Consider the following 72089-nt stretch of genomic DNA (forward strand, 5'->3'; position numbering starts at 1 on the left):
TTCAGTCCATCACATTTGTCAATTAGGAAAAGTACTCTACCATCATTCTTTAAGAATTATGATTCTGTCCCTAGATTATGTTTAGATTTTAGCCTGTAACACCATCTGAAAACCATGTCCTCTGCTCAATAACCTCTCTCTCAATGTTAAAGAATGAATTTAGTGATTGTCTTAGTTAGGGTTAATTCTATGAACAGGCACTCTGATCAAGGCAAGTCTTATAAAAGACAACAATTATTTGAAGCTGGCTTACAGGTTCAGAAATTCAGTATAGTATAATCAAGTCAGGCAGCATCTGCGCAGGCATGGTGCAGGAGGAGCTGAGAGATCTACATCTTCTCTGTCTCTCTTACACACACACACACACACACACACACACAAGAAATTAAAAGAAATTTTTAAATTACAAAGTGAGAAACGTATGACTAAAAATCTAAAAGCCCAGGAGGGCAAAGATAAAAGTTTCTTAATGCAATAAATATATTTTTAAAATCTCTTTGCAAGACCTTTCTACACTATCAGATGATATAAATATTTAGATTGTAGTATGATGAAGAAAACACCACCTTAACACATGATCTTGGCACAGAAATAATGTAAAAGCAGCATCATAGAAAAGTAAGGAACTTTTCTAAGCATCTGAAGGCTGCTAGCAGAATACTGACTTCCAGACAACTAGCATGAGAGTCTTAAAGCCCACACTTACAGTGACACACCTACTCCAACAGGACCAAATCTTCTAATAATACTACTCCCTGAGCCAAACATATATGAACCATAACAATTAGGAACAAAAATTAATATTCAACCCTCTCAGAAATCTGAGAACAACTTAAACATTACTTAGGTATATAGGAAACAGAAAGCATAACTTATCAAACTTAAAACAATTTTAGAGACAGCTGATTACCTGAACAGCTCCCTATTTCCTCTTTAAAACATCAGTTTTCAGCCTTCTGGCCCAGGATCATATGATAGACCTTTGCAAAACAGAATTATTAAAGACTGCTTATCCTGTCTTGGCAGACCCAACAGTCAACTGTTCTATATGTGGTCATTTTCCTGGAAAGTATTTTGTCAGTAGATGAAATAGGCAATATCTGTCCAGTGGCTATCTGGTAAAAATATGCAAACTTGCCTGGAGGGGAAAATGCTCAATTTCTTCTTTGAAACAAGAATGGGATGGTGTCAGCAACAGACATATCTCATTGTCAAATGATTAAATAACATTAAATGTCATTTTTTTGCATTTTTGATATTTTTGAATATATATACATATATACACATATGTACATAATATTTTGATATTTTTGTATATATACATATACATGTATATATGTGATATTTTGATATTTTTGAATATATACACATATATGTATTTGAATATTTATACATATATATATATATATGAACTGTTACACCTTAACTATTTTTAGCTATTTCTAATTCAAACATATCTAAAACATTCTTTCATAATTAATCAAAATCTACCATAATCATGAGTTTGTTATTTGGCCCTTAACTCATTGTTTAATCATCTAAAAACAGTTTTGAACAGCAACCTTGTGGAACGAGAAAAATATTAATTAAAGTGACATGTGGTAAGGGACAATAATGGGGATTTTCATAGGGATACTGGCTAGTACAATATTTTCAACTTGAAGATGTTTTCATTAATCCTCCTATTAAATATTACCAATAAAGTAAGCAATATTATTACTCTCATGAAGTAAACAAAGTCCTTCCATGAGAAGCATAGTGCACATCCAAAAGATGTAACCATGGTAAACTTGTATTTGCAGCCTCTTTTTTCTATTATTGGATATTTTATTTATTTACATTTCAAATATCATCGCCTTTCCCGGTTTCCCCTCTGGGAATCCCCTATCCCATACCCATTCCCCCTGCTTCTATGAGGGTGCTCCTTTGCCCGGACCCACTCCTGCCTCCTGCCCTGGCATTCCCTATGCTGGGGCATCGAGCCTTCCCAGGGCCAAAGGTCTCTCCTTCCACTGATGCCTGACAAGGCCATTCTCTGCTACATATGCAGCTGGAGCCACGGATCCCTCCATGTGTACTCATTGTTTGGTGGTTTAGTACCTGGGAGCTCTGGAGGGTCTGGTTGGTTGATATATGTTGTTCTTTCTATGGAGTTACAAACCACTTCAGATCCTTCAGTCCTTTCTATAATTCCTCCATTGGGAACACTGTGCTCAGTCCAATGTTGGTTGTGAGCATCCCCCTCTATATTTGTCAGACTCTGACAGAGTGTCTCAAGAAGCAGCTATATCAGGCTTCTGTCAGCAAGCAGTTCTTGGCTTCTGCAATAGTTTCTGGGTTTGGTGACTGTATATGGGATGGGTCCTCAGGTGAAGCAGTCTCTGGATGACCTTTCCTTCAGTCTCTGCTCCACAATTTGTCTATGTATTTCCTCCTGTAATTTGTTCCCCCTTCTAAGAAGGACTGAAGTATCCATATGTTGGTCTTCCTTCTTATTGAGCTTCATGTAGTCTGTGCATTGTATTGTGGGTATTCCGAGCTTTTGGGCTAATATCCACTTGTCAGTGAGTGCATACCATGTGTGTTATTTTGTGATTAGGTTACCTCACTCAGGATGATATTCTCCAGTTCCATCCACTTGCCTAAGAATTTTATGAATTCGTTGTTTTCATCCTTATTTGAGGCTACAATATGTTGTTTGAAGTGAGAAACCTCTTGGAAATGTGTAGAAGCTAGAAAACCACCTAGAAAAAAATGATGATGCTTAAAATCCTCTGTTTCAAGTCCCCATATTTGTATTTTGTCATCCCAGTAAGAAAATATGAAATCTCCTTTGAGGAGATGATGTTTTCAGTCAAAACATTTCTGATTTGATCTCAGCTACACAAAAATTCCTAATAGTAGTAGCTGTTTGGGCTATTGAAATCTGGGCATGAGTAATGTATTCCTCCTATAGACCTGCAACTGAATCCTTCTGCTGAGTAACTTTTTCTTGCATAGTACACTGGCAGAGTTAGACTAGAGGGGTGAGCTAGAAAGTCTAGGGAAGTAGAGTGTATGCTGAACAGACCATTCAGATGGTGGTGTCATCATGAATACAAGTTCTGAGTTTAGTTCTAAGCAACTAAATTTTGCAGCCCTTTGTTGCATCAAGTTAAGCTATAATTATGTTGCCTTGCTTAGGACCATAAAGCAACATGAAAAGTTGATACATAACACTGGAACAATTTTTATGTGAGAAATATATATGATTTATTATTTTATTTGCATGCTAATACAGTTCCAGGAAACATCTGAAATACAAAACAAAGACAAAGACTATAAACCAAGATAAAACACATTTAAAATTCACAAGAAAAATAAAGCAAAGATAAATAAATTAAGAAAAAAGATAGAGCCAAGAGTAAAGTACACAAAATATATCCATCTCCCACTGGAGGTAGATCACATGCTTAGCTCTAAGCTTTCTAGGAAGCAGTATAAACAGGGATCCATGGTGAAGTTTGTTATTCACAGTGCCCATAAGGCAAAAGCAAGTCAGATACCCAGGAAGAGCCTGTTTGTCTTAGTATGGAGATCAGAGATATATTACTCCTGTGGGTCTTCATAAAAATGACACTGTGAAATATATTAAAGCACATCATCAGAAAGAAGAAAAAAAAAGTCTCAATAAACCCAGCAATGAGTTTTATAAGTCTGTCATTTATAAAATCCCTTAGTGCAAGGTGGCAGGAATATGGCTTAGTACAATTCACAGACAATGACACAGTTTAAAATGCTGTTCAGTAAAGAATGTGAAAAGAACTGGTAATTAAACCTAATCCGATTTGTGTAATAATTTTGTAATTAGTTGGCATGTTTAAAATATCTGTAGAGAATGTAGTAATAATTTACTCCAAGGGCATAAATGTTTCCCCCAAGCAAATCCTGTTTTCTTAATCTTTTAAGTACAAACTGAAAAAGCCATATACTAACAACATTTTTAATGGGTATATTTTAATATACTGTAGTTGTCATAGTTGCCAGGCTTTTATACCCTATAGCAGAGGGAATCCATCTGGGATTTGAACTCTCAATGACCCAGAACAAATATTATGTCAGTTTAATTAAGCTCAAAATTACAAATCAAAATTTCAGAAAGTTACTTGCAACAATGTTTATAGTCATGATTCCATAAAGAAAAACTTGGTTCATATCTTAAATTAGTCCCATTATCTAAAGATTTGCAATTAATCCAGCCCAATGGATTATTAAGATACAGGCATTATTAACCCCATAGATGCTACATTTCTTCTACATGTATGTGCCTGTGGAAATGTTTACTCTGTAAATTGGACATATATCTTAATTCTTTTCCTATCTTAAAGTACTTTGACATAAACAACTTTAGGAAATGTTGATAGACAAGAAACAGCTGCAAGACCTTGAAGCAGCTGGTCACATTACATCTTCTGTCACAACAGAGGAAATTTTACATGTTTACATGTTGACTTAATTCATTTACACAGTCTGAGAAAGGGATCACCTGTACTAGATGAGTCTTCCCACCTCAGTTAACACAGCACTCAAGAATTCATAGTTAGGCTCTACATGTGATATGGGGCTCATGGTGATTGCTATTCTTGGTGTAAGTTTAGCTTATTCAGTGTAATATTTTCAATTTAACAGATTTCATAATTTTATATTTCTTTATAACTAAATGAAAATCTCATTGTGAATATGAACCACATTTTCATTTCCTATCAATCAGTCAGTGAACATCTAGGCTGGTTCCATTTCCTGAATATTTTGAATAGCACATCTATGAAGAAAGATTTGCAAGAATTTCTGTAATAGGATATAAAGTCTTTAAGATACATGTAGAAGACTAGGATATTACCTTTATTTCTGTTCATTGTTTATTTTACTTCCTTGTATACTAAACGATTTTAGCTTCTTGTAAAATTACAAATATCTTAACCTATAAAATCTTCTTGAGGTGAAATTGGTATTCTAAAGCAACTAGAATCCATTTTACAAGCCCTCAACTTACCCTACAGCATAAACATTTTTGAGATTGTAATATAATCACATATTTCCCCCTTGCCTTTTCTTCATGCAGATCTTCCCATACACATTTCCTTGCGCTCTTTCAAATGCATGTTCTCTTTTACATTAATTTTTGTTACAATTAAATATATTAAAAATGGCTTCCAATGTGTGACATATTTAAATTTCATTTTTAATTAAATATTTTCATAATATGATAATTCCTATCCCCTTCAGTGTCAATTCATTCAAATATTCTGAGTAAAAAGATATAGATTAATGTTTTCATAAGGGACTCTTATGAAAAAACACAAGCTATTAAATAAAATATTACTTGCAAAATAATCTAAAATGAGAAATCTTAAAATTTACAAAGTAAAAAATATATATAACTGAATTATCACAGATACTAAGAAATAAAATAGTATGTTATTCATTAAGTTCCTGATACATTTCTACACTATAGTTTTCAGTGAATTTTTGGGTACATGGCTCTGTGATTACCCTTTCAAATGTCCACCATTTGAAAACAGACTTTCCTACAAAAAGAACAGAACAGTTACTTAGTATTTCCATGAGCAAGACAGATACATTTCATCTATGTTTAACAGATAAAATTGAAAACTAACTTTTATTATCTATCCTGAAAAATTATAGCCTCCTCATTCCTTGTTTCAGTATTATGCACATTTTGATTGTTTTATAATATGATGCCGAGCAATGGTGGCGCACACCTTTAATCCCAGCACTTGGGAAGTGGAGGCAGGCAGATTTCTGAGTTCGAGGCCATCCTGGTCTACAGAGTGAGGTCCAGAACAGCCAGGGATATACATAGAAACACTGTCTCGAAAAACCAAAACGAAAGAAAAAGAAAGAAAGAAAGAAAGAAAGAAAGAAAGAAAGAAAGAAAGAAAGAAAGAAAGAAAGAAAGAAAGGAAGGAAGGAAGGAAGGAAGGAAGGAAGGAAGGAAGGAAGGAAGGAAGGAAGGAAGAAAGGAAGAAAGAAATGATAAATAGTATATCAGGTTTTATTATATATGGATTATCAAATTTCAGAAACTTTGAGCTCTCTTGTTCAGTGACTAGTCCTAAATGCTCTCTGAAATGATAAAACCATTAACTTTTAATCAAAATGTTTTTTTGTAATATATTATATTCTTAATACCTTAATTGTTGCTAATATTTGTGTTAATTTTCTGTCAAGCCTGCTTAAGTAAACATGATCTCAGGTTTTCTAATACCACAAAGTCAAGGGAAACTGTCTATGGCAGAGAGAAAGCTCCCATAGAGAAAATGGCATGCATTCATCATAATTTTTTTTAAAAGCTTACTTTGAAATTTTTACATTAACATATCATTAACAGAACTCAGCTTCTTCCCTTGAATATTTTAAATACTCATGCATATGACTAACTCTGAAATTTAAGTACATTTAATTTCCTAGTTATTCTACTTCTTATATGAATAAAATGAATGAGAAAAGTATCATTTATATACTTACTGACAGACTAGTTGTTATACCAATTTGATATAGGCTAGGGCCATCTAAAAAGAGGAAATCTTCATTGAGAAAATGCTTTAATTGTATTGACTTTTGGTAAGTCTGTAGGACATTTTCTTGATTGCTGATTGATGAGGAAATGCCAAGTTCACTGTGGGCAGGTGGTTCTGGATTTTATGAGAAGGCAAGTTGAGAAAGCCATAGGTAGCAATTCAGTTATCAGTCCTCCTCCACTGCTCTCTTTCAGCTCCTTCCTGAGATTCTGCCATGACTTCCCTCAGTCATATACAATGATGTGGAACTGCAAACAAAAAAGAAAACAAAAACACAAAACAACAACAACAAAAAAAACCCTTTCCTCCAAAAGTTGCTTATGGTCATGGTGTTTTACTACAGCAATAGAAACTCTGCCTAACACATTTATCACGTTTTACACGTAAATAATGCAACCAGATAAATAATTAAGAAGTACTTCAACATCAGTTTCTTACTTTGGATAAATAATACATTTAGAGGACCCCGAACTTTACAGTGTTCTCCACCCTGGTTTGCCTTTGTAGTTTCAGTATTTCCTTCTTGAGAAAATTTCAGGAGCTGATTTTTTATTTATAGACTCTCTTATTTTAACAATTGGCTTTTTCTTCTCAGATACAATTTAGGCAGGAAAGAGGCATAAGGTAATCTAAGAACTTGAAACGCTTGGAGACCTCCAGGCAGTGTGAGGAGACATTAACTGAAATAATCATTCTGTTTCTCTGATTTAAGATTTAAGCAAGGGAGCCACTTTAATGAGTCTTAATGAGAGACTAGGAAATCTTTATACATTTAAAAGACACAAAGCACAAAGGAGGGGGGCGCAAAAATAGAATTTGGGGAAATTGTTGTCAGAGAGTAACTACAATAACCATTAATAAGTAGAGATTTTAAAATCATGGAAATAACAAAAAATAGACAGAAGAATGGACCAGAGACAGAGAGAAAGAGAGAGAGAGAGAGAGAGAGAGAGAGAGAGAGAGAGAGAGAGAGAGTAATTGGTAATTGCAATGGTTTGGGCCACCAAAATCACTGCATTTTGTTGATGAGTTGATAACCCCCATGGAAAACATGCAGCAAGGAAGGAAGCAAGGAAGAAAGGAAGGAAGAAAGGACAGCAAGTAAAAGAGTGGAGAGAAGAAAAGGACAGAAAAAGAAAGGGAAAAGGTAAGATGGAGTCAACAGTGATTGAATGGAAGAGAATATGGATTGTACTGTATGCATTGAGCTACGGAATGTATCAGGAATGAAGTCAAGCACACTCTGAAGTGAAATCATATACAAAAATCTGAAATCATGCTACATATAATACCAGAATGAACATACTTCAGATTCTGTGTACTCATTTTGAAAGAAGGAAAATAAAAGTTTACTACTTAAACAAAAAAGGAAATTGTATTATGGATTTAAAATGATGGTACTAGTAGAAAAAAAATTGAAATGTTTTCCAAACTGTAGATATCCATCTACATTTTCATGTTTATGTACACACATGTGTACATGTGTATCTACTACAAAGCTAATGTATCCTGCCAGCCGTAAACACACCTGATATACAGACCTTGGTTTATATTATATTATAGAGGTGTGCATCGATGAAATACTGCTTTGCTCCCAGGTTTGGAACAGTGTAGATTTGACAAGGTTAGGAACATTTCTTGTAAGTTAAGAAAACATTAAATAACACAAAGTAGTGAAGGCATATCACTGGGACACAAGTGGCAGCAAAGTGAGGTTGCCACTAATCAAACACAATACGATGAAACCAGTATAAAATGTCAGTGAAGTCATGAATTATAAACCATTAAAAATAAGTAGTCACTAGACTACATCAATAATAAATGGACAAATAAAAAGCAGTGGGAGAAGAAACTCACCTTTAGTTGGATGTTAAAGGGCAGCTAGTAGACAGGAGGAAGTGTTGGAGATGGAAACTCATTTCACACTGTTATAGCAACAGTTAATCAAGTATCATCAATGATGCTACACCTCGGGAAAATTTTCTATTAGGAACAGGATATTCTATGATATTAAAATGATTTCTCAGTACTATGTTGAAAACACAAGTTAAAGAAACTAAAATAAGAAGCCTTGAGGTTGGGTATGGGATAACAGATGCTTTGGTTAGAGGTAAGACAGAACTCTGGGATAATAAAATGAGAAAGCCAGTTTTGCCTGGTTTCAATGGGCACCTAGGTGGTCCCTTCTCCTCCGAAGAACACAAGAATAGAAGGCATTTTTGACCTCTCACACATTTTTATCTAATTGGAACAGACAATATTATGGGCAAAGATGACATCTCAAAAGCCTGCACTTATTCCAGAAAGTAGGTTGTCTGGGACTGCCCTACACAAGAGGTTAGATGTGAGGAAATCAAGATGAATTTCAGTTATACCTTCATAGTTAAGATAAATGTGACCTTTGCATAATTACTAATTCTTGGGACCCATGGCAACTCACCAGCTATTCACATAGGATGGGAACCAAGAAGAACACGGTTTAATGTGTGGCTAACTAATTCAACCAATGTCTATATCTAACAAACCAAGCCAATTCAAGGTCATGTTTCTAATTTCTCTCTCTCTCTCTCTCTCTCTCTCTCTCTCTCTCTCTCTCTCTCTCTCTGCCTCCCTTCCTCCCTCCCTCCATCTCCATCCCTTCTTCTCTCTCCTCTCTGAGCTAGATGCAAAATGGAGGATTCCCTTTCCCAGGGAGACATCATTTTCTCTGTCTAAACTTACTGGGAGAGTGTCTTGGAGCACAGACACTTGACATTATTTGAAGAATGACTCTGTGCAGAGCTCTCTTCAAGCAATGCATGAGTCAGTACATAAGCCCTGCTCTAGCATCACACCCATATGATAATTAGGTACTATGTAATGGCAAATAAACCCTTTCCACTCATACCCTGAAGAGCCCTATATATCCTGCCCCTGGAACAGTAAAGTAGAGCTGCTATACTGAAGCTGACTTGCAGAAGTTTTCCCATCACACTTATGGAAGTCCGAATCCTGCTCACCACTTCTACTCTTACCACCCCCATAGGCAACTGACCAACAACCATCAAAGAAGGGAGAGCTGCAAATAGTGTGATAAAAGACAAAGACTAAAAAGATTCAGTCGGGCAGTGGTGGCGCACGCCTTTAATCTCAGAACTTGGGAGGCAGAGGCAGGCAGATTTCTGGGTTTGAGACCAGCCTGGTCTACAGAGTGAGTTCCAAGACAGCGAGGGCTACACAGAGAAACTCTGTCTTGAAAAACCAAAACAACAACAACAACAACAACAACAACAAAAAAAAAACTCTTCTGGTTAAATGGAACTAAAGTAAAATTTACAATGACTAAGTATAATCTCTAACCATCGATTATATTATGATATACTAGAGAAGAAAAGCATTATAAAGCTTAAAGCTTAAGAGAATGTTAATAGACCCTCTGACAAAGTTGAAATAAGCTTGATAAATTTAAATGTATAGTATTGATCCGTGGGTAATATGCAAGAATATCATTCATCATCTAAGGGGATAAACATTAAACTATTTGGGGGGTTAGTATCATGGTGCAAATTATGTATTTAAAACTATCAAGAAAGAAACAAAGAAAGTAAAAATTAAAAGCCAAATGGAACCCAATATTTAAAATTGATCTAAATTCACTTAAAGAATACATGTGCATATTACTTTCTAATCTTACCTGTGCAAAATTTTGTTAGTTACATTTTACAGATATTTAATAAGCAAAAATAATAATCAAAAGTAAATTTACTTTATCATGGATGGAGGGGGGAGGCCATGGGCCCCATCTTGGTGATTTATGGCTGTTGGAAAAAAGTGTATTGTTCTAAACTGTTATAAACATTTATGAGTTGCCCTTTACTTCAGTAAATAATGTCCCTCCAACACTTAGGCTAGAAATGCAATGAATCTCAATGGGGTATACAAAACAATAGAAGACATGAAGGAAGGAGGAGAAGAAGTTGAGAAGGATACAAGAAGACAAAGGAGAAGAAAGAAGAGGTGATCTTAGCTAAAAGTAATTATATAAATGCATAAAATTGTGAAACAAAAATGAACAACATGGAATTCAAACATTTCTACCCCCTGATTTTGGAGAGACATTACAAATGTGTCAGCGTGTCTGTCAAAAAAATATCCAACTCCAAGTCATCTGAGAAGCTTAGAAAAGCAGTGGAGAAAGCATCTAGTGCTGAATTGAGTTCTGGCAGGCTTGAATTACCTGGAGGAAATGTTGCTTTCAAAGTTAGATGTATATATTGGCTTCAGGTCCAATCCTTTCTAGTCCATTAGAAGACAATGAATTTATGGTAAAAGTACAGTGTGAGTGTGTCACTGTAGTTGTCGATGATCACATGAATGTTGCCATCTGACCTTCTCCTTAACACTCAACTCTGTAGCAGACTCCTGAAACTGGAGAACTGACCATCATTTCCAACCAACTTTCTGTTTTGAAAGATCTACTCAACCAAACACAAACACACACACACACACACACACAGATTGCCCTGATGCTGTTTGTATTTTGATGTTAATTCTGATTCCTCAATAGAGTCTGTCTCAACAAGGCGTGAATCACATACTAAGGTGATTTCATGCGAACCTTCTCCCCATTTTAACTGGTCAAATAAAGGCTAGAGCCTGTTATTGATCCGTGTAAGGAACAGGTAGGGCTGGAGGTTTTAAAGAGGGAGAGAAGGGAAGGGGGAAAAAAGAAATGAGACAGAGGAGAGAGAGGAACACAGAGAAAGAGGAGGTAGAAGAAAAATGGAAATGAACCACATGGCCTAGAGAAACCTCAAGTAGCAAGGAATCTCATAGGTGGGGAATAGAGTAGTATAGTGGTATATCTGCCCAATCTAGACATGCAGCTTGTAAACATTAACCTAAGTTGTATGTTCTTTGCATGGGCTTATTGGAGTTGGAGCTTTACCTCACACACACACACACACACACACACACACAGAGAGAGAGAGAGAGAGAGAGAGAGAGAGAGAGAGAGAGAGAGAGAGAGAGGAGGGAGAAATGAGATATTATGACAGGACTGAGAGAGACAGATTCAGAGACAGAGAAAGACAGAGAGACAGAGATAGAGAGAATTCAATAATACACAGCAAATATGAATTAATTTCTACCCCTTTCCCTTAGGGTATGAGTACCTTTGAGTACCAGTGAGTTCCATATCACACATGTAACTCTTTTAGGCCACTGTGTGTAGTGACTAATAGCAGTAACTTTAAAATCAGACTTTTGATTTTAATCTCAGTTCTGCTGTATAGGATCTGATGAAAATTAAGGCAAGTTAGTTAATTAAATATCAATTGGTTGCCTCCTCTATTAAATAAAAGTGATTTTACTGATATCTCCTATGTAGAATTACTTTTGAGGCATATAATACCTTTACATGGAAACAAAATGGTAAAATTGGAATATTACACACACACACACAGAGAGAGAGAGACAGAGACAGAGACAGAGACAGAGAGACAGAGAGACAGAGAGACAGAGAGAGACAAAGAGAGTATCTGTGTGTGTAAATAAAAACCATCCTATAATAACTCTCTGAAACAATGTATTTAGTACTAAGGATTGCTTTGTCATAAAAAGCCAATGACACTTTCTGCCGTATGCCTCATTCCTTATCAATTTCCTTCTACGTTATAATGTTAAAGAACTACTTTGTAGAAGAATACAAAGATAGTTTAACAACTAGTCTTTATTCTAAACCTTCCCATGATGTAGTGATAAGACATAACTGACTATAATACATGGCATTACTTCCATGGAATATTATATACTTTTATCTAAGTGAGTGAGCAGCACGTGAAGCTGGTGATTTTGAAGGTGTTAATTTTTGTCTGGAGGAAATTTGTATGAGGTAAGAGTTTTGAAAAGAGGACACTAGAGGATAAGGAAAGGAAAGGAGGAAAATTCAAACAAAAGAAACACAATGAAGTCAAATTCGATCATCAGAAAATCATTTTTCTTTCTTCTCATACCCTTGTCTCCCAGTAGCATCACTCAACCATACAGAAACTTGGCAGCATAGGTGCAAATCTTAATTACCTCAGTCCTGCCATGTTTTCTCCTTTTTCTAATATTAGGATTTTTTCTTATAAATCTGAAATTACAAACACGTGTCACTCTGTCTAGAAGGTATATAAATTCAAGACCAAAATAAATTTGTTAATTTGGACTTTTCAGTTTACATTGTAAAGTTTCTTCATTATACCATTCATTTTTTAGTAAAGTTGAAGTTACATAACAAATATTTTATTTTAATTTTAGTTTCACTGTTCTATATAATGTATTTCAGTCTTCAAATACTCCTGTGGCTCTGAGGAATGCCTTACTCACTTTGTGATATACACCTTTCTCACTACTTAAAGTAACTGGATTTTATTTCTAAAATATGACTTTCAAGTAAATCTCCTGTGCCTAAGGAAAATTTTTATTTTATGTTAATCAATTCATGAAATGTTTCATTTCTCCTACAATGAACTTTATAGTACAAATATATCACATTTTCCCAAGGTTTTTCCATGGTAATTGGTATTTGTCTGGCCAGCAACTACAATAGGAATACAAATTGCTAAGTGTCCTCTAGAAGAAATAGAGCATCCTCCCTGCTGCAGATCTCTGCATTTGTCCCACCATTACCCCACAGCTTAAGGGCTAAGTGAGCAATATGCAAGATTCCCTATGGTTCTTGGAATGACAGGTTTATATGGAGAGTGCTTGTTTAACATGGTTTATAAATATGTGGGGAGAAAAATTGTGGGGTGAGTCACATATGTGCTCTATACATGTGCCTGCAGTCTATTATTTTATTTTAAATAAAAATGGGAAGATGGAAGTGTGAGTGGGAAGGGGAACCTCTGTGGAATGGCAGAAAGACCTATTTTTCTCCCTTATTTTTCCCATCTGCCTCCTTGCACTCTCCATTTCTCCTTCCAGACTTACTTTCTATCTCTTCCCATGATTGCTTCTTAAACTTCCTGTCTTTTCTCCATATCATTGGCCTAGATTTTCTCTCAGCTCTCAAAGGCTGAGGACTAGTTTCTAATAAGGTGATGGACTTCTGAGAGAAAATTTCTAAATGGAAGCTGCAAGCCTCCGAAACATTGGAGTATACGAGTCTATTGGATTCCTCTGGGCAAGCTCATAACAAAGGTCAAGAAAAGGCCCAGTGTGCTTCTCACTGCTCAGTGAGAAGTTTGGGAGAATCTGTGGTTAGCCATTCTTATTTTATTAACTTGTTGGTTAAACAATAGAATACCACCGGATTTTTTTGTGTGTTTTTTCACATTTCCTTTATAGTGAATCTAAAATATTCCTAGATAAGGACAAAATCTATTCTCAAAATATACTATTAGATATTTAACTAGTTGATAATTTTTAAAGAATAATAAAGAGAGCAATACATAATTAGTATAAAACACTTATGGTCATTTTTCTTTGTTTGTGTGGGCTGGTGGGTAGTGTGTGTGTGTGTGTGTGTGTGTGTGTGTGTGTGTGTGTGTGTGTAAGACTGTGTGTGTATAAGAGTAAAACATCACTTATGATTAGCTGTTTGCTTGGTTTTTTTTTTCTTTCTATCTTTGGGTGGTATGTTTGTGTGACTGTGTGTTTGTGTGTATGTGTGTGAGTTTGTGTGTCAGAGAGAGAGACTATGTATGTATAAGTGTGTGTTTTATGTTTTAAATAAAAATGGGAAGATGGTACAGTAATACTTGTGCAATCCTGAAGCCATAAGTTCAGATACTCAGAATCCAAGTAAAAGCTGGACACAGAAGCAATGTCAGTAATGCCAGTGTGCTGTGATGAAGACATAGAAAAAGGCAAGTCTGCAGGAGCTCAAAGGCCAATTAGCCTGGCTTACACAGGAGAGAAAAAATACTTTCTCAAAACAAGGTCTCAATGCAAGGACTGATCCAAAATGTTGTCCCCTGACATCCATGCATATGTGTCCTGGGTCACTAAAATGCCCACACACATACACACAAGCAATAACACATACAGACACACACACACACAGATAAACACACACAGACATGCACAGAAATATATACACATAAAAAGTAGAGAAAGAAAGAAAAAAGAAAAAATTAAAAATAGTATTTTAATCCAGTGTTTTGAAGTAATTGTCATGGACATACTCTAAAAGTGGCCATGAACATAGAGTGTCAGAAAGCATGAATGTGCATGTCTACTAGAAAGTATGTCTAGTATTGTCCAAATATATAAGACAGCAAAATAGCACTGCTTTATGCTCAGTTTTTAGCAAAGCTGGAAAATCATCACAGTAATCCCATGAAAAGAGACAGGCATTAAGTTGGGATAAACATTTTAAATGACAAAACAAAGCTGCCATTCAAATCTATGATGAGAAATGTTCTAGTGGAAGATTGGAAAAAGGTTAATTTCTATTTTACTTTATCTTATTTATTTTTCTCTCATATATTTCATCCTGACTACATTTTCCCATCCCTGTCTCTCGCCTCCTCTCAGCACCTCCTCCAACACCCAAAACTCACCCCAACTCTCTCCTCCCCTCAGAGTATGCCTTCCAAAGACAACAGCCAAATGCATTATAACAAGCTACAATAAGTCCTGGCATATACTATCACATCAACACTAGACAAGGCAACTCAGTAGGAGGAAAGGAACCCCACAAGTAGGCCAAAGAGTCAGGGACAGCCCTAGCTCCAATTGTTATGATTTACAAAAGAACACAAAGTGTTTTAGTTAGGGTTTTCATTGCTATAAAGAGACACCATGACCACGGCAACTCTTACAAAGGACATTTAATTGGAGCTTGTTTCCAGATGCAGAGGTTCAGTTTATTATCATTATGGCAGAAAGCATGGTAGCATCTAGTGAGGCATAGTGTTGGAGGAGCTGAGAGTTCTACCTCTGGTTCTTAAGGCAGTTAGGGGAAGACTGACTTCCAGGAAGGTTGCAAAGCCCACTTCCACAGTGACACACTTCCTCCAGCAAGGCTACACTTATCCCAACGAAGTGACATCTCCTAATAGTGTTATTCCCTGGGCCATGTGTATTCAAACCACTACTTCAAACTACTCAGATATAACATATATGCAGAGGACCTAGGTTTGACCTCTATCGGCTCCCTGATCTCATTCTTTGAGTTCCCATAAGTCCCTGTCTGTTGATTCTGAGGGCATGTTCTCTTGGTGTGTCCCTGACCCCTGTGGTTCCACCTATCCTTCCTTCTGTCCTCCATAGAACTCCTAAGTTCAGTCTGTTGTTTGACCTTGGTACTCTCCATCTGCTCCCATCAATTCCTTGATGAAGTCTCAAGAACCTGTTAGACCTAGGTAATAATTTATTTACTCTAACTATCTGCCATAATTGTTAATAGGTTATAAGAATAACCATATTATTATAGACCAAAAATGTATGCCTAAAAATTTTGGGAGAGGATTTTCTGGGCCAGGTAGTGCTGGTCAAGCTGGTGGTGGGAACAGGCTCGGGGACAACATGGTTTCAATCATTTGCTTATTCCATGAATGTTCTCCCCTTTTGTGGACTTTAAGGAACTTCCCGGGAGGTTTTTGAGAAGAGGAAGCTTCTTACCTTAAGAGCTTACAGTTTTAATAGGTAAGAAAGCCAGCTCTAGAGGCAGAGGCAGGCAGATTTCTGAGTTCGAGGCCAGCCTGGTCTACAGAGTAAGTTCCGGGCAGCCAGGGCTACAAAGAGAAACCCTGTCTCAAAAAAAAAAAAAAAAAAAAAAACAGAAAAAGAAAAGAAGGAAGAAAGAAAGAAAAGGAAAAGGAAAAGGAAAAGGAAAAAGAAAAGAAAACAAAAGAAAACAAAAGAAAAGAAAAGAAAAAAAGCCAGCTCTAGTTATGGTCACATCTGGGAATGTCACATTCCAATTTCTGCCATACTCTTCTAGTGACAGAGTTCCCAGGAAGGATACTCCCCAATTCTTATGAAAATAATTTGTGTAACTATGCTTAAACTCCTATAGTTCTAAAACTAATTCTAGTCATTGACCCGTGTGAATCACAGAGAAGACTCCTTGATGTAAATTATAATCAATGATAGATCAATCTACAGGTAGCATCATTTACAGTAGATTAAAAAGTAGAATTAAGAATAGAAAAATGCTCCTTGTTTATAGTCTGGAGATTATAGGCTCTAGCAATGGGGGGGGGAGGAGTTGTTACTTTTGCTAAATGGTGATGTTGTTAAAGTCCTTTCTGAATATTTGTTTTTATACCAATAGATCTGTGCTGCTGTCAGCCTTGGTGAAATAAGTCTTTCTGAAGTGAGCACTAGTCAGTACAGAATTATAACAATTCAAAGCACAGAGAACAAACATGAGAGTTCAGGCCTAAATGGAACCTCTATACCACCTTCTCCTCCAAGCCTCAGAGAACACCAAGGAAGACAGGGTAGAAAAAATATATAAGAACCAGAGGATGGGCAGGAGTACTTTGAAATGCTCTCTTTGGGCAAAACATTACCATTGCACTTATATATTCACAGCAGATAAGGTTATTTTCATATACCTGAGAAAAGATTAAAGTAGTCAAAACCTAGCATAGGGTGAAGATCTATTGCAAAACCTAGCCCTAACTGAGGAGGAGGAGCAATTAACAGTTGATGGTTCCTGGGGGGAAGAAAAGTCCATTTGTACTGAGCATGTCACCACTGGTGGGTTTTTATGCCAAATAGATGGCTAAAAACCCATTTAACATTTTCATGCGGGAAATATTAAATTTACTTGGTGGGCTAGCTTTAGAAAAGAAGACATAAAGTAGGAAGGCACATATGTTGAAGGATGTACAAAGAGATCTGGAGGGAGGAAATGCACATCAAAATAAATTATATATATATGTATAGAATTCTCATAGAATAAATATAAATATTCTACAAATCTTTTCATGGGAAAAAGGACAGAACAAAATTCTTCTAAAACTTGAAGAGGGGACTGAAGAGGTTTAATTGTTAAGAGTACTGGCTGCTCTTGCTGAAGAATCAAGTTTCAGAGGATCCAGTACCTTCTTCTGACTTCCTTGAGAACCAGAGTGCATATATGGTGCACATACATTCACAAAGGCAAACCAACAGAAAAATGGATAAAATAACATATCTCTCTCTCTCTCTCTCTCTCTCTCTCTCTCTCTCTCTCTCTCTCTCAATCTTTCTCTCTCTCTCTCTCTCCCTCACACACACACACACACACACACACACACAAACATACCCACACACTCCAAAAGGTAGGAGAGGAACTAATTTCCATCTGCACCTCCCTCCTCCATCTCTCTGTTATATATGGGCAAAGCAATGACACACTGATAACTTCTACCTTACTCTTTCAGTGACAAAACTCACAGAGAGTCTATCTAGATTAGGCAAGAATGGCCTACACTTTTGATAGAATTTACAACTATGTTTAACAGATAGATCCATGATGTGTGGATGACAGATAGATCACAGATAGATGGACAGACAGACAGATAGAAAGTAGAGAGACAGACAGATAGAAAGTAGATAGATAGATAGATAGATAGATAGATAGATAGATAGATAGATAGATAGATAGATAGATAGGCAGACCAACAGACTGACAGAGAGCTGTGATTTGCTTAACTCCTGTTACTTGCTAAGACTTATTAGCTTGAATTTTTTTACATTTCTCTTACGATATAGTTCACTATGTAAAGAGAGTACTTTCAGCCAAATTTTATCATCAAATATAGAACATATTTAGACTAATCTTAATTTAACAGTCTATGTGTGTCCTTTTAAAAATTATAATTTTTAATTATAATACAATTATACCATTTCTCCCTTTCTTTTTCTCCCTCCAACGTCTTTCATGTATCCTGCCTTGTTCTCTTTCATGTTCATGGCTTTTTCTCTTCATCTGGTGTTGCTACATACATAAGTAACATTATACAGACTGAAAAGGTTATATTTATATATTTAGAGATATATAGTGTGACCGCCTTTCAAAACAATACCCTCATAGAAGCAGAGGTGGGAGGATAGGATAGGGGGTTTCTGGGGGACGGGGGGAGGATGGGGAAAAGGGATTATATTTGAAATGCAAATAAAGAAAATATCCGATAAAAATAAACCAATAATCTATCAGTGTCTAGTAGCCTTGTCTAATTTTGATGCTCCATGAAACTGTTATGTTCAGTTGGAATAAACAAATTCCTAATCCACGGTAGCTCTAGATGTCAGAAGTTACTTATCTCTTCCCCAACTTGATCATGCTGCACATAGGAGTTTTTATATGTATGTATGTTCTTTTATATCCAATTTATATAACTTCAGAAAATCCAGCTCTTAGCACTTCAGTCCAGTTTTCAACATGACATCCATTGTGCTACATACTGTTGATCACTTGCTTGTGTTCCCTCAGACAGGACTACACTGCTCATCTTTCAACTTTGGCAAAGAATCATAATCAAAATGAGTGATATACTCACATGAAAATAATTTTATTTCTTGTTTCATTAACTTGAACACATATGTTTAAGCACCTTTAGTTACCTCAGTAAATTGTTTCTGGAAGCAAATCCCACGAATCCTAGATGTGAATTCATAAAATAGCTCAGGTCCTATTGAATCACTGATGGTAAGACAGCACTTGGTGCTGTTGCGCGCTCATTCTAGATTCAGACTACATTTCCCACAATCCATCGGAGCCGGAATGGCGCCTAATATTAGACAAACTACAACGCCCATAATCCTCAGAGACCGCCGGTTGAGTACGTTTCAGGAAGTCTCTACTGTAGTTCCCATCTTCCCTTTCGGTCTTCGCGCTGGTAGCAAGGTCGTGAAGAAGGAAGAGTCTGGTGGTACGGCCATTTCTCGCGCCTTCCGTGTCTGCGTCCCTCGCAGAACTAGCAGCGGCATGTTGGGCCAGAGTGTCCGGAGGTTCACCACCTCCGTGGTCCGTCGCAGCCACTATGAGGAGGGTCCGGGGAAGGTGAGTGAGGCCGTCGGTGGGCTTAGAGCGTGTGGGGAGGGAAGTGGCTAGCCAGGAGCTGGAGGGGACACGCGGGCCCCTCAGTCGCCATCCCGGGTGAGACTGGGTAGCTCCGCGCCTGACCGCTGCATCCACACCGCCTGTCCTGTCCGCCACCTCTTCACAGAGCGAGGCCGGGAAGGCCAGGTTGGAGCTGGGCGGCGGCGGAGATTGAAGGTCATTGGAAAGAAAAGGAGAAGAGGGCCTGTGGCTGCGGATCAGCGGCGTAAACCTGCAAACTGCGTTAGAGCGGCGATCCTCGGTTAGGCCAGGTTTAGCCCCAAGTGTAAGCAAACCGAGCAGTTAGTGATAACTGCCCTGACATTGTTAGGCGAGACCTGGTTAGGGAAGAGGAAGGATATGGAATAGCTACTTAGGAAAAAGAGAAACTGTACTGTGATTGATACTGCCGTGAACTGGGTGCAGAATTTCTAATAACAACGAACTAGAATGGTGTGTTCGTTTCTGAAGTTTCTACGTCGGAGAGTAAATTTTTCCAAATATTAAAAACACAAGACCTTAGACTTAATAGGACTTACTAACTGGTATTCAGAAAACCTGGGTGTTTATTTAAAATGCCCTATCGAATGCACCTGAATGGACCTGATTATAGAATATGCGATTGTCCCCGAGACCCTTTTATTAGAGTAAATAAAGATGCTTTGAACGAATGTTTCTTCTGCCTTTTCTCTTTCCCAACAGAATTTGCCATTTTCAGTGGAAAACAAGTGGCGGTTACTGGCTATGATGACCGTGTACTTTGGATCTGGATTTGCCGCTCCTTTCTTTATAGTAAGACACCAGCTACTTAAAAAATAAGGATATTTAATTCATCCCTTTAACAGGTAATTAGTAAGTTTCTAATTTTCCTAAAACAGTAATGTCTGTTCTGTACCCTATACAGTCTCCTACAACATACAAGTAAATAGTTGTCTGTTGATTCCTGAAGGTAAGTGTAAATGTGATATTGGTAGAGGCAGTTTGGGAAAACTATGAAAAAATAAGTTTTGATCAGTAAAGGTCAGTGTTCAACAAGTAGTACGTTACCCCAATAATCTGAGCATACTATGCAACACCTGTAAGATAAGTAATACTAAAACCCCATTGAAGACACAAAGATAAGTTGATTGAGTTCAATAGCTAGTAGCACTAGTGTAGGGTTCCTACATAGGGTAATATTGTTTTGTGTATCACACTTCATAAATCAGTGTTGTGTTCTTATCTTCTGAGATAAAAGTGCACTGGGGATATCCCACCTTTGATATTACCAAATGGCATTAACATCTACAAAGTTGAAATCTGAATTGTTCCAGTGTTCTTTTCATTTCTACTACTCTATTTTATGGTTTTAGTAAGTTAGTCTGCTTAGGTTGAGAAATTATAAGACCTATCGCATAGTGGTAGCCTAGCCTTCATAGACATGGGTTTATTTAGCATAATTCATGCAAAATTTGGTACAAGTGATGAAGCAAATCAGTATGAACAAAATGATACTGTAAACGCTTTCTGATGTATCAAATTGATAGATGATATGAAATTGTTTTAACTTGTAAAGTCAGGCTTCTAATGGCATTTTGTTTTTATTTTGCAGAATGAAGAAAGTTTAAGAGATATGACCTGAAATTTGGATTAAACTCTTGAACTCTTATACTAGAAAAAAATGTAAATAAACTAATGACATAAATATTTAATGCCTCGTCTCTGCAATAAGGAATGTGATAGTTATTACTTTTATTAACTATATTTGAGGGTTGGGGTGATGGGTCAGTGCACAACATGCCCACAGGACCTATTTATAAGGTCTGGTTTTATATCCTGAGTACCCTGATCAAAAGCTGGCAAGTAGAGTAGCCTCCTTTTGATCCCAGCACCCAAGAGGCATAAAACCTCTAGTAAAGCTGGTTAGTTAACTGGAATTAACACTGAACTCTGGGTTTAAAAAAAGACCTTGCTTTAGAGGGCAGTAGAGGAAGATACCTGAGGTAACTTTGGACTTATATGTGCATGGTCCAGCATGTGGTACCAAATAAGAATGCATATGCATAAAAGCACATTTGCATATGATTTAGACTTTATTATCTTAAATTACTGGATTTCATTTAACTTGTTTCTTAAATCAGGAACATGTAGATAACAATTTTGAATATACAAATTCACCCTAATTTAAAGTAATTTAAAAGTAGCCTTTGGAGATAGAAGTTGGTTTCTCAGTGATTAATCCTTTCAAGAACCAATAACAAGGTCTAGTGAATTGGGTACTTTGACTATTTCCCTTTCTAGATTTATAACCTAAAATAGAAGGTTTTGTATCTGATAGAACTGCTAACCATTAAGTTTTACTTAGAACAGAAGTAGAATTATTCCAAGGTAATTTAACAGCATGTAGGACAAATAATTTTTCAGGAGTATCCTAGATGGGGACTAAGAGTTGAGAAAATTCCTCAGTGAGATCCAGCTCTTAGGTATTTTTTCAATTAGTGTTCAAGTGGGGAGGGCCCCTTGTGGGTGATACCATCCCTGGGCTGGTGGTCTTGGGTTCTATAAGAAAGAAAGCTGAGCAAGCCAGTAACTAACATACTTCCATCAATCAACTCCTGCTTCCTGACCTGCTTGAGTTCCAGTCCTGACTTCCTTTGGTGATGAAGAGAAACATGGAAGTGAATAAATCCTTTCCTCCCCAACTTGCTTCTTGGTCATGATTGTGCAGGAATAGAAACCTTAAGACAGCACTTGAAATGCAATAGTGGACTTTCTAAGGCTTGCTTGTTGGCAGGGAAAGATAGCTACTGAATATTCTAGACCTATATATTCATCCATATACAAGAATGAAAACAGAAAGGATTTGGATGTAGAAAACTGAAATGGAATGGAGGACTAAAGTAAATGAATGCATCGTTGAACTGTTGTTCAAGAGGTATTTCCAGCACCTGCTTGTCTGAGCTGTAGTTTATACTGTGAAATGACACTTAAGCCTTACCATGTTTTAAGGGGATGTGGTGTACTTTCATATACTCTATCCTCTTGAAAGTAAAAATCTAGTATGAACCACGGCATTTAGTCACATCCCAGTAATTTCAGCCTCATGTTAGTACCTTGTCTCGGTTTCTGTACTACTCTCATGTCTTTATTGGGTTCAGATATTATCTTTAGTTTGTCTCTTGAGGCTTTCCATAATCCAAAACACTACACATTGTCTCCAACTCTATCAATAGTTTTATAATTAACCATGTATTGTAATCCACTTCAATGTGCAGGTTTTCCATACAAATTTGTTTTCTTTTGAAATCGAAGAGGCTTGTTCATGTATTTCATCTGTAATGTAGTAAATGAACTTTTTAAGAGAATCAGAACGAAAAGTGATATTCCTTTAAAAGTCAAACAGCTTGTATATTTCAATGTACCATATGTAAAAATGTCCCCCAAAACTGAACTAGAGTCTCCCAAATATGAATATATTAAAATAATTCAAATGTGGAAAAAGAAAGGTAGGATTTGTACCAAAATGTAACTCAGGAGTGCATTGTTTATTCTATTTCACTTAAATTTTTATTCACTGATGGGAAAATACTGATTTATCTTTTGACAAGCTAAAGGTAGCAATTTATATTATAATGTTCTAAGAAAAGAAACAAGAGCTTAAGAGACCAGGGCATCACTGAGGCTCTCTGGTAGGCCAGCCCAACCGAAAGACATCATAGTTCTCTCAAAGGAATGAGCCAGACTGCAATAGAAGAGACCAAATGTCCTCTGAACTTTGTGTATGTGTCCATACTATATACACATGTGTACAGAATTTTAAAATTAAAATGAGTTCCTTAGGTATTCCCATAACTGAAATTTCTATGATTTTAGCTGTTGCCACATCAAATTCTTAAAATTTTGATATATTAGCAAATGAACTTTTGCTCTCATAATCTGTATACAAAAGAAAAACCTGCAATCTATGTTAATAAAGTGTAGGATTTTTAGAATAAGAAAAAACTGATTTGGAATAGACTTGAGTTCATATTTTTTTTGATGGTTTGGTTTTTGTTATTGGTTATATAGTTGCATTTCAAATTATTTTCCTTTTCCAGGTCTTCCCTTCATGAAGCTCCTATTCCATCCCCTCTTTCCCTATGTCTCTGAGCGTGCTTACCCACTCCTGTCTTCCTGTCCTGGCATTCCCCTACACTGGGGCATGGAACACCCTCAGGCCAAAGAGCCTGTCCTCTCACTGATGTCCAACAAGGCCATCTTCTGGCACATATGCAGACAGTACCATGGGTCTCTCCATGTATATTCTTCCATTGGTGGTCCAGTCCCTGGGAGCTCTGGGAATCTGGAATGTTGACACTGTTAATCCCTCCATGGGGCTGAAAACCCCCTTAGCTCCATCAGCCCCTTCTCCACCTCCTCCATCTGCAACCCCCACTCTCAGGCCAATGGTTGGCTGCAAGCATCTGCCTCTGTATTTGTCAGGCTCTGGCAGAGTCTCTCAGGGAACAGCCATATCAGGCATCCATCAGCAATCACTACCCAAAATCCACAATAGAATCCCAGTTTGGTGGCTGCATGTGGGATGGATCCCTGGGTAGGATCATCTGGTGGCCTTTCCTTCAGTCTGCTCCATACTTTGTCTCCATATTTCTTCCTGTGAGTATTCACGCTTCTAAGAAGCACTGAGGCATTCACATTTTCGTCTTCCTTCTTCTTAGGCTTTGTATGATCTGTAAATTGAATCTTTGGAATTCTGAAATTTTGGGCTACTACCCACTTATCAGTGACAAAATTACCATGTGTGTTCTTTTGTGACTGACTTACCTTATTCAGGAAGATATTTTCAGGTACCATCCATTTGCCTGTGTAAATAGTATTCAATTGTGTAAATGTACCACATTTTCTGTATCCATTCCTCTGTTGAGGGGCATCTGGCTTGTTTACAGATTCCGGCTTTTATAAATAATGCTGCTATGAGCATAGTGGAGCATGTGTCCTTATTACATGTTGGAGCATCTTCTGAGTATATGCCCACAAATGGTATAGCTGGGTCCTCAGGTAGTACAATGCCCAATTTACTAAGGAACGACCAGACTGATTTCCAGAGAGGTTGTACCAGCATGCAATCCCACCAGAAATAGAGAAGTGTTCCTCTTTATCCACATCCTTGCCAGCATCTGCTGTCACCTGAGTTTTTGATCTTAGTCATTCTGACTGGTGTGAAGTAGAATCTTAGTGTCCTTTTGATTTGCATTTCCCTGATGACTAAGGATGTTGAACATTTCCTTAGGTGCTTCTCAACCTAATTGAGTTTCCTCAGTTGAGATTTCTCTGTTTAGCTCTTTTTCCCATTTTAATAGGGTTATTTGGTTGATTGGAGTCCAGCTTCCTGTGTTCTTTGTATTTACTGGATATTAGGCCTCTATCGGCTGTGAGATTGGTAAAGATCTCCTAATGTTTTGGTTGCCATTTTGTCCAATTAACAGTGTCCTTTGCTTTACAGAAGTTTTGCAATTTTATGAGGTCCCATTTGTCAATTCTTGAGCTTAGAATAAGCCATTGGTTATTTTTCCCATGTGCCAATGTGTTGGGATATTTTCCCTACTTTCTCTTCTACTAGATTCAGTGTGTCTGGTTTGATGTGGAGATCCTTGATCCATTAGGAGTTCAGCTTTGTGGAGGGAGATAAGGATGGATAAATTTTGACCACCAGTTAAACCAGCACCATTTTTTGAAAATGCTGTCTTTTTTCCACAGGTGGTTTTAGCTCTTTTGTCAAAGATCAAGTGACCATAGGTGTGTGGGTTCAATTCTATTCCATTGATCTACCTGGCTGACACTATACCAATACCATGCAGTTTCTATTACTATTGTCCTGTAGTACAGCTTGAAGTCAGGTAAGGTTATTCCCCCAGAATTTCTTTTATTGTTAAAAATAGTTTTCTCTATCCTGGGTTGTTTGTTAATCCAGATGAATTTGAAGATTTGCTCTTTCTAACTCTATGAAGAATTGAGTCGGAATTTAGATGGGGATTGCACTGAATATGGAGATTACTTTCAGCAAGATGGAATTTTTTACTATATTAATCCTGCCAATCCCATAAGCATGGGAGATCTTTTCATCTTCTTGGATCTTCTATTTCTTTCTTCAGAGACTTGAAGTTCTTGTCATACAGATATTTCACTTGCTTGGTTAGCAGTACACCAAGATATTTTATATTGTATGTGGCTATTGTGAACTGTATTATTTCCCTAATTTATTTCTCAGCCTATTTATCCTTTGTATAGGAAGGCTACTGACTTAATTTTATAACCTGTCACTTTGCTAAAGTTATTTATCAGTTGTAGGAGTTCTCTGGTGGTCATGAGAATATATAGATGGTTTATCTGATTCTGATTTAACTTTGGTATTTAGTATATTTCCATAACACCCCATTTCATCCAGATTTTCCAGTTTTGTTGAATATAGATTTTTGGAGTAGGATCTTATGATTTTTTTGAATTTCCTCAGTTTCTGATGTTATATCTCCCTTTTCGTTTCTCATTTTGTTAATTTGGATACTGTCTCCGTGCCCTCTGGTTATTCTGGTTAAGGGTTTATCTATCTTGTTGATTTTCTCAAAGAAACAGCTCCTGGTTTTGTTGATGCTTTATACAGTTCTTTTTGTTTCTACTTGGTTCATTTCAGCACTGAGTTTGATTTATTTCCTGCTGTCTACTCCTCTTGGGTGTATTAGCTTTTTATTCTAGAGCTTTCAGGTGTTCTGTCAAGCTACTAGTGTATGCTCTCTCCAGTTTCCTTTTGGAGGCACTCAGAGCTATGAGTTTTCCTTTTAGCATTACTTACATTGGATCCCATAAGTTTGGGTATGTTGTGCTTTCATTTTCATTAAATTCTAAAAAGTCTTTGATTTCTTTCCTTATTTCTTCCTTGATCAAGTTATCATTGAGTAGAACATTGTTCAGCTTCCATCTGCATGTGAGCTTTCTGTTGTTTTCGTTGTTATTGAAGACTAGCCTTAATCTGTAGTGATCTGACAGGATGCATGGGATTATTTCAATCTTCTTATATCTGTTGTGATCTGTTTTGTGACCAATTATATGGTCAATTTTGGAGAAGGTACCGTGAGGTGCTAAGAAGAAGGTATATTCTTTTGTTTTAGGATAAAATGTTCTATAAATATCTGTTAAATCTATTTGGTTCATAACTTATGTTAGTTTCACTGTGTCTCTGTTTAGTTTCTGTTTCCATGATCTGTCCACTGATGAGAGTGGGGTGTTGAAGTTTCACACTATATTGTTGTTTGAGGTGCAATGTGTGCTTTCTTTCATGAATGTGGGTGCACTTGCATTTGGAACATAGATGCCCAGAATTGAGAGTTCATCTTGGTAGACTTTTCCTTTGATGAATATGATGTGTCCTTCCTTATCTTTTTTGATAAATTCAGGTTGAAAGTTGATTTTATTTGATATTAGAATGGCTACACCAGCTTGTCTCTTGGGACCATTTGCTTGGAAAATTGTTTTTAAGCCTTTTCTTCTGAGGTAGTCTGTCTTTGTGCCTGAGGTGAGTTTCCTGTATGCAGCAAAATGTTGGGTCCTGTTTACATATCCAGTCTGTTAGTTTATGTCTTTTTTAAGGTGGAATTGAGTCCATTGATGTTAAGAGATATTAAGGAAAAGTAGTTCTTGGTTCCTGTTATTTTTGATGTTATGTTTATTTTTGTGTGGCTACCTTCTTTTGGGTTTGTTTTTAAGATTACTTTCTTGCTTTTTCTCAGATGTAGTTTCCTTCCTTGTTTTAGAGTTTTCCATCTCTTATCTATTGTAGGGATGGATTTGTGGAAAGATGTTACAGACCGTGGGTCTGCTGTGGGATAACCAGGGTCCTCTGGTCCAGGAAGGCACAGGTCCGGCTGAGATGACAGACAGAACAAACCACACAGAGAGAGAGGCGGTTTGAACTGAAATGTATTTTGGAGCTCTAAGGCAAGGATTTTTATACAGGAAGAGTTGGTATTACCATTTCAAAAGATGTAGCCAGTGAGGCAGGCACAATTATCATAGCCATTTGGTACAAGAAATGCAACCTCAATCAGGAACAAAGTTTCTCAAGTAACAGATACAGAAGATCAATTTACAGATGTCATCAAACTTCCTGATTAGAATACAGAGTCACTCATAGTTTGCAGCAAACCTTCAAAGAGTTTGAAGTTTCTTATGCCACCTGGGTCTTAACAAGTTCTTGTGAGAAATCCTTATCTAACATTTAGCCTTTTACCTTGTAAAACAAAAAACTTCCTGACTAAATTAATGCTTTCAGTATCAGAGTGCCCAAGCCATCCTCATATACATACGCACAGCCATAAAAACCTGCATGTGGTTGGAAGGTAGTAATTATGTAAACAACTATGAGGCAAGGCATTGAAATTCTAAAACGGGGTTGGAGGTCAGTGAGTCTACTTCAAAGACCCGATTATCAGCCAGGCCTTAGGAATCCCTGTGAAGAGAGAAAAGGAGGAAGTCAAGGCAAACTGCCGCTTGAGAACTAAGGGCCCATCTTAAATAGCCAGAAAGTAAGAGAGTACAGTAAATTGCCAGGTGAGATTATCAGCTTCCACAGCTTCCAGAGAATTCCGTTATTCCTAGGAGGCATTTCTTTTCCACCTCTGTCTGTAAAATATCATTTTTACAGACATCACTGGGCCACTGCGGCAGAAAGATATTGTGTAAATTTGTCATGGAATATCTTGGTTTCTCCATCTATGGTAATTGAGAGTTTTACTGGCTATAGCCGTCTGGGATGGCATTTTTTTTCCTCTTAAGGACTGTAAGAGATTGACCCAGGATCTTCTTGCTTTCATAGTCTCTGGTAAGAAGTCTGCCGTAATTCTGATAGGTCTGCCTTTATATGTTTTTTGACCTTTTCCCCTTCCTGCTTTTAATATTCTTTGTTTTGTGCATTTGGTATTTTGACTATTATGGGAGGAATTTCTTTTTTGGTCTAATCTATTTGAAGTTCTCTAGGCTTCTTGTATGTTTATGTGCACCTCATTCCTTTAGGTTAGGGAAGTTTTCTTCTATAGTTTTGTTGAAGATATTTACTGGCCCTTTAAGTTGGCAATCTTCACTCTCCTCTATACCTATTATTCTTAGGTTTGGTCTTCTAATTGTGTCCGGGATTTCCTGGATAATTTGGGTTAGGAACTTTTTGCATTTTGCATTTTCTTTGACTGTTGTGCTCTATGGCATCCTCTGCACCTGAGATTTTCTCTTCTATATCTTGTATTCTGTTGATGATGCTTGTATCTATGACTCCTGATCTCTTTCCTAGGTTTTCTATCTCCAGAGTTGTCACACTTTGGGATTCCTTTATTGCCCCTTCTTCCCTTTTTAGATCCTGGATGGTTTGTTCAATTCCTTCACCTGTTTGGTTGTGTTTTCCTATAATTCTTTAAGGGATTTTTGTGTTTCCTCTTTAGGGGCTTGTAGCTGTTTACTTGTACTCTCCTGTATTTCTTTAAGGTAGTTATTTATATCTTTCCATAAGTTCTCTATCAGTATTATGAGATGTGATTTTAAATCCAAATCTTGCTTTTCCAATGTGTTGGGGTATCCAGGGCTCACTGTTGTGGGAGAACTGAGTTCTGATGATGCCAAGTAGCCTTTGTTTCTATTGTTTATGTTCTTGCCCTTGCCTCTCGCCATTTGGTTATCTCTGGTGTTAGCTGTTCTTACTGTCTCTGACTGTGGCTTCTCCCTCCTGCAAGCATGTGTGTCAGTACTTCTCAAAACCATTTCTCTCCTGGTGGTATTTTGGTAAATTACGTTGTGGCACAGGATGAGTTCTGGGTGCAGAGGGAAACAGGAAGTCTCCTGTCCCAGGCTGTTCCTTGTTTTCTGTGTCCTGAGGGTTTCAGGCAGGTTTCTCTGATCAGAAGTGGTAGACTTACCTACACTTACAGGCTTGTTGGCAATCCTGGGAGACTAGCTCTCTCTGAGAGATATTTGGGTATGGAGTGCTGTGGCATCAAATTAGCTCTGGGCACTGTGGCACAGGATCAACTCTAGGTATAGAAGGAAACCAGAAGGCCTTTAGTTCATATTTAAATATGAGTACAAGCAACCAGATCATTCCCCTACTTACAGGTCCATAGGACTTTTTATAAATATGAAAGAAGCAAACTCTACTACCTTTGTTTTGGCATAGGAAATATAAGAACAGAACTGGTATTTGAAAACAGGCTGTTGAATTCATTATACAACTTCCCAGTTCAGGGATTAAGTCCCTACCAGCCTAGGTCCCAGAGAGAAAGTAGTGAGTAGAGGTCTTTGTTAGATATATTGAGGGAACAAGAAACATATTGTTTTAAATCTATAGTGTTTCTGCACTCTAATTCAGCAACACAGAATATGGCAAATAGAACCCCAAAGCCATTTTTATCTTCAAGTAAATGTATCTCTTATTACATCTAAGGAAGTAGAACAGACTAAATCAGAGATAGGAATAACTTCTTAAACATTCTCTTTGTATGAATAGGATTCAGAAGAAGGCAGGATAAATAGCCTTGGGCTTTCAAAGTATGTTTTGTTTCAGATACAGCTATTAGGATTTGCTACTCTTCCATTTTGATAGACCCTATTCACTTATTGGACCCCTTTGTAAAAGTTAAAAATATAAATTCCCTTTTCCTTGTGACAGAATCATACCACAGTACCCTGGATTTCTAATTCTGTGATTTTGATATATTAGTAAAAATGCATATCTATTTTGTTTTCCTCACTAGTTACTTTAACTGAATTTTTCTGTTATTCCTTCAAAAATTTATGTCCATCCACAATTTTCTCGCTCCAACAAAATATGAAAATTATTCAAGGTTTTAACAGGATTCTGTGTACTTTACTATAAGCTTTGTGTGCCTTCTTTGCTGGAGTTAAAATATACTACCATAATAAGTATTGGGTTTTCAACAAATACATTTAGATAAATGATGTTAAGGAAAAATACTGAGTTCAGTAAAACCCCCAAGTAGGTATAAATGAACTTAGATAGTCTCAGACACATTCCTTGATTCCCAGGAAAAAGACACATAGTTTAGTTTAATTGGATTCGCATCTCAACCATAACTTGTTTTCTTTACTGTATCTCATTCAAGTCCATAGCTGCTCTATTCATCATAGCCAGAATTAGTCAATAACCTAATAACATCTGTTCATCAATATATGAGTAGATAATGAGAATTTGAAACATTTATGCAACATAATAGTTTTTAGATGTTGGAGAAAATAAAATTGTATAATTTGCAGATAAATGGATAGAACCACAAAGAATTACAATTAAAAAGAAAAAGGCACATATTACATGTTTTTCTTTTATATGTGAATGTTAGCTTTTAAGTTTTTAGATATGTGTGTTTAAATCCCAATAATGACAGAGACCAGAAGGAAGAAGGGTAGTTTCCAAGGAAGGGGAAATAGAATCTAATTATGTAGAGATAAAAAGGAAACCAGAGTAGAATTAAATAAGGAGAAAAATAGAGGACAGAGTAAAAGGGAAAATGGGAGGGACAATTAACACTAAAGCCCTTTTAAAAATCCACATGTAAACCCAGTACTGTAGACTCTACACATGTATAAAAATATTTAGGAGGAGTTCATATAATAGAGAGATAATACCCGAACTACATATCATAGTTTAAGGATGGTTTGTATTTTGTTCAGTTGTTGAACAAACGAGTCCTGTAGAATGATCTCCCCCAAATAATACAGACTATTACCAACAAATAACACATACTATTGGTTAAACCCCACAGCATGATGGTTAGACCTTATAACTAAGAATAAAACTTACCTCATTGTAAAACAAGGAGTACTTGGATGGGTGTCCTACTTTATGCCTACTGACAAAATTTTATGGTACTGGAAGGTATTTTGTATGCTACCAAAGAAGAAGCATCAGTCTTACATATTTTTGCACCCTGGAACTTGCAACAGAGACAAGCCTGCAAGATATACTGCTGCAATAATGGCATGAGGTTTACAGGAGTCACTAATCACATTTTGAAATGGTATTTAAGACTAATTCCTTTAAGTGGAACCCACACCTAACACTGGAAATGTGGCCAGGAATCTGAAATTAAATGAAATGCTTGTAAGTATGGCAGAAGAAAACATTCTTTTAAATTCAACAACTAAGAGCATGAGTAGAGAAGGGCTATTTCTTTCCAAACAGCAAAAAGAAATACAATAATCTTTGCAATTACAAGTTGGATAAGGGTAGATTTCCCCGATGCTAAAATTACTGAGGGAATAGAGCAGGCAAAGAAAAAAAAGTAAACATTTATAGGCAGTGACTTAAACATAAGCACAGACCAGTATAATAGAAACCCAGATGCCAAAAAACCTACTGCCTCAGTCCAAAAATTTCCTCACGTGTTTTCTCAGAGAAACCTCCCCCCCTCCCAGTACTAGTACTCTTTTTTTCAGCATTGATTTACTTAATCTATTCCAGAAATTAGTTGGTATATAATTTTTATAGAGAGAATTTTCATAGAACAAGCGCAGGAGAAACAGCCTAGTAGGAAAATTACTTGCCATGTAAATTTGAGAATAGAAATCCTGATCCGTAAAATACTGGAAAACCAAGAAGGCATGGAAGCTGCCTGTCACTAAAACTCAGGAGGCAAAGACTTACTATCCCAAGGGCAAACTGTATACTGAAACTAACTAGAATCAGAGAACATTGGGTTCAGTGGGAAATTCTGCCTTAATAAATAAAGTGCAAATAAATTGAGGAAGACACCCTACTTTAATTCTGGGCTTACACATCCACCTGAATACACACATGTATACATGGCACTCACACAATAACATGCAAAAGTCTCATCACAAAGATGTTTTGTATATTAAATAATGTCACTTCAGGAAATTTAAATATATGTATCACATCTAAATTATCAGAGCATTTCACAGAGATAATCTTATAGCAGAGTCTTCAACTGATGAGCAAATCAAAGTCTATGGAGTGTGGAGCAAAGGAATAAACAGCTTCAGATAGATAAAGGATAAAGGCTCAGAAATATCTTGGGTTGTATATATCAAAAAAGGCAAAGATATTGAAAAAGAATGTTGTATTATTAAAGCAAATATACCAAGTATGTAAATTTTTTCTACAAATAGCAAGAGCTTAATAAATGTTTTCAAAGTAAATTGAAAAGAATAATACTCCAAGAATAGAGGATGAATCTGAAGATATTCAAGAAGGATTTCAGAAAGCCTGAAGAAGTTGTTGGCTTAACTCAGGTACTAGTAAATACATCTGTGACAATATGGGGACCAAATTATTGATGTGACAACTAAAGGTCTGAGGTAGGCTGTAGTAAACCTATGAGAAACAATATCCAGGAAAATGTTATCTTAGGATTAGGATATAAGGTCTCTTACTTAGGGTTTCTATTCTTGTGATGAAAAATCATGACCAAAAATCTACTTTACAGAGAAATTATTTGCCTTTCACTTTAATATTGATGCTCATAATCAAAGGAAGTCATGACAGAAAATCAAAGTGGACAGGAATCTGGAGGTATAGAATCTAGGACCCAGAAGCCCAGCGATGTCACTATCCACAATGAGATTAGGCCTCCACCAAGAATCATTAAGAAAATTCTTTACAGGCAACCCCCACAACCCAATCTTATGTGGTCTTTTTTGTAATTGATTCTTCTTTCTCCCAGATGATTTTAGCTTTTGTCAAGTTAACATACAACTAACTGTCTTATCACATGAGGGTTTAATAGGGATAACACATTGAAGAATAGAAGTTCAAATATCCAATATAAAAGTTATTTGTAAACAAGGAATAGGAAAACCATGCTTTTGTTGCTCCAATTGGCCTGTTAAAGCAATGAACTTGTAGGATCTGTGAACCTTATATTCTCTAACAATTCTTATGCATTGAGTACATGTGAGAAACAAACAAAAATCCTGGATCTTTACATTGTAATACAGATAAATTAAGGAGAGTAGAAAATTCTGGAAGATTAGCATGTGGGAAGAGTGTTCTGACTTCTCTGTCTCCATAGTTAATTTCATTCTAGCTTTAAAATCAAAGTGCCTTTATGCCATAAAATCCATGGAAAAGTCTTTTGAGTCTTAAATACTTAGCACTTTCTCTGGCATTATAAAATAACTTTATAGGGCAGTTAATCAAGTGACAGTAAGAGGCATACTCTGCAGAGAGCTCATTTTAATATTTAATATGACGAATACTGAACTCCAAAGTTGAAGGCAGTCCCATTTGCATATGTACAGAGGATGTCAGTACTCCATCAAAGCAGCTAACTATCAGTCAAAACGTGTCCTGTCCTGCTGAATCAAGGAATTGACAAAAGACAGATCCATTCCGTTCAATATCTATTCAACTTTCACATTTACAGTTCTGTAGCAGTCTCTGGGAGAAAGCACTAAAGGAAGCAGGATGATATTTCCTAACTCTCAGGAGAGCACAAACCTCAGGTAAACACAGATGCTTCCACATACCAAATGAATACAAATTAAAGTACTGTAAATGCTGGGAGAAAGACTCAAGAAGCATAAGGAAAACATGATTGAGTTAGTATATCTCAGACAATGTTTGGGATCTTCAGATTTTAAGCTACTAGAAATTTGGGAAAGATGATATAGAACATATATTTACATTATGCTAAACATAGAGACATACCTAAATACATGAAGGGGAATACAGATACCAATTACATAGTTGTATTTAAATGAACTTTAATGTGTTTCATTAATACTTAAGTTAAACATTTTATTTATATTCTAGTTAGTTTAAAGCAATATGGAGAAACATGATTATCTAGGGGTATAAGTTAAATTTGGAGAGTTAAGCTATTAAGTTCCAGTTGTTATAACAACTTATTTAATCTTGTTTTAAAGAAATGGTAGTCCAATAAATCAAATTGTTAGGACTATTGATTATGATAAGACTTTGATCCTCAGTGCCCTAGAGTCCATTTGCAAATGTGAAAAACTTTCCAAGCAGTAAATTAAAAAAATTTTAAAAAGTTCACTTATCTGAACAAATCTAACCTATGAGAAAAAGATTATTAGAAAAGTTGTATTAACATATAACTATCTTATCACATGAGGCAAGATTGGATAATTTAGAAATTATTTTAGCTATATTTATGTCAGACTTAACTATAAATATAATTATTTACATATGTGTTGGAGGCAGGTCTTGTGCATTGTATATTCTGTGATTTCTGTGCCCTGAGATCTAGTTGTCATAAATACTGAAGAGTCTCCTGTATCAAAGTAGTGTAAAGAATGCTCTCCTATTATCTCGGATTTGTTAATAAAAGGCTGAACAACTAGGGGTCCCAGGGAGAAGAACCAGAGAGAAGGGGTTTACTTCCATGAAGCAGGTGAGAGTGCAAGAAAAAAGGGCCACAAATTGGAAGAAGGTGGAGGAGGAAGAGGAGAAAGAAGGAAGACAAGGAACAGGTAACCATGATGTCAGGTATGAGGTGGAGTCACCAAGGGAGTTTTCTGTGAAGATAAATAGTAATAACAAAGCAAACCAATAAGTCAATGAGAGATCAATCAACTCAGGGCATATGGTGGGAAATAGCTAGGTAGCATAGAGGGCTAGGAATATCTGATTAGTCATTATGCTTAAAGCTTGTTGAATAAATCTACAAGTCTCTGTCTCAATTATTTGGGCAATATCTGTGTTAGAAAAAATACCACTTTTAAATTTCATTCTATACATATTCCTTCAATGGATGATTTTATAGAGATTGAAGCATATATTTATGTATATATTCATGTATATATTAACACATATTAATGAGAGATGTATAGCACAATTATTTCTTTTTATTTTTTGAAATAGTATCTCAGTCTTGCTATGTAGTGCAGATTGGTCCCAAATTTATAACTGTCCTTTGTCTGCCTGATAATTGCTATGTTTATGAGCATGTATGGACTGATTCACCAACCTTATCATAATCAAGTGAATGAATAAGAAATTCAATGGGATTGTGACTGAGACTCTCCTAGAGAAATGAAACCATGTTCAGAATCTGAGATATGATCATGCTATGTACTTAGTATGCCATGGAAGCCAACCAGCAGCCCATTTTAGGTAGTGTCTCCTAAGGGCCAATAGCAACAAGATCAGAATTTTGAATAAGAAATGATAGAAAACTAGAGGTTAAAACTCTTACTTTTGTCATTCTTGCTGGATAATAGTGATATAAAATCACAACTTTCAATTCAAAGATAATATTTTCTTTCTATAACCAAACCCATGAAATAACCATAATCTAGAAACAGATTACCCAAACACCATGCTTCAATGACAACAGATTCATGAGGTTTTCATTGTAAAAGCACAAAGAAAGTTATAAATAAGGACACTTTTTTTTTTAAGATTTATTGCTCAGCTGTTAAAGTCTAGGCTCACAACCAAAAATATAAGGACACTTATTTATGTGTCTAATGCATAGGTAACACCAGATAACTGGGTAATTACAAAGTGAGAGAGTCTGTCCTCTGAGACTGTTTGGTGACATTCTTGCCCTGCTGTTGGTGGAAGCTAGGGAGTCAGTTAATCAATTTTGTAGAATTTTTAATGTAGTTGTGACTCCTCTGCCCCAGGAACTGCAGTATACAATTTAAAATCCCAATATCAGTACTTTATAAATGAGGATAATAATTGTTGTGGATGGCCCTGGTGATGTTTGATATTAATTCTGCTTTCCCAAGAGGGGCTGTCTGGAACAAGGAATGAGTGACATACTCAGGTGATTTCTTGTGAACCTTCCTGTAATGAAATATGAAACCAATCACTGGGGATTTGGCAGATCTGCCGGCTTGGAGGGAGGAAGAGAAGAGGCAGGAGAGAGACATAGGCCTTGGGACAGGGACAGCAGAGGACACGATGTAGCTACTAGTGATCCCTGGTTTAGATGGCCAATCCATTAGTATTTGCCTCCGAAGGAGTTAGATTTACTATCGTTTACAAGATTAGGATTCTAGTTATTGCACCCAGAAATTGAGTTAGTATTGATTCTGAACTAAATTTGTGTGGTATCTTCCTTCACACAGCGCAGCTCGAATGGATTCCAGACAGTAAGGTACAGAGGCAAAGTGTGGGTATGCCAGAAGTACACCCCAAAAGGCCATGGGAATTTTGAAGCGTTGGGTTTATGTGATAGTGACCCGCTAGTGGGAACTTGGCAAGCAGGATGGAGAGATTTTGGAGCACTGAGTCAATCTCCAGGAGATAAGAGCAGGCAGACCATGCACCTGGCTGGCCAGCCCACCAGGGCTTGCCAGCATAGTGTGAATTGAATTTTTTAATATTTCCCACAACAAACAATATGTTGTATCGTAGAACAGTATGAATTCACCTAGAATGACAACTTTCCAGAGATATTAATTAACTATAATAAATACCATAAAATAAAATTGAACTACAAAGAATTTTGATATTAATATTAATATATTTGGTTTTATATACAAAATGCACTAAATGTATTAAGAAATAACAATTTCTTAGGGTTTGGGGCTTTAAAGTGTTGCGATATATACTTCACATCTCTGAGTTCCCTTCATTCATTTCTTGTTGTGTGTGCTAGTGTGTGTGTGTGTGTGTGTGTGTGTGTTTGTGTGTGTGTATTTGTGTATGTGTGTGTGTGTGTATGCCCTTGCTTACATATATGAGTATATGTTTTCAAAGTTAGATCTCTTCAGAATGTTTCCATAGCAGGAGGTTCTTGAAAGCATTACATAAAATATGTTTATTTGAACTTTAAACATGTCTGTGTATCAGACCACTAGGTAGCAAAGATGCAAAATGTTACTGGGCTCTTTAGTATATAACACATTTTAATGTTTTAACACAAATAGTTGTATTTTATCACCTCATGTTTCTTCCCCTTGTTAATTAAGAATCAGTAAAGGATAGTGGCAATTTACAAAAAGTAAACTTAGGTGGAATAGTGTTTTGTAGATATATATTAGCACTGGCCTCCACAACTTTATATTTTGATTCATTGTTTTTCTCCAGTGTTTCCATCTGTTGCAAGGAATAGTTCTCTTGAGAGGGGAAAAGACTATATTCATCTGAGGAAAGAAGAAGAAATATTTTTAGAAATTAGGCTGGTTTAATAAATTATTGGTTGGGGATTTTCTTCCATGGGGAACATTGTAAAAGGTATCCTAAAGATTGCAAAAGCCAAAAGGAGTTTGCTATGAGATTATGTCTTCAAGTAGTAATAAAGCTAAACCTATAAAGCCTCGCCAACATGACTGCACAAATGTGTGCACAATAAACAACCAAAATGGATGTAAATAAGGCCATGATGCTGAGGCCTAAAAGAATTGTAGACAATTGAGGAAAATAGGAGTAGAAAAGGTGGTTCTCTCCAGGGAAGAATATACCAATTGGTTGACCACTGCCAAACGATCAATCCTGAAAGCATAATATAAAAGTCATGATACACACTGAGCTGTTCTGTATACATTTAGGAATAACCCTTTTTGAAACAAATAGTATTTAAGTTTGAAAGTAAGCAGGAAGGCACATATAGGAAAGCTTGGAAAAAGGAAAGGAAAAGAAGAAATGTTGACATATCATAATCCTCCAAATATTTTCATTTATTCTGTCATACATATACACCTCCATGCACCTCCTCACACCCTGCCCCACCTCCCCTCTCTCTCATACTCACTGGTTCTCTATTTCTTTTCAGAAAATATCAGGCCTCCTAGGGATATCAACTAAACACAGAATAATAGGATACAATAAGACTAGGCTCAAACCCTCATCTCAAGGCTGGACAAGGCAAGCAATAGGAGGAAAGTGCTCTAACAGCATAGCCAGAGGAGTGGAAGATACGAGGAGAACATGGCTCACAGAATCTACTAAGTAGGCTTCAGAGTACCTCACAGAAAAAAAAAGCAGCAATCATGGAGGTTCCAAGGGTCTGTGTTAGACCTTCTGTATTTATGTTGTGGTTGTTTAGTTTGGGCTTTTGGGATGTCTTCTAGCAGTGGGAATGCAGACATCTCTGACCTTTATCAAAACTATCTTTAATTTTTTTTGGAAATATTGGCAAGCATACAAAATTCATCAGACTAAGATCACTTTGTTGAGTTACAATGTTAAGATTTCTGAAGTATGAATAATTAAAACAAAATCAATTGTATATTGTATAACAACAACAGCAGCAGCATTAGCATGCTCTATGGGAGAATCTGTTGGGAAATGATAAGGGTCAAGTTATGGAGCACTATACTGTAAATTTAAATTGAACAGTTAATACAGACTTTGTACTGGCTGCTTTTGTGGGTCAACTTGACATAAGCTGGAATTATCACAAACAAAGGAGCCTCCCTTGAGGAAATGCCTCCATGTGATCCAGCTGTAAGGCATTTTCTCAATTAGTGATCAAGGATAGGAGGGCCCATTGTGAGTGTGCCAGGGCCCCTTGTGGGTGGTGCCATTACTGGCCTGGTAGCCTTGGGTTCTATATAAAAGCAAGCTGAGCAAGCCAAGGGAAGCAGGCCAATAAGTAACAACCCTCCATGGCCTATGCATCAGCTCCTGCTTCCTGATCTGCTTGAGTTCCAGTCCTGACTTCCTTTGGTGATAAACAGCAGTGTGGAAGTATAAGCAGAATTAGCCCTTTCCTCCCCAACTTGTTTGTTGGTCATGATGTTTTGTGCAGAAATAGAAAACGTCACTAAGACAGACCTCATGGGGGAGTTACTATACAGTAAAATCTAGAGCTATCCATGGAAGATTGTTCCTAAGGCAGCAGCTTCTCTCCCTGGCTCAAGGAAAAACTACAGGTCAGTTTGAACCATAGCAATGAGAGACTACCTAAGATGACAGAGGTCACTAGGGGCTGGGCCAAATGAAATTTTCCAAGCCTTTGTTGTAATCTTGGCTCTTAATGAGAGGGAGAGTCATCAAATAATTTAGAGTAAAGGAAATACACAGTCTGATTTAAATGTCAGAGTGCTCACCGTGTATTACTTTAATAATAAAAGACAGGAAAGGAGGAGGGAACATGGTGAGGGAAGAGGGCTTATGGGACTTTTGGGGAGGGAGGAATCAGGAAAGGTGAAATCATTTGAAACGTAAATAAAGAATGTATCTAATTAAAAAATTAAAAAGTCATGAGCCATTAAAAAACTTTATCATAATTATATAATTGGGAGTTTCATATAAATAAATATATTTGGTTAACTACTCAAGTTTAAGAGTCATGCTTTGCCAGATACATAGAAGGAGTGGGTGCTGGGCAGGAGAGAGACCCACCAGGACTTGGAGCAGAGGTTCAAAACACCTCTCAAGCTTGGCAAATGAAAAATAATTGAGAACCTTTTTTAAATCTATAGAAGATTTCTCTAGAAAATTAACTGAAAATATTGCAGATTGTGCTCAAAGTCTTAGTCTCCTCTTCACCAAAATTAAAGATAAGGCAAGAATGTACTTCTTTGTAATTGTTATTCATTTTAATTAAGCATCTATTGTTATCCAATAATAAAACAAAGAAGAAAAGCAGAAACTAATGAATGATGTAGCATAAAATTAATAAAATTTGCAAAAAAAAAAAGAATAAAGACCACAAGAAACAAGATTGGAAATCAGATAGACACATATTGCAGTATTCATGAGGCATAATGAAACCTTGAACAAATGTGAGCACAGTTTATATTCATCAGGCTTATTCAGATAAATACAGCAAAGGAGAGAAATAGAGATATCAATTTACTGTAAAATTTGGCTTCTGTGTATGATCATGGATGTTGAGTAGCCCAAGATCTTCAATCAGTCTCACACCAAAGACCAAGGGTAGCTGATAGTTAGTAACTTGCTGTATGTCAGTTGAAAATCAGAATTACATCCTTGACCAAAAACAGGCAGAGAGTATCAAGTCTTTTTTTTTAAAGATTTATTTATTATATGTAAGTACACTGTAGCTGTCTTCAGACACCAGAGAAGGCATCAGATCTCTTTAAGGATGGTTGTGAGCCACCATGTGGGTGCTGGGATTTGAACTCATAACCCTTGGAAGAGCAGTCGGTACTCTTACCCACTGAGCCATCTCTCCAGCCCCAAGAAGTCTTTTTTATTCAGGCTTTTATTATATTGGGGTTTTGAACAGATTGGACGGGCCCATCCACTCTTGAGATGGAATTTGGTTCAGTGTCCCGATGTGAATATTAATGCCATTTTTGGGTACCTCTTTTGGCCACATTGAAACACTACTTCCTAGACCAATGAAGAATTGTAATATGCTGGCATCTCAAGATCATGAGATTTCCAAGATTCATGAGGTCTCTTCTAAATTATAAATGCATTAAATAATTACGGGGATGAAGATATTCAGTCTTGGAGCCCAGCAGTTTAGTGACAGAGTGGCTGAGATAAGGCTTTCACCAGAATCATCCACAATGGGGTCAGTTTTTCAGTGATGAGATTGTTTTTCAGTCACTGGTACTATAAGCAACCATAATAAAATTGTTAGTTCATCAAGCAAGATATTAGAGAATATCTAATATCTTTGGTCTTTTTTCAGAACCTTCTGGGCACTAGTTTGAACCAGTCTAGGGCCTGCAGGCTGATATATTTGAAGATGTGGTCACCAGTTTGTGGAACTGCTTGGGAAGAACTGGAAAGCGTGACCTTGTTAGAGGAGGTATGTTATCAGTGCAGTCTTTGGAATTTCAAAAGGCTCATCCCATTCTCCATATGCATCTTTCCTTGTAGGCTAAGATGTGAGCTCTAACCTATTACTTTACTCCTCCATCATGGATTTTCACCATCCAATACCATAAGCTAAATCATATGCCTTCTTTAATAAGTTATCTAGGTCATAGTATTTTATCATATCAAAAGGAAAGTAATTATTTCAACCCTTTATTAGTTGAATACATTTTTCAGAAACACAACAATCATCAATGTGACCACAAAATGCACTCCTCCCTGAAAAAATAATAGCTAAACAACAAGTGGCCAAATCAAGATAGTTCTTAAAAGAAAATACTAGGTATTCTGAATGATTTGTTAATAGGATTTGCTGTCAAGGGTTCCCTAGAAAATTAGCTATTAAGAGAAGCTAAGAAGAGAAAAATGATGTATTATTTCCATTTTGCTTATTTAAAAAAAGAGAAAAAGACAAAAACAGGGCCAAAATGTGTCCAGGCATTCCTCAGGATGTGCATCTCCTTTTTTAGGGGGTAGGGGGGGAGTCTAACTTATTTTTTTCTATATTCTTTGTTTACATTCCAAATGATATTTCCTTTCCTGGTTCCCCCCTCCCCATAAGTCGCATAAGCCCTCTTCCTTCTGCCAGTTCCCCAATCAACCCCCTCCCACTTCTCTGTCCTGGTAATCCCTTATAATGCTGCATCAAGCCTTTCCAGGACCAGGGCCCTCTCCTTCCTTCTTCTTGGGAATAATTTGATATGTGAGTTGTGTCTTGGGTGTTTAGAGCTTCTGGGCTAATATCCACTTATCAGTGACTGCATGGGGTACAGAGCTAAACAAAGAATTTCACCTGAAGATTTTGAATGATTGAGAAGCATCTTAAGAAATGTTCAATCTCATTAGTCGTTAGGGAAATGCAGATCAAAACAACCTTGAGATGTCACCTCACACCAGTCAGAATGGCTAAGATTAAAAGCTCAGGAGACAGCAGGTATTGGAGAGGATGTGGAGAAAGAGGAACACTCCTCCACTGCTGGTGGGAATGCAAGTTGGTACAACCACTCTGGAAATCAGTCTGGCAGTTCCTCAGAAAACTGGGCATGACACTTCCAGAGGACCCTGTAATATCACTCCTGGGCATATACCCAGAGGATTCCCTGGCATGCAATAAGGACACATGATCCACTATGTTCCTTGCAACCTTATTTATAATAGCCAGAAGCTGGAAGGAACGCAGATGTCCCTCAGTGGAGGAATGGATACAGAAAATGTGGTTTATTTACATAATGGAATACTACTCATCAATTAAAAACAATGATTTCATGAAACTCTTAGGCAAATGGTTAGAACTGGAAAATATCATCCTAAGTGAGGTAACTCACAAAGGATGTGCATCTTCTAAAAATGTAGGATATTTCCACTCCAGCCTGGTTTCTGACATAGAATCTCACTACACAATGGGGAAGAGACACTGGAGAATCCACTTTCCCCTCCAGAATAAGTATTTATTTTGCAAATATCTTTTCTATTAGTGCAAACATTCAACTCCTTTTTATTTGCTTGATTTTACCTCTAAATTGTATAAATTGGCTTTCTATTTGTTTTCAACATACCATTCTAGCATTTGAATGTTTACCAAGGGCAAAATGAATATTCTTATTTTGAGCCAAACCTACATGGATAATATAATTATAAGAAAAAAATAAGCCATCAAAAAGGCTCTGTCAGAAGACTTAAGAAGCAAAAAGCTTCTTATTTATGTTTGATTTTTGATATGTAAATTATCCTGTACTTATCATCCAAAAGCATATTGTTTGCATGCCAATTAAGTCTACAATGCCTGCAAACCCCCTAATTATATCACTATTGAAAGCTAGAAAATTGCAACTAGTCATGCTTCGGATAGTCTTTCACAGATGTCAAAGTAAATTACAGGTGAAGAAAAACAAATAGCTTGTGAAGTACCACAGGAATACATTAAAGCTATGCAACATATACAGTCCTCATTTATTTCCCTCATTTTGTGAGGATATGTATTTCATAAAGGAAGAGAATTTCTCTCCTTAATTTTATCAGCATATTTATTCTGGGGTATGAAAGGCACACCCCACTGGCTCTCTGTTGATGAACTGAAACCAAGAAGAAAAGAATAAAACACAGATAGAGGTCATGCCATCTCACCTTGGGTGCTATGATATGTCCTGTCGATTGATGTAGAAAGCTTCAGTATATATCGTCCATGAGAGACTTATATTTATAAAACCTGAGTTCCTTAAGAGAGCACCAGGTCCACTTTAAAACTGGAATAGTCTTTGTATCTAGAAAGACTTCACAGCTGCTGTTTATATCTCTATTTAATTTCCTTTAATAAAATTAAACACTCACACTTTGAAAGCTTTTGTTTAGCTCCTAAAAGAGAAAACTGTCAAATTTATTTTATTGTTTTTTATACCAATTCCAGTTTAATCCAGTTCCAATTCGAAATCAGTCTGAATAACGACAGGTTGAATTCATCTCTAGAGAAACATACCATGAAGCTCTCAGCTCAAGCCAGGCCTAGGCAGTTGTTTATTACTCCATTGAACATTCAAGCCAGGTCTAAAACAGCCACAGTCTCTTAACGTTAAGAGAACAAGCTTCTTTTAAAGATTATATTTTGTCTGAAATTGGAAGAAATTCCTTTTCTTCATCAAAAATCATCTGATTGAGCCTCATATACTTTTGAACATAGTACCAGGTTGTTATATATATTCAGAATGATATAGATCCTTCGGAAAACAAAACCCCCAAAATGATTGTCACTGACCTAGACAATACAACTCCCCAAACTTACTGCTTTTTTTCTTGTGTTTAAGTTCCAAAATACTAGTTTTAGAAGAGCACACACATTCAAACCATAGCACCAGGCTATCCTAAAGCAGATATTCTAGGAAGGTCACGTGGATCATCAGTAATGAGAAAAATATTCACAAAGACCCAACTGTTTTCATTGCCACTTTTTAGAATCTTCTGAGATCAGCTTCTGACATCGCAAGCAAACATAACTTTCTCGATCTAACTGCAGTCTCTTAATTTAAAAGATTTATGCTTTGAGAGTTTTATTAAGTATATATTATTATATTCATTCTTATTTCCAACTCCTACTAAATACTGCACCCCATCCTACTACCCACTAAACTTAATGTTTTTACATTCACATAGATAAAAAGTTATGAAAGAAAAAGGGAACTAAAACACAGAATCTTTTCTTGTAATTTATTTTTATGTACATGAGTACACTATTGCTCTCTTCAGACACACCAGAAGAGGACTTTAGATCCCATTACAGATGGCTGTGAGTTACCATGTGGTTGCTGGGAATTGAACTTCGGACCTCTGGAAGAGCAGTTAGTGCTCTTAAGTGCTGAGCCATTTCTCCAGCCCTAAAATACAGTCTTATTTGTGTTTGACAACTATTCCAGATCAAGGAAACTGTCTTAGAGTATGGTCAGTACAACCTGTGTTTATTGCATTGAAGAAAACTGGTTTTTCCCTCTCCACAGCTGTCGGTTGTAAATAGCTACTTGGCTGTGGATGAGACTTGCACTCATTTTTCCCCTTTATGCTGGGATGGAGTTTATTTGTTTGTTTCTTCTGGCTTGAGCTTACTTGCAGGTCTTGAGAATTATGTCACAGTCATGATGAGTTCATATTTATATATTTTGTGTCTCCTCATCTTCCAGTAAGGTCAAGTGCATATCTGTTTTTCTGAACTTAACTGCAGTCTCTTAAAGGACATCAAGGCAGAATTTTTCAGCCAAGTTTTATCTGAAGTAATAAGTTCATAAAACTCTGGCAATTTAACTTCAAATAGAGTCTCATATTTGTTTTGTAATTGAAACATGTAAGTGGGCTGTTCTCTGTGTTTGTATCTCTATATGTAAATTTCTGAGAAAGTTATAATTATATAACTTAGGTATAATTATATAGCTAAGAATACAAATTGTAGTGCACAGAAATGTAGAATATCCATTTTAAATTTTATAATAATTTTTAAATAAAACTTGCCCCCAATTCTTCAGTTATCTCTTTGATATTATGACAGTAGAAAATATGATGAAAATTAGCTTTCACTTTAAAGAATATTGACTTAATTGCTTCTTGGTCTTTTGTATGAGATCAATATAAGAATAGATCAAGCAAATACTTGTTTCTATTTTGTATTAGACGAATACATTTTGATTTTTTTCTCAAGGTTTCCCAGTCCACATACACCATCAGTGTTCTCTTCCATTTTATTTTTCTAATTCTATTTCTAGGAGTTATTATCTCAGAAAGGGATGATAGAGTAATTTTGATTTAATAAGTTTTTATAACTCCAAAAATTTTATTTTCAAAATAAAAGTGCAGCTGAATTACTTTTAGTTTGTTGTAGCAAAATATAATTTATGTCTTTATTTCTCAAATACTATGGGTTCATCTCTTTTATAACTATCAATAATCTAGCCAATTCTATTAGTAGTTTCTTTTCTAAAATATTTATTTTGTTATTTTTAAGGAAAATGTACCATGTTTTCCATATCCATTCCTCTGTTGAAGGACATCTGGGTTCTTTCCAGCTTCTGGCAATTATAAATAATGCTGCTATGAATATCGTGTTCCAACATATAACACCTTGTTATATGTTGGAACATCTGTTGGGTATATGCCCAGGAGTCCTCAGGTAGAACTATTTCCAGTTTTCTGAAGAATCAACAGACTGATTTCCAAAGTGGTTTTACTAGTTTGCAGTCCCACCAGCAATGGAGAAGTGTTCCTCTTTCTCCACATCCTCACCAGCATCTGCTATCACCTGAGCTTTTGATGTTAACCATTCTGATTAGTGTGAGTTAGAATTTCAGAGTTGTTTTGATTTGCATTTCCCTGATGACTAAGGATATTGAACATTACTTTTTTCTTTTTTAACTTTTTATTGTATATTTTGTTTCTTTACAGTTCAAATGTTATTCTCTTTCCTGATTTCCCCATGCCAGAAACCCACTATCCCATCCCCCTCCTCCTGCTTCTATGAGGGTGTAACCCCCACGCATCCACCCATTCCTGCCTCCCTGCCCTCAAATTCCCCTACATTGAAGTATAGAGCCTCCACAGAACCAAAGGCCTCTCTACTCCCATTGATGCCCAACAATGTCATCCTCTGCTACATATAAGGCTGGAGTCTCTTCATGTGTACTACTTGGTTGGTGGTTTAGACCCTGGAACCTATGGTTGGTTGATATTATTGCTCTTCCTATGGGGTTGCAAACTTCTTCAGCTCCTTCTCCTAACTCCTCCATTGGGGTCCCCGTGTTCAGTCTGATGGTTGGCTGCAAGCATCTGCATCTGTATTGTCAGTCTCTGGCAGAACCTCTCCTGAGAGACCTATATCAGGCTCCTGTCAGTATACCCTTCTTCCATGCACAATAGTGTCTGCGTTTGGTGACAGTATATGGGATGGATCCCCAGGCTGGGCAGTCTCTAGATGCCCTTTCCATAAGCCTCTGCTCCATACTTTGGCTCCATATTTGTTCCTGTGAGTATTTTGTTAACTCTTTTAAGAAAGACAGAAACACCAGCACTTTCGTCTTTTTTCTTGAGCTTCATGTGGTCTGTGAGTTGTATTTTGGGTATCCCAAGTTTTTGGGCTAATATCCACTTATCAGTGAGTACATACCATCAGTGTGTTCTTTTGTGATTGGGTTATTTTACTAAGGATGATTTTACATTTCTGATTTTGGTAATTTGGATACTGTCTCTGTGCCCTCTTGTTAGTCAGCTAAGGGTTTATATATCTTGTTGATTTTCTCAAAGAACCAGCTCTTGGTTTTGTTGATTTCTTTGCATGGTTCTCTTTTCTAGTTCCATCCATTTGTCTAAGAATTTCATGAATTCATTATTTTTAATAGGTGAGCAGTACTCCATTGTGTAAATGTACCACATTGTCTTTACTCATTTCTCTTTTGAAGGACATCTGGGTTCTTTCCAGTTTTCGTCTATTATAAATGAGGCTGCTATGAAGATAGTGGAGCATGTGTCCTTATTATATGTTGGATGATCCAATTCATCTAGATTTTCCAGTTTTGTTGCGTATAGGCTTTATAGTAGGATCTGATAATTTTTTTAATTTCTTCAGTTTCTGTTGTTAATATCTTTCTTTACATTTCTGATTTTGGTAATTTGGATACTGTCTCTGTGCCCTCTTGTTAGTCAGCTAAGGGTTTATATATCTTGTTGATTTTCTCAAAGAACCAGCTCTTGGTTTTGTTGATTTTTTTGCATGGTTCTCTTTGTTTCTACTTGGTTTGTTTCTTCCCTGAAATTGATTATTTCCTGCAGTCTACTCCTCTTGGGTGTATTTGTTTCTTTTGTTCTAGAATGTTCAGATGTACTGTCAAACTGCTAGTATATGCTCTCTCTACTTTCTTTTTGGAAGTACTTAGAGCTATGAATTTCTTCTTAGCACTGCTTTCCTTGTGTCTCATAAGTTTAGGAATGTTGTGCCTTCATTTTCATTAAATTCTAAAATGTCATTAGTTTCTTTATTTCTTCCTTGACCGAGTTATCATTGAGTAGATAGTTGTTCATCTTCCATGTGTATATGGGTTACCTATTGTTTTTGTTGTTGTTGAAGGTCAGTCTTGATCTGTGGTGATCCAATAGGATGCATGGGATTATGTCAATTTTCTTATATCTGTTGAGACCTGTTTTGTGTCTGATTATATGGTCAATTTTGGAGAAAGTACTGGGTGGTGCTGAGAAGAAGGTATATTCTTTTCTTTTTGGATGAAATGTTCTATGGATTTCTCTTAAGTCCATTTAGTGCATAGCATTTTTTAGTTTTATTGTGTATCTTTTTTATTTCTGTTTTCATGATCTATCCATTGCTGAGAGTGGGTTGTTAAAATCTCTTACTATTATTGTGTGAGGTTCAATATGTACTATGAGCCTCAGTAATGTTTCTTTTACATATGTGGGTGTCTTTGCATTGGGGGAATAGATGTTCAGAATTAATACTGTCTCTTTGAGGATTTTTTCTCTGATGAGTAAGTAGTGTCCTTCCACATCGTTTTTCATAACCTTTGTTAGAAAGTTTATTTTATCGGATACTAGACTTACTACCTCTGCTCGTTTCTTGGGGCCATTTGCCCAAATTTTTTTCCAGCCTTTTACTTTGAGGTAATATCTGTCTTTTTTACTGAGATGTGTTTCCTGTATGTATCAAAGTGCTGGGTCCTGATTTTGTATCCAGCCTGCTAGTCTATGTCTTATATTGGGGAACTGAGAACATTGATGTTGAGAGATATTAAAGACAAATTATTGTTGCTTCCTGTTATATTTGTTGTTAGAGGTGGGATTATACTTGTATGGTTCTCTTCTTTTGAGTTTGTTGTGAGAATATTAGTTTCTTGCTTTTTCTGGGGGTATAGTTTCCCTTTTTGTGTTGGGGTTTTCCTTCTATTATCCTCTGTAGGGCTGCATTGGTGAGAAGATAGTTTTTAAATTTGATTTTGTCATGGAATATCTTGGTTTCTCCATCTATAGTAATTGAGAGGTTTTGATGGATATAATAGCCTGGGCTGGCATTTTTATTCTCCTTGTCTCTTTATGACATCTGTCTGAGATCTTTTTGTTTTGTTAATCTCTGTTGAAAAATCTGGTGTGATTCTGATGGGCCTTCCTTTATTTTTTCCTTTTTTATTATTATTAATCATTCCATCTGTTTATATCTTAAATGATATCTCACTTCCAGGATACTCCTTTCACCAACCCCTCTCCCATGTAATCCCACTTCCAGGTTACCCCTCCACCACTTCCCCCTCCATTTTGCCTATATGTGAACATTCCCCCACCTACCCACATTCCCATCCCACCATTCTAGCATCCCCCTACTCTGGTGCATCAAACCTCCCTGGGACCAAGGGCCTCTCCTCCTGTTGTTGTGGGGGCAGGACCATCTTCTGCTACATATGTATCTGGAGCCATGTATCCCTCTAGACATACTCTGTGGTTGATGGTTTAGTCTCTGGGAGAACTGGGTGGTAGGGACAGCCTACTTTGTTCTTCCAATGAGATTGCAATCCTCTTCCACTCCTCCAGGCCTTCTGCCAGCTCCCTCACCATGTTCCCTGAGTTTAGTCTGATGGTTGGCTCCAAGCATCTGTGTCACCATTGGTCAGTTTCTGGCTGGAACTTCCCAGGAACTGTTACAATTGGTTCCTGTCCACAAGTGCCTCTTGACCACCCTAACAATGTTGGGTTTGGTAACTGCAGACATTATGTATCCCCAGGTGTTCTTCCTTTGGACAGGAACATTGCTGGCTCAAAAAAATTTGAGATGGGTGGATTGCCCCTTCCATTGACTAGAGACCATGTCTATCTACTGGGGGTGTTCTCCACAGGTTCTATTTATCCCTTCCCTTCACATTACTGCTAAAGTCAATCACATTGGGTCCTCCAAGACTCACATTTCTCTTGTGTCTGGGACCTTACATACCCTACTGACTATACCCAGTTCCTCATTCTGCCCCCCCCCACTACCTATTTTTATTTGATTCCCTATCCCTCTGTACCTCTCTCATGTCTTCTCAAGATTCTGATACTACCACATTTATTCCTCATTTCTTCCTCCCTTGTATTCCATCTCCCACAATCATCCTGTATCTTCTCAATGCAGGACTTGAGCATTTACCCCTGGTCTAATGTCCTTCTACGCTCCATATAGCCTATAGGTCGTATCACAGGCATTGTGAGATTTTTGGTTAGTATCTACTTATTAATGAGTACACACCATGTGTGTTCTTTTGTTTCTGGGTTACCTCACTCAGGATGAAATGTTCTAGTTCCATCCATTTTCCTGTTAATTTCATGAAGTCATTTTTAATCGCTGTATAATACTACTTTGTGTGTGTGTGTGTGTGTGTGTGTGTGTGTGTGTCTGTATCCATTCCTCTGTGAGGGACATCTGGGTTGTTTATGGCTTCTGGCTAATATAAATAAAGCTGCTATGGAGCCGCTGGGACAGAAGTCTTCCTGCTGCCATTGGCACCAGGGAGCCAGGAGACTCCACAGCCTTCTGTGCACAGCCTGCCCAGAAAGAGTGATCTCTCAGCAGTGCTTTCACTTCTGAGCTCAGAGGAGTAAGGACACAGGTTTACAGACCCACAAGAGGAACAAACTCCAGCCAGAGACAATAATACCAACTAGCATCAGAGATAACCAGATGGTGAAAGGCAAGCACAAGAACCCTACCAACAGAAACCAAGGCCACATGGCAACATCAAAACCCAGTTCTCCCACCATAGCAAGTCCCCAAATACCCCAACACACTGGAAAAGCAAGAGTCGGATTTAAAATCATATATCATGATGCGAATAGAGGGCTTCAAGAAAGACTTAAGTAACTCCTTCAAAGACATACAGGAGAACGTCAGTCAACAAGTAGAAGTCCTTAAAAAGGAAACACAAAAATCCCTAAAGAAATCAGGAGATCATGGATAAATAGGCAGAAGCCCTTAAAGAAGAAACACAAAAATTCCTTAAAGAATTACAGGAAAACACAAACAATTAAGTGAAGGAACTGAACAAAACCATCCAGGATCTACAAGTGGAAGTAGAAATGATGAAGAAATCACAAAGGGAGACAACTCTGAGATAGAAAAGCTTGGACAACACCCAGTAGTCATGGATGCAAGCATCAACAACAGAATACAAGAGATAGAAGAAAGAACCTCAGGTGCTGAAGATACCATAGAAAACATTGACTCAACAGTCAAAGAAAATGCAAAATACATAAAGCTGGTAACCCAAAATATCCAGGAACTCCAGGACACAATGAGAAGACCAAACTGAAGGATTATAGGTATAGATGAAAGCAAAGATTTACAACTTAAAGGGCCAGTAAATATCTTCAACAAAATTATAGAAGTAAACTTCCCTAACCTAGAGAAAGAGATGCTCATGATCATAAAAGAAGCTTTCAGAACTCCAAACAGACTGGACCAGAACAGAAACTCCTCTCAGCATATAATAATCAAAACACCAAATTCACTAAACAAAGAATATTAAAAGCAATAAGGGAAAAAGGGCAAGTAACTTATAAAGGCAGACCTATTAGAATTATACCAGACTTCTCAGCAGAGACCATGAAAGCAAGAAGACCCTGGGTAGACCTCATACAGACCCTAAGAGAACACAAATGCCAGCCCAGGCTACTATACTCAGCAAAACTCTCAATCATCATAGATGGAGAAACCAAGATATTTCATGATAAAAACAAATTTACACAATATATGTTCACAAATCCAGCCCTACAAAGGATAACAGATGGAAAATGCCAAGACAAGGAGGGAAACTACACCCTAGAGAAAGCAAGAAAGTAATCTTCTTCTGACAAGCCCAAAAGAAGATAATTACAAAAACATAAAGATAACATCAAAAATATCAGGGAGCAGCAATCACTATTCTTAATATCTCTTAACAACAATGGCCTCAACTCCCCCAAGAAAAAGACATAGACTAACAGAAATATTTCTCATGTAAATCTTTAATTTTATCAGAAAATGTTTGTAATTCTCCTTTTAATTAATTTAGTAAATTTTTTATGTCTACCATTTTATCTGCATTATTTTTCATGATAAACTTCAATTTTAATATCTTTCTATATATGTCCTCTATTTTATCAGAAATGTTTTCAATTTAAATCTTTGATTTTATCACAAATGTTTCTTATTCCACCTTCAATTAATTTAGAGTTTTTGTATCTACCATCTTATATATAAAATATTCCATGGAATAGTCAATGTTAACGTGTTTGCTTATATATTTCTTGAATTTTACCAGAAATAATTTTTCATGTCAATCTTTAATTTTATCTGAACACGTTTATAATTCCACCTTCAATCAACTTAGAATTATCTTTATTCCCATCATTTTATCTATATAATTTTCATGATAATCTTTAATTTTAACATGTTTTTCTATATATTTCTTCAATTTTATCAGAAATACTTTCCATGTAAATCTCCAAGTTTATCAGATAATATTTTTTTGAACTTGCCTTGAATGCTTTATTTTGAGATTTTATTTTTTTTAATCTTTTTCTTTTATTGAGTATCTTCATTTACATTGCCAGTGGTAAAACCTTTCCCAATTTCCCCCTCCCAAAAGCCCCCCTTCCCAACGATTTCCTACCTTTCCTCCCACCCCCTGCCTCCATGTATATGCCCTCTACCCAACACACTCCCACCTCCCCCTCAACTCACTCCCCCCCATCCCTTTCCCTTTGTTGAGGCCTTTATTGAGCCTTTACCTGAACAAAGACCAATCCTCCCACTGATGCCCAACAAGGCATTCCTCTCCCACATTTTTGGCTGGAACTATGTGTACCCCTTGGTTGATGGTTCAGTCCCTGGGAGTCTTGGGGTGTCTGGGTGTCCGAAGTCATTGTTCTTCCCATGGGGCTATATACCCCTTCAGTGCCTCTGGACCACCCTCCAGATCCTCCTTTGGGGACCCCAAACTCAGTCGAATAGTTGTTTGCAAGTTTCTGCCTCTGAATTTGTAAGGTTCTGGCAGGGCCCCTCTGGAGACAGTCATGGCAGGCTCCTTTTGGTACACACTTCTCATCATAGTGTTGGGGTTTGGTGACTATTTATAGGATGAATCCCCAGGTAGGGCACTCGCTGGGTGGCCTTTACTTCAGACTCTGCTCCACACATTGCCTCCTTTGTTGCTCCTGTGAGTATTTTGTTCCCTTTCTCAGAGGAACCATAGCACCCTCACTTAAGTCCTCCTTCTTCTTGAGCTTCCTGTGTTGGCTGAATTGTAAATTGTTTAATTTGAGCTTTTGGACTAGCATCCGCTTATTAGTGAGTGCATATCATGTGCGTTCTTTTGTTACTGGTTACCTCGCTCAGGATGACACTTTCTAGTTCCATCCATTTGCCTAAGAATTTCATGAAATCACTGCTTTTAATAGCCGAATAGTACTCCATTATGTATATATACCACAGTTTTTGTATCCATTCCTCTGTTGAGGGACTTCTGGGTTCTTTCCAGGTTCTGGCTATTATAAATAAGGCTGCTATGAACATAGTGGAGCTTGTGTCCTTATTGCATGTAGGAGCACCTTCTGGGTATATGCTCAGGAGTGGTATAGCTGGGTCCACAGGTAGTACTATGTCTAATTTCCTGAGGAATCGTCAAACTGATTTCCAGAGTGGTTTTAACAGCTTGCAATCCCACCAACAATGGTGTTCCTCTTTCCCTGTATCCTCTCCAGCATCTGCTGTCCCCTGAGATTTTCATCTTAGCCATTCTGACTGGTGTAAGGTGGAATCTCAGTGTTGTTTTGATTTGCATTTCCCTGATAACTAAGGATGCTAAACATTTCTTTAGGTGCTTTAGAGCCATTTGAGTTTCCTCAGTTGAGGATTCCCTGTTTAGCTCTATACCCCATTTTTTAATAGGGTTGCTTGATTCTCTGGAGACTAACTTCTTGAGTTCTTTGTATACGTTGGGTTTTAGCCCTATATCGGATGTAGGGTTAGTAAAGATCTTTTTCCAATTTGTTGGTTGCTATTTTGTCCTATTGATTATGTCCTTTGCCTTACAGAAGCTTTGCAGTTTTATGAGATCTCATTTGTCAATTCTTGTTCTTAGAGCATAAGCCATTGGTGTTCTGTTCAGAAACTTTTCCCCTGTGCCCATGTGTTCAAGGTTTGTCCCCACTTTCTCCTCTATAAGCTTCAGTGTGTCTGATTTTATGTGTAGATCTTTGATCCACTTGGACTTGAACTTTGTACAAGGAGATAAGAATGGGTCAATTTGCATTTTTTCTGCATGCAGACCTCCAGTTGATCCAGCACCATTTGATAAAAATGCTGTCTTTTTTCCACTGGATTTTTTAAGAGTGACCATATGTGTGTGGGTTCTTTTCTGGGTCTTTAAATCTATTACATTGATCTTCCTGCCTGTCTGCATACCAATACCAAACAGTTTTTTAATCACTATTGCTCTGTAGTAGAGCTTGAGGTCAGGGATGGTGATTCCCCAGAATATTTTTTGTTGTGGAGAATAGTTTTTGCTATCCTGGATTTTTGATATTCCAGATGAATTTGAGAATTGCTCTTTCTAGATCTATGAAGAATTGATTTGGAATTTTGATGGGGATTGCATTGAATCTGTAGATTGCTTTCGGATGGCCATTTTTGCTGTATTGATCCTGCCAATCCATGAACATGGGAGATCTTTCCATCTTCTGAGACTTTCTTTGATTTCTTTCTTCATAGGCTTAAAGTTCTTGTCATATAGATCCACCACTTACTTTGTCAGGGTCACACCTAGGTATGAAATATTATTTGGGACTATTGTGAAGGGTGTCATTTCCCCAATTTCTTTCTCATCTTGCTTATCCTTTGAGTAGAGGAAGGCTACTGATTTACTTGAGTTAATTTTATATCCAGACACTTTGCTGAAATTGTTTATCAGCTTTAGCAGTTCTTTGGTGGAAGTCTTGGGGTCACATAACTATACTATCATATCATCTGCAAATAGTAATAGTTTGACTTCTTCCTTTCCAATTTCAATTCATTTGACCTCTTTTAGCTGCCTGATTGCTCTGGCTAGGACTTCAAGTTCTATATTGAATAGATAGGGAGAGAGTGGGCAACCTTGTCTGGTCCCAAATTTTAGTGGGATTGCCTCAAGTTTCTCTCCATTTAGTTTGATGTTGGATACTGGCTTGCAGTATATTGCTTTCACTATGTTTAGGTATGGGCCTTGGATTCCCAATTTTTCCAAGACTTTTATCATGAAGGGATGCTGAATTTTGTCAAAAGCCTTTTCATCATCTAATGAAATGACCATGTGTATTTTTTCCTTTAGTTTGTTTATGTAGTGAATGATATTGGCATATTTTGAACTATCCCTGCATCCCTGGGATGAAGCCTACCTGATCGTGGTGAATTATAGTTCGGATACATTCTTGGATTCAGTTGGCTAGGATTTTGTTCAGTATTTTTGGGTCAATGTTCATGAGGGAAATTGGCCTGAAGTTCTCCTTCCTTGTTTCGTCTTTGTTTGGTTTAGGCATAAGTGTGATTGTGGCTTCATAGAATGAGTTGGGTAGTGTTCCTTGAGTTTCTATTTCATGGAAATGTTTGAAGTGTATTGGTATTAACTCTTCTTTGAAGATCTGATAGAATTCCCCTCTAAACCCATCTGGTCCTGGGCTTGCTTTCTTTGTTTGTTTCTTTGTTTCTTTCTTTCTTTCTTTTTCTTCTTTTTTTTTTGAAGGGAGACTATTAATAGCTGCTTCTATTTCCTCAGGGCTAATGGGACTATTTAGATAGTTTGTTTGATCCTGTTTTAACATTGGCACTTGGTATGTATCTAGAAAGTTATCCATTTCCTCCAGGTTTTCAAACCTTGTTGAGTATAAACTCTTATAATAGAATTTGATGATTTTTTGAATTTCTGCAGTTTCTGTTGTTATGTCTCCCTTTTCATTTCTGATTTTATTAATTTGGATACTGTCTCTGTCCCCCTGGTTAGTCTGGCTAAGTGTTTATCTATCTTGTTGATTTTTTTCAAAGAACCAGCTCCTTGTTTGTTGATTCTTTGTATAGCTCTTTTTGTTTCTGCTTGGTTGATTTCAGCTCTAAGTTTCATTATTTCCTGCCATCTATTCCTCTTGGGGGTATTTGCTTCCTTTTGTTCTAGAGCCTTCAAGTGCACTGTAACAAGCTGTTAGTGTAAGCTCTCTCCATTCTCCTTTTGGAGGTACACAGAGCTATGAGTTTTCCTCTTAGCACTGTTTTCATTGTGTCATGTCCCATGTTCCTCTTAGCACATGTCCCATAAATTTTTGTATGATGTGTCTTCATTTTCATTGAATTCTAAAGTCTTTAATTTCTTTCTTTATTTCTTCCTTGACCAAGCTATCATTGAGAAGAGCATTGTTCAAAGTCCATGTGTATGTGTGTTTTCCATTGCTTTTGTTTGAGCTTAAGACCAGCCTTTAGGCTGTGGTGATCTGATAAAGATACATGGAATAATTTCAATATTTATATATCTGTTGAGGCCTGTTTTGTGACCAATTATATGGTCAGTTTTGGAGAAGGTACCATGAGGTGCTGAGAAGAAGGTATATTCTTTTGCTTTAGGGTGGAATGTCTATAAATATCTCTTAGATCCAGTTGGTCCTAAACTTCAATTAGTTTCACTGTATCTATGTTTAGTTTCTGGTTCCATGACTTGTCCATTTTTGACAGTGGGGTGTTGAAGTCTCCCACTATTACTGTGTGGGGTGCAATGTGTGCTTTGAGCTTTAGTAAAGTTTCTTTTACGAATGTGGGTGCCCTTGTGTTTGAAGTATAGATGTTCAGAATTGAGAGTTCATCTTGGTAGACTTTTCCTTTGACCAGTATGAAGTATCCCTCCGTATCTTTTTTGACAACTTTTGGTTGAAAGTCAATTTAATACGATATAAGAATGGCCACTCCAGAGAGGCCTGGTGTGCACCTGGAGGCAGACTGGTAGGACACAGCTTGCTCTGGTGGGTCAGCACCACAGAGCTTAGGTTCCAGTCCTGAGGCCTCTGGCAGGAGCCTTCAAATCTCCGCTTTGGGATCCAGAACATCCTGGGCTACAACACCACATCTCCAGGTCCTGCAAGAGGCCAGAGGGGCACCCAGGAGGCCGGTTGGGAGGAGTCAGTGTGCTATGGTGAGTCCAGCAGGCCCCAGCGGGAGCCTTCAGGTGTCTGCTTCAGGATCTGAACAGCCTGGGCCACAGCACTCAGTCTTCAGGAAGTGCAAGAGGCCTGGTATGCACCCGGAGGCAGAATGGGAGCTCACAGCCAGCTGCTCCAGTGGGTCGGCACCACAGAGCTTAGGTTCCAGTCCTGAGGTCTCTGGCTGGAGCCTTCAGATCTCTGCTTCAGGATCCAGAACAGCCTGGGCTACAACACCACATCTCCAGGCCCTGCAAGAGGCCAGAAGGGCACCCGGGAGGCCAGCTGGGAGGAGTCAGTATGCTCTGGTGAGTCCAGCAGGCCCCAGGCAGGGCCTTCGGGTGTCTGCTTTGGATCTGAACATCCTGGGCCATAGCATCCTGTCTCCAGGCAGTGCAGGATGTTAGCTGTGTGCCAGAGGCCAGCTGGGAAGAGGTAGCTTGCATTGGTGAGTCCAGCATTGACAAGACCAACTAACACCAGTGAGAACTAGATGGCAAAAGGCAACCGCAGGAAAGTCACTAACAGAAATCAAGGCAATATGAGAGCATCTGAACCCAATTCTCCTTTAACAACATGTCCTGGATACCCCATCACACCAGAAAAACAAGATTTGGATTTAAAATCACTGGTCATGATGCTGGTAGAGGAACACATGAAGGACATACTTAAAGAAATTCAGGAGAAAATGGATCAAAAGTTAGAAGCTCTTACAAGGGAAACACAAAAATCATTAAAAGAAATTCAGGAGAATACAAAAGCCAATACAGAGGAAACGCAAAAAATCACTCAAAAAAAATACAGGAGAACTTTGGTCAACAGGCTGAGGTCATGAAAGAGGAAACAAAAAAAATCTCTTAAAGAATTACAGGAAAGCACAAACAAGAAAGTGAAGGAGCTAAGCAAAACCATGCAGGATCTAAAATCAGAAGCAGAAACAACGAAGAAAACTCAAAGGGAGACAACTTTGGAGATAGAAAACCTTGGGAATAAATCAGGGGCCATAGATGCAAATATCAACAACAGAATACAAGAGATAGAAGAAAGAATCTCAGATGCTGAAGATACCATAGAAACCATGGACTCAACAGTCAAAGAAAATGCAAAATACAAAAAGCTTGTAACCCAAAACATCCAGGAAATCCAGGACACAATTAGAAGACCAAACCTAATGATTATAGGCATAGATGAGAGTGAAGATTTACAACTTAAAGGGCCAGCAAATATCTTCAATAAAATTATGGAAGAAAACTTCCCCAACCTAAAGAGAGAGATGTCCATGAATATACTAGAGGCCTACAGAACTCCAAACAGACTGGACCAGAACAGAAATACCTCCCGTCACATAATAATCAAAACCCCAAATGTACTAAACAAAGAAAGAGTATTAAAGGCAGTAAGAGAAAAAGGCCAAGTAACATATAAAGGAAGACCTATCAGAATCACACCAGACTTCTCGCCTGAGACTATGAAAGCTGGAAGATCCTGGGCAGATCTCATGCAGACTCTAAAAGAACACAAATGCCAGCCAAAACTACTATACCCAGCAATACTCTCAATCACCATAGATGGAGAAACTAAGATATTCCATGACAAATCAAGTTTACCTAATATCTATCCACAAACCCAGCCCTACAAAGGATAATAGGAGCAAAACACCAATACAAGGAGGGAAACTTCACCCTGGAAAAAGCAGGATAGTAACCTTCTCTCATCAAACCCAGAAGAAGTTAACCAATGAAATTTAAAAAATAACATCAAAAATGACAGGAAGTAATAATCACTATTTCTTATTATCTCTTAACATCAATGGGCTCATTGCCCCAATAAAAAGACATAGACTAACAGACTGGATACATAAACAGGACCCTACATATTGCTGCATACAGGAAACACATCTCAGTGTCAAAGACAAATACTACCTTAGAGTAAAAGGCTGGAAGACAATTTTACAAGCAAATGGTCTCAGGAAACAAGTCGGAGTAGCCATTCTAATATCAGATAAAATTGACTTTCAACCAAAAGTCATCAAAAGAGTCTCTGAGGGACACTTCTTGCTGGTCAAAGGAAAAGTCCAACAAGAAGAACTCTCAATCCTGAACATCTAAGCTCCAAATGCAAGGGCACCCTCATTCATAAAAGAAACTTTACTAAAGCTCAAAGCACACATTGCACCTAACACAATAATTGGGGGGGACTTCAACACTGCACTTTCCTCAATGGACCTATCAGGAAAACAGAAACTGAACCGGGACACAGTGAAGCTAATTGAAGCTTTGGACCAATTAGATTTAACAGATATATATAGAGAGAGAACACTCTATCCTAAAGCAAAAGAATATACCCTTTTCTCAGCTCCTCATGATACCTTCTCCAAAATCGACCATATAATTGGTCACAAGACAGACCTCAACAAATATAAGAAGATAGAAATAATCCCATGCCTCCTATCAGATCACCGTGGAGTAAAAGTGGTCTTCAATAGCAACAAAAACAAGAGAAAATCCACATACACGTGGAAACTGAACAATATTCTAATTAATGATAACTTGGTCAAGGAAGAAATAAAGAAAGAAATTAAAGACTTTTTAGAACTTAATGGAAATGAAGACACAACATACACAAATCTATGGGACACAATGAAAGCAGTGCTAAGAGGAAAACTCATAGCCCTGAGTGCCTCCAAAAAGAAAATGGAGAGAGCATACACTAACAGTTTAATGACACACATGAAAGCCCTGGAACAAAAAGAAGCTATTTCACTCAGGTGGAGTAGAAGGCAGGAAATCATCAAACTCAGGACTGAAATCAATCAAGTAGAAACAAAGAGAACCATACAAAGAATCAACAAAACCAGGAGCTGGTTCTTTGAGAAAATCAACAAGATAGATAAACAAGATAGAAAAAGCCAGACTAACCAAAGGGCACAGAGACAGCATCCAGATTAACAAACTTAGAAATGAAAAGGGAGATATAACAACGGAAACTGAGGAAATCCAAAAAATCATCAGATCCTACTACAAGAGTCCGTACTCAACACAACTGGAGAATCTGGAGGAAATGGACAATTTCCTTGACAGATACCAAATACCAAAATTAAATCAGGACCAACTAGACCATCTAAACAGTCCCATAATGCCTAAAGAAATAGAAGGAGTCATAGAAAGTCTTCCAACCAAAAAAAGCACAGGACCAGATGGTTTCAGTGCAGAATTCTACCAGACCTTCATAGAAGACCTAACACCAATACTTTTCAAACTATTCCCCACAAAATAGAAACAGAAGGAACTCTACCCAACTCGTTCTATGAAGCCACAATTACACTGATACCAAACCCACACAAAGATCCAAGAAAGAAAGAGAACTTCAGGCCAATTTCCCTTATGAATATTGATGCAAAAATACATAATAAAATTCTTGCCAACCAAATCCAAGAACACATCAAAAGGATCATCCACCATGATCAAGTGGGCTTCATCCCAGGGATGCAGGGATGGTTCAATATAAGGAAACCCATCAATTGTGGAGAAACAGAAACACTCCTCCACTGCTTGTGGGACTGTAAGATGGTACAACCACTGTGGAAATCACTCTGGAGGTTCCTCAGAAAACTGGACATGAGACTTCCAGAGGACCCTGCTGTAACTCTCCTGGGCATATACCCAAAGGATTCCCCGGCATGCAATAAAGACGCATGCTCCATTATGTTCATAGCAGCCTTATTTATAATAGCCAGAAGCTGGAAAGAACCCAGATGCCCCTCAAAGGAGGAATGGATACAGAAAATGTGGTATATTTACACAATGGAATACTACTCAGCAATTAGAAACAATGAATTCACAAATTTTTTAGGCAAATGGTGTTTGATCTGGAAAATATCATCCTAAGTGAGGTAACCCAATCACAAAAGAATACACATGGAATGCAATCTCTGTTAAGTGGATATTAATTAGCCCAGAAGCCCTGAATACCCAAGGCACAAATCGCATAACAAATGACTCCCATGAAGAAGTATGGAGAGGGTCCTGAGCCTGGAAAGGATTGATCTAGCATGGGAAGGGAATATAAGGACAGAGAAAAAGGAGGGAGGTGATTGGAGAAGGGATGGAGAGAAGAAGGTTTATGGGACATATGGGGAGGGAGGATCCGGGAAAGGGGAAATCATGTGGAATGTAAACAAAGAATATAGAAAATAAAAATATTAAAAAAAGAAACCCATCAATGCTATCCACTACACAAACAAACTCAAAGAAAAAAAACCATATGATCATCTCATTAGATGCACAAAAAGCATTTGACAAAATTCAGCATCCTTTCATGCAAAAAGTCTTGGAAAGAACAGGAATTCAAGGCCCATACCTAAACATCGTTAAAGCAATATACAGCAAACCGTTAGCCAACATCAAACTAAACGGAGAGAAACTTGAAGCAATTCCACTAAAATCAGGGACTAGACAAGGCTGTCCTCTCTCTCCATATCTTTTCAATATAGTACTTGAAGTTCTAGCTAGAGCAATTAGACAACATAAAGAAGTCAAGGGGATACAAATTGGAAAGGAAGAAGTCAAATTATCACTATTTGCAGATGACATGATAGTCTACTTAAGTGACCTGAAAACCTCCACCAGAGAACTCCTACAGCTGATAAACAACTTCAGCAAAGTGGCTGGTTATAATATCAACTCAAGCAAATCAGTTGCCTTCCTATACTCAAAGGATAAGCAGCCTGAGAAAGAAGTTAGGGAAATGACACCCTTCACAATAGCCACAAACAATATAAAGTATCTTGGTGTGACTCTAACCAAACAAGTGAAAGATCTATACAAGAACTTCAGGTCTCTTCAGGAAATGGAAAAAGACCTCAGAAAATGGAAAAATCTGCCATGCTCATGGATCGGCAGGGTTAATATAGTTAAAATTGCCATCTTGCCAAAAGTGATCTACAGATTCAACACAATCCCCATCAAAATCCCAACTCAGTTCTTTACCGGGTTAGAAAAGGCAATTCTCAAATTCATCTAGAATAACAAAAAACCCAGGATAGCTAAAACTATTCTCAACAACAAAAGAAAGTCTGCGGGAATATGTATCCCTGACTGACTTCAAGCAATACTACAGAGCAATAGCATTAAAAACTGCATGGTATTGGCACACTGACAGACAAGTAGACCAATGGAATAGAATTGAAGATCCAGAAATGCATCCACACACCTATGGTCACTTGATCTTCGACAAAGGAGCCAAAAACATCCAGTGGAAAAAAGATAGCCTTTTTTTTTTATTCGATATATTTTTTTATTTACATTTCAAATGATTTCCCCTTTTCTAGACCCCCACTCCCTGAAAGTCCCATCAGCACACTTCCCTCCCCTTGTTTTCCCACCCAACCCTTCCCACTTGCCTGTTCTGCTTTTGCCCTATAGTGCTTTGCTGAGTCTTTCCAGAACAAGGGGCCACTCCTCCATTCTTCTTGTACCTCATTTGATGTGTGGATTATGTTTTGGGTATTCCAGTTTTCTAGGTTAATATCCACTTATTAGTGAGTGCATACCATGATTCATCTTTTGAGTCTGGGTTACCTCATTTAGTATGATCTTCTCCAGCTCCATCCATTTGCCTAAGAATTTCATGAATTCATTGTTTCTAATGGCTGAATAGTACTCCATTGTCTATATATACCACATATCCATTCTTCTGTTGAGGGATACCTGGGTTCTTTCCAGCTTCTGGCAATTATAAATAGGGCTGCTATGAACATAGTGGAAAAATGTATCCTTATTACCTGCTGGGGAATCTTCTGGGTATATGCCCAGGTGTGGTACAGCAGGATCTTCTGGAAGTGAGGTGCCCAGTTTTTGGAGGAACCGCCAGACTTATTTTCAGAGTGGTTGAACCAATTTGCAACCCCACCAGCAGTGGAGGAGTGTTCCTCTTTCTCCACATCCTCGCCAACATCTATTGTCTCCTGAATTTTTAATCTTAGCCATTCTGACTGGTGTAAGGTGAAATCTCAGGGTTGTTTTGATTTGCATTTCCATAATGACTAATGAAATTGAGCATTTTTTAAGATGCTTCTCCGCGATCCGAAGTTCTTCAGGTGAAAATTCTTTGTTTAGCTCCAAACCCCATTTTTTAATAGGGTTATATGGTTTTCTGGAGTCTAACTTCTTGACTTCTTTATATATATTGGATATTAGTCCTCTATCTGATGTAGGGTTGGTGAAGATCTTTTCCAATTTGTTTGTTGCCGAATTGTCCTTTTGACAGTGTCCTTTGCCTTACAGAAACTTCGTAATTTTATGAGGTCCCATTTGTCAATTTTGGATGCTGAAAAAGCATTTGACAAAATTCAGCATCCTTTCATGCTTAAAGTCTTGGAAAGAACAGGAATTCAAGGCCCATACCTAAACATAGTAAAAGCAATATACAGCATACCGGTAGCCAGCATCAAACTAAATGGAGAGATACTTGAAGAAATCCCACTAAAATCAGGGACTAGACAGGGCTGCCCCCTTTCTCTTTATCTTTTCAATATTGTACTTGAGGTACCAGCTCGGGCAATTAGACAACATAAGGATGTCAAAGAGGAAGACTTCAAACTGTCATTATTTGCAGATGATATGATAGTCTACCTAAGTGACCTAAAAAACTCCACTAGAGAACTCCTACAGCTGATAAACAACTTCAGCAAAGTGGAAGATTATAAAATCAACTGAAGCAAATCAGTAGCCTTCCTATACTCAAAGGATAAGCAGGCTGAGAAAGAAATTAGGGAAATAACCCCCTTCACAATAGCCAAAAACAGTATAAAGTACCTTGGGGTGAATCTTACCAAACATGTTAAAGATTTGTATGACAAGAACTTCAAGACTATGAAGAAGGAAATGGAAGAAGACCTCAAAAAATGGAAAAACCTCCCATGCTCATGGATCAGCAGGATTAATATAATTAAAATGCCCATCTTGCCAAAAGCGATCTACAGATTCAACACAATCCCCATCAAAATCCCAACTCAGTTCTTTACCGAGTTAGAAAAAGCAATTCTCCTTGTGTCCTTGTACTAAGCTCAACTCCAAATGGATCAAAGGCCTCCACATAAAGCCAGACACTCTGAAGCTAATAGAAAAGAAACTGGGGAAGACCCTTGACTACATCGGTACAGGGGGAAAGTTTCTGATCAGATCACCAATAGCTTATACTCTAAGATCAAGATAGCCTTTTCAACAAATTGTGCTGGTTCAATTAGAGGTCACCCATGCAGAGGAATGCAAATTGATCCATTATTATCTCCATGTACTAAACTTCAATCCAAGTTCTAGACACACTGAAACTAATAGAAAGAAACTGGGGAAGATCCTTGAGGACATGGGCACAGGGGAAAAGTTCCTGAACAGATCACCAATAGCTTATGCTCTAAGATCAAGAATTGACAAATGGGACCTCATAAAATTACAAAGTTTCTGTAAGGCAAAGGACACTGTTAAAAGGACAAAATGGTAACCATCAAATTGGGAAAAGATATTCACCAGCCCTACATCTGATAGAGGGCTAATATCCAATATATACAAAGAACTCAAGAAGTTAGACCCCAGGGAACCAAATAACCCTATTAAAAATGGGGTACAGATCTAAACAAAGAATTTTCACCTGAAGAAATTCGGATGGCTGAGAGGCTCCTTAAGATGTGCTCAACATCATTAGTCATTAGGGAAATGCAAATCAAAACAACCCTGAGATTTCACCTTACACCAGTCAGAATGGCTAAGGTCAAAAACTCAGGAGACAGCAGGTGTTGGTGAGGATGTGGAGAAAGAGGAGCACTCCTCCACTGCTTGTGGGGCTGTAAGATGGTACAACCACTTTGGAAATCAGTCTGGAGGTTCCTCAGAAAACTGGACATGACACTTCCGGAGGACCCTGCTATACCTCTCCTGGGTATATAACCAAAGGATTCCCCGACATGCTATAAAGACACATGCTCCATTATGTTCATAGCAGTCTTATTTATAATAGTCAGAAGCTGGAAAGAACCCAGATGTCCCTCAAAGGAGGAATGGATGCAGAAAATGTGGTATATTTACACAATGGAATACTACTCAGCAATTAGAAACAATGAATTCACAAAATTTTTAGGCAAATGGTTTGATCTGGAAAATATCATCCTAAGTGAGGTAACCCAATCACAAAAGAATACACATGGAATGCAATCTCTGATAAGTGGATATTAATTAGCCCAGAAGCCCTGAATACCCAAGGCACAAATTGCATAACAAATGACTCCCATGAAGAAGTATGGAGAGGGTCCTGATCCTGGAAAGGATTGATCTAGCATTGGAAGGGGATATAAGGACAGAAAAAAGCAAGGAGGTGATTAGAGATTGGATGGAGAAAAGAAGGTTTATGGGACATATGGGGGGGAGGGATCTGGGAAAGGAGAAATCATTTGGAATGTAAACAAAGAATATAGAAAATAATATATATATATATATATATATATATAAAGAATCTTCACTCCAGCTTGTTTCTTGGAACCATTTGCTTGGAAAATTGTTTTCTATCCTTTGACTCTTAAATAGTGCCTGTCTTTGTCACTGAGGTGGGTTTCTTGTATCCAGCAAAATGTTGTGTCCAGTCCATTAGTCTATGTCTTTTTATAGGGGAATTGAGACCATTGATATTAAGAGATATTAAGGAAAAGTGATTGTTGCTTACTGTTATCTTCTTAGTTAAAGGTGACATTCTGGTTGTGTACCTATCTTCTATTGGGTTTGATGAAAGATTACCTTGTTGATTTTTCTACAGTGTGGTTCACTGTCTTTTCTTGGTATTTTCCACCCATTATCCTTTGCAGAGCTGGATTTGTGGAAAGATACTGTGTAAATTTGCTTTTGTCATAGAATGTCTTGCTTTCACCATCTATTTTAATTGAAAGTTTTGCTGGTATAGTAGTCTGGGCTGACATTTATGTTCTCTTAGGGTCTGTATGATATCTGCCCAGGCTCTTCTGGCTTTCATAGTCTCTGGTGAGAAGTCTTGTGTAATTCTGATAGGTCTACTTTTATATGTTTCTTGACCGTTTTTCTCTCACTGCTTTTAATATTCTTTCTTTGTTTAGTGCATTTGGTGTTTGGTTATTATCTGACAGGAGTTTCTGTTCTGGTCCAATCTGTTTGGAGTTCTCTAGGCTTCCTGTATGTTCATGGTCATCTCTTTCTTTAGGTTAGGGAAGCTTTCTTCTATAATTTTGTTGAAGATATTTATTGGACCTTTAAGATGTCAATCCTCGCTTTCTTCTATAATTTCTTCTCATTGTGTCCTGGAGTTCCTGGATGTTTTGGGTTACAAGCTATTTGCATTTTGCATTTTCTTGACTACTGAGTCAATGATTTCTATGGAATCTTCAGCATCTGAGATTCTTTCTTCTATCTCTTGTATTCTGTTGTTGATGCTTGCATCTATGACTCCTGAATTCTTTCCAAGTTTTTCTATTTTCAGAGATGTCTCACTTTGTGATTTCTTTGTTGATTTTATTTCCAGGTTTAGATCCTGGATAGTTTTGTTCAGTTCCTTCAAATGATTGTTTTTTTCTGAAATTCTTTAAGGGATTTTTGTGTTGCCTCTTTAAGGGCTTCTACCTGTTGATCCCTGTTCTCCTGTGCTTCTTTTAGGGATTTTTGTGATTCCTCTTTATGGGTTTCTGAATGTTGTCCCACAGTCTCCCATAATACCCTATGGAGTTTTTGTATTGTCTCTTTAAGGGTTTCAATCTGTTGGCCCATTTTCTCCCATATTTCTTTAAGAGATTTTTATGTTTCCTCTTTAAGGGCTTCTACCTTTTGATCCATATTATCTTCTCTTTCTTTAAGGGATTTTTGTGCTTCTACCCATTGACCCATGTTCTTTTGTATTTCTTTCAAGGAGTTATTTAAGTCCTTCTTGAAGCCTTCCATCAGTAATATGAGATGTGATTTCAAATCTGTTTCTTGCTTTTCTGATGTGATGGAGTATGCAGGATTTGCTATTGTGGGAGAGCTGGGTTCTGATGGTGCCATTTTGCCTTGGTTTCTGGTGGTAATGATCTTGCGGTTGCCTTTGGCCATCTCGTTATCTCTGATGTTAGCTGGTCTTGCTGACACTATCTTCTCGATCCTGGAGGCCTGTGTTTCTGTACTCCTGAGATTCTTTTTCTGTCCAATGTCCAGGAAGTATCAGGTGATGGGGTCTCTCCTGTGACAGACTTGGCAATGCTCAAATGCCCTGTTCCTACCAATTCTTGAATTGCCCTGATCCTATAGGTTCTCTAATACCCTGCTCCTGTCGGTTCACTAGAGAGTATCAGGAAGTGGTGTCCTCTTCGTGCCCGTTGTGGTGCTGGTCTCCCACATCTGACAGCAAGGGGCAGTGACAGAGGAGGAGGAAGTGGTAGAAGGGGTGGAAGGAGATAGGCAAACTAATACCCTGCTCCTGTTGGTTCTAGAGAGTATCAGGAAGTGGTATCCTCTCAGTGCCAGATGTGGTGCAGGTCTCCAACATCAGAAGGCAAGGGGTGGTGATGGAGGAGGAGGGAGGGATAGAAGGGGCGGTAGCAGATAGGTGAACTGGAAGTTGCTGGGTCGTGAGTCCCTGAGCAGAGGGGCTCCATGACTCTGTGTTGTGTGGTGATGGGATGCTTACCTAATACCCTGCTCCTGTGGGTTCTCTAGAGAGTATCAGGAAGTGGTGTCCTCTCCATGCCAGATGTGGTGCAGGTCTCTCACACGCAACAGCAAGGGGCAGTGACAGGGGAGGAGATAGGGGTAGAAGGGGCAGAAAGGGATAGGTGAACTAATACCCTGCTCCTGTCAGTTCTCTAATACCCTGCTCCTGTTGGTTCTCTAGAGAGTATTAGGAAGTGGTGTCCTTGCCGTGACAGATGTGGTGTAGGTCTCCTACATCTGATGGAAAGCGCCAGAAAATGGTTATAATTCCACTTTCAGTCAACTTAGGAATACTTTTATGCCTACCATTATCATATTTATATAAAACTTTCCATGATAATCTTCAATTCTAACATGTTTTTCTACATTTTTCTACAATTTGATCAGAAATATTTTCCACATAAATTTTCAATTCTATCATAAAATGTTTCTATTTCATGTTTCAACAAATTTAGCAATGTTTTATATGTACCACTTTACTGTTTAATTTTCCATGAAAATTGTCAATTTTAAGGTGTTTTTCTATGTATCTCTTCTATTTTATCTGAAATATTTTCCATGTAAATCTTTAACTTTATCATAAAGTGTTTTTACTTTTCTTTTCAATTAAAAAAAAAGGAAAAACAAAACAAAAAATAAGGATGCTATGAATATAGAGGAACACGTGTCCTTATTATATGTTAGAGTATCTTTTGGATATATGCCCAAGAGTGCTATAGCTGGGTCTTTAGATAGAACTATTTCCAATTTTTTCAGAAACTGACAGACTGATTTACAAAGTGGATTTACTTATTTTGTACTGTGTACATTCAGAAGAAGGCAACAGGTATCATTACAGATGGTTGTGAGCCGTCATATGGTTGCTGAAAATTGAACTCAGGACCTCTAAAAGAACAGTCAGTGCCCTTAACCACTGAGTAAGCTAACAACCTACAAAGTGGGCTTAATAGCTTTCAATTCCACCAGCAATTCCTCTTTCTCCACATCTTCACCAACATTTGCTGTCACCTGAGTTTTTTATCTTAGCCATTCTGACTGGTGTGAGGTAGAATCTCATGGTTATTTTGATTTGCATCTCCATGATGACTAAGGATGTTGAATATTTCTTCAGGTGCCTCTCCACCATTCAAGTTTCCTCAGTTGAAAATTCTTTGTTTAGCTCTGTAACCTATTTTCAATAGGGTTATTTGTCTGGAGTCTAATTTCTTGTGTTCTTTGGATATATTGGATATTAGCCCTCTAACAGATGAACAGTTGGTAACGATCTTTTCCCAATCTGTGGGTTGACATTTTGTCCTATTCATAATGTCCCTCGATTTAGAGAAGCTTTTTATGATGACCCATTTGCCAATTTTTGCTCTTAAAGCAGAAGCCATTGGTGTTCTGTTCAGGAACTCTTCCCCTGTGCTCAAGTATTTGAGGCTTTTCCTGATTTTCACTTCTATTGGATTCATTGTATCTGGTTTTATGTGGAGGTTCTTGATCCACTTGAATGTGAGCTTTGTGCAAGGAGATAGGTATGGATCGATTTGCATTCTTCTACATGCACCAGTTGAACCAGTGCCATATGTTGAAAATGCTGTCTTCTTCACCCTTGTTGGTTATAGCTTCTTTGTCAAAGATCAAGTGACATTAGGTATGTGGGTTCATTTCTGAGTCTTTATTTCTTTTCTTTGCTCTACTTGGTACTGTTTCTGTACCAATACCATGAAGTGTTTAATCACTATTGCTATGTACAGTGTGATGTCTTTGATGGTGATTCCTCCAGACGTTTTTTTAATGTTGAGGGTATTTTTTTCTATCCTGGGATTTTTTTTGTTATTCCAAATGAATTTGAATAATTCTATGAAGTATATGAAGAATTGAGTTAGAATTTTGATGGGAATTACATTGAATATGGAGATTGTTTTTGGAAAGATGGCCTAAATTTTTTCTATAATAATCCTGCCTACCCATGAGCATGGGAGATCTTTACATCTTCTGAGGTCTTCTTCAAATTCTTTCTTCAGAGACTTGAGGTTCTTGTCATACAGATAGTTCACTTTCTTGGTCAGAGTCACAACAAGATATTTTATATTATTTGTGCCTATCGTGAAAAGTGTTCTTTCCCTCACTAATTTCTCATCACTTTTATCCTTTGAGTAAAGAAAGGCTCTGATTTGTTTGAGTTAATTTTGTATCCATTTCCTTTGTTGAAACTGAAGTTGTTTATCAGCTCTAGGAGTTCTTTGGTAGAATTTTTGGAGTACCTTATGTTTACTATTATATCACCTTCAAATAGTGATATCTTGACTTCCTCCTTCCCATTTTTCCCTTTGATCTCTTTTTTTCTAATTGCTCTGGCTAGAACTTTGAGTACTATATTGAATAGGTAGAGAGAAACTAGGCAGCCTTTTCTAGATCCTGATTTTAATTTGAGATTCTCCCCATTTAGTTTGAGGTTGGCTATTAGCTTGCTTGTATATTGCTTTTATTATATTTAGGTATATACTTTGAATTCTGATCTCTTCAATATGAATGGGTGTTGTATTTTGTCAAAGGTTTTTTTCCATATTCAATGAGATGATCATGTGTTTTTTTCTTTGAGTTTGTTTATATAGTGAATTACATTAATGAATTTTTGCAAATTGAACTATCCCTGCATCCCTGGGGTGAAGCCTACTTGATCATGGTGGATGATCATTTTGATGTGCTCTTGGATTTGGTTTGAAAGAATTTTATTGAGTATTTTTACATGGATATTCATAAGAGAAATTGGTCTGAAGTGCTCTTTCATTGTTGGGTCTTTTTGTGATTTAGGTATTAGAGTAACTGTGGCTTCATAGAAAGAATTGGGTAGTGTTCCTTCTGTTTCTATTTAATGGAATTATTTATTTGAGGAGTATTAGTATTAGCTCTTCTTTGAATGTCAAACAGAATTCTGCACTAAAACCATATAGCCCTGGGCCTTTATTGGTTGAATGACGTTTAATGACTGTTATAGAACTGTTTAGTTGGTTGATCTGCTCCTGATTTAATTTTGGTACCTGGTGTCTGTCTAGAAAATCATCTATTTCATCCAGGTTTTCTAGTTTCTTTAAGTATAGACTTTTGTAGTAGGATCTGATTTTTTTTAATTTCCTCTGTTTCTGTTGTTATATCTCCCTTTTCATTTCTGATTTTGTTAATTTGGGTATTGTTTCTTCGCCCTCTGGTTAGTTAGAGGCTAAGGGTTAGTCTATCTTTTTGATTTTCTTAGAGAACCAGCTCCTGGTTTTGTTGACTCTTTGAATAGTTCATTTTGTTTCTAATTGGTTGAGTTCAGTGCTGAGTTTGATTATTTCCTGCTGTCTAATCCTCATGGGTGTATTTGCTTCTTTTATTCTAGAGATTTCAGATGTGCCATCAAGCTCCTAGTGTATGCTCTCTCCAGTATCTTTTTTGGAGGCACTTAGAGCTATGAGTTTTTCTCTTAGCACTGCTTTCATCATGTCGCATAAGTTTGGGTATGTTGTGCCTTCATTTTCATTAAATTCTAAAACCATCTTAAATTTCTTTCTTTATTTCTTTTCTCACCAAGTTATCATTGAATAGGTAGTTGTTCAGGTTCCACATGTATGTGGGCTTTCTGTTCTTTTTGTTGTTATTATAGACCAGGCTTAGTCAGTGGTGATCTCATGCAATGCACAGGATTAATTCAATGTTTGTGAACCTATTGAGGTTTGTTTTGTGTCCAATTATATGGTCGATTTTTGAGAAGGTAAAATGAGGTGCTGAGAAGAAGGTATATTCTTTTATTTTATGGTGAAGTGTTCTGTAGATATTTGTTAAATCCATTTGGTTCATTACTTCTTTTAGATTCACTGTGTCTCTGTTTAATTTCTGTTTCCATGATCTGTCCTTTGGTGAGAGTGGGGTGTAGAAATCTCCTACTATTATTGTGTGAGTTTCGATGTATGTTTTGAGCTTTGTAGCATTTCTTTTTCAAATGTGGCTGCCCTTGATTTTGGACATAGATTTTGAGATTTGAGAGTTCATCCTGGTGGATTGTTCTTTTTCTTAGCATGTAGTCACCTTCTCCATCTTTTTGATAACTATTGGTTGAAAGCCTATTTGTTGGATATTAGGATGGCTACTCCAGTTTGTTTCTTGGGATCATTTGCATGGAAAAAAATTTCCCATCCTTTTACTTTGAGGCTTGTCTGTCTTTGATTCTGATTTGTGTTTCATGCATTCAGCAAAATGTTGGATACTGTTACATATCCAGTTTGTTATCCTCTGTCTTTTTATTGGGGGATTTAGTCCATTGATGTTGAGACATATTAGGAACCAATGATTATTGCTTCCTGTTATTGTTGTTG

At 37.3% G+C, this 72089-nt stretch overlaps 1 protein-coding gene and 1 non-coding gene across 2 annotated transcripts; both read left to right on the forward strand.

Moving 5' to 3' along the window:
- Positions 1–19360: 19360 nt before the first annotated feature.
- Positions 19361–21276, forward strand: LOC127666943 (cytochrome c oxidase subunit 7C, mitochondrial). The gene is made up of 3 exons (XM_052159954.1): positions 19361–19551; positions 20293–20435; positions 21182–21276. Exons 1-2 carry the CDS (start codon positions 19477–19479, stop codon positions 20407–20409), a joined length of 192 nt encoding a protein of 63 aa, XP_052015914.1. The 5' UTR covers positions 19361–19476; the 3' UTR covers positions 20410–20435; positions 21182–21276.
- On the forward strand, positions 21045–21104 carry LOC127667217 (small nucleolar RNA Z39). Its single transcript, XR_007973854.1, has one exon. It is a non-coding gene; the product is annotated as a small nucleolar RNA Z39 (small nucleolar RNA).
- Positions 21277–72089: the final 50813 nt, after the last annotated feature.

The sequence above is a fragment of the Apodemus sylvaticus genome, chromosome 16 (assembly GCF_947179515.1).
Source record: "Apodemus sylvaticus chromosome 16, mApoSyl1.1, whole genome shotgun sequence".
In the NCBI taxonomy this organism is placed as follows: domain Eukaryota; kingdom Metazoa; phylum Chordata; class Mammalia; order Rodentia; family Muridae; genus Apodemus; species Apodemus sylvaticus.

Bases quoted from the DNA above. Each gene is read 5' to 3' on its own strand.
- LOC127666943 (XM_052159954.1), top strand. From the start codon at position 19,477: ATGTTGGGCCAGAGTGTCCGGAGGTTCACCACCTCCGTGGTCCGTCGC. The intron at 19,552-20,292 runs GTGAGTGAGGCC...CTTTCCCAACAG, and splicing joins ATGAGGAGGGTCCGGGGAAG to AATTTGCCATTTTCAGTGGA.